Source organism: Momordica charantia, assembly GCF_013281855.1.
Source record: "Momordica charantia cultivar OHB3-1 chromosome 10 unlocalized genomic scaffold, Mcharantia_2.0 BLBB01000010.1, whole genome shotgun sequence".
Classification (NCBI taxonomy): domain Eukaryota; kingdom Viridiplantae; phylum Streptophyta; class Magnoliopsida; order Cucurbitales; family Cucurbitaceae; genus Momordica; species Momordica charantia.
Window position 1 is genome coordinate 4,821,306 of NW_028275158.1, and position 71,367 is coordinate 4,892,672.

At 31.2% G+C, this 71,367-nt stretch overlaps 7 protein-coding genes and 1 non-coding gene across 9 annotated transcripts in view; 5 read left to right on the plus strand and 3 right to left on the minus strand.

Moving 5' to 3' along the window:
- Positions 1–7,480: 7,480 nt before the first annotated feature.
- LOC111008180 (uncharacterized) lies at positions 7,481–9,400 on the plus strand. Of its 2 annotated transcripts, XM_088117557.1 has the most exons (2): positions 7,481–7,780; positions 8,007–9,400. In XM_088117557.1, exons 1-2 carry the CDS (start codon positions 7,581–7,583, stop codon positions 9,166–9,168), a joined length of 1,362 nt encoding a protein of 453 aa, XP_087973683.1. In that variant the 5' UTR covers positions 7,481–7,580; the 3' UTR covers positions 9,169–9,400. The 2 variants fall into 2 exon arrangements, with proteins under 2 accessions (XP_087973683.1, XP_022136476.1); XM_022280784.2 differs by having other exon boundaries at positions 7,482–9,400.
- Positions 9,401–18,650: 9,250 nt separating this feature from the next.
- On the plus strand, positions 18,651–18,735 carry TRNAM-CAU (transfer RNA methionine (anticodon CAU)). Its single transcript is given in 2 exon segments — positions 18,651–18,688; positions 18,700–18,735. It is a non-coding gene; the product is annotated as a tRNA-Met (tRNA).
- A 769-nt stretch (positions 18,736–19,504) lies between these two features.
- Positions 19,505–23,606, plus strand: LOC111008425 (uncharacterized). Its single transcript, XM_088119203.1, has 4 exons — positions 19,505–19,978; positions 20,062–20,122; positions 20,236–20,380; positions 23,170–23,606. The coding sequence occupies exons 1-4, from the start codon at positions 19,765–19,767 to the stop codon at positions 23,422–23,424; spliced, it is 675 nt and encodes a 224-aa protein (XP_087975329.1). The 5' UTR covers positions 19,505–19,764; the 3' UTR covers positions 23,425–23,606.
- A 3,733-nt stretch (positions 23,607–27,339) lies between these two features.
- LOC111008457 (FCS-Like Zinc finger 7-like) lies at positions 27,340–28,789 on the plus strand. Its single transcript, XM_022281182.2, has 2 exons — positions 27,340–27,753; positions 28,422–28,789. The coding sequence occupies exons 1-2, from the start codon at positions 27,443–27,445 to the stop codon at positions 28,534–28,536; spliced, it is 426 nt and encodes a 141-aa protein (XP_022136874.1). The 5' UTR covers positions 27,340–27,442; the 3' UTR covers positions 28,537–28,789.
- Positions 28,790–31,118: 2,329 nt separating this feature from the next.
- On the minus strand, positions 31,119–34,527 carry LOC111008354 (inositol-3-phosphate synthase 1). Its single transcript, XM_022281015.2, has 10 exons — positions 34,188–34,527; positions 34,030–34,098; positions 33,689–33,824; positions 33,344–33,591; positions 32,708–32,934; positions 32,494–32,609; positions 32,227–32,403; positions 31,756–31,944; positions 31,603–31,665; positions 31,119–31,480 (listed from the first exon to the last, which is right to left on the minus strand). Exons 1-10 carry the CDS (start codon positions 34,373–34,375, stop codon positions 31,361–31,363), a joined length of 1,533 nt encoding a protein of 510 aa, XP_022136707.1. The 5' UTR covers positions 34,376–34,527; the 3' UTR covers positions 31,119–31,360.
- A 19,959-nt stretch (positions 34,528–54,486) lies between these two features.
- LOC111008319 (low affinity sulfate transporter 3) lies at positions 54,487–60,894 on the plus strand. Its single transcript, XM_088118993.1, has 11 exons — positions 54,487–55,060; positions 55,371–55,419; positions 55,513–55,726; positions 56,334–56,511; positions 56,727–56,792; positions 57,404–57,634; positions 57,718–58,131; positions 58,223–58,416; positions 59,911–59,987; positions 60,127–60,203; positions 60,472–60,894. The coding sequence occupies exons 1-11, from the start codon at positions 54,704–54,706 to the stop codon at positions 60,610–60,612; spliced, it is 1,998 nt and encodes a 665-aa protein (XP_087975119.1). The 5' UTR covers positions 54,487–54,703; the 3' UTR covers positions 60,613–60,894.
- A 506-nt stretch (positions 60,895–61,400) lies between these two features.
- Positions 61,401–64,874, minus strand: AAT (aspartate aminotransferase). Its single transcript, XM_022281183.2, has 10 exons — positions 64,481–64,874; positions 64,044–64,263; positions 63,838–63,931; positions 63,636–63,739; positions 63,157–63,405; positions 62,973–63,086; positions 62,777–62,860; positions 62,111–62,281; positions 61,879–61,992; positions 61,401–61,667 (listed from the first exon to the last, which is right to left on the minus strand). Exons 1-10 carry the CDS (start codon positions 64,615–64,617, stop codon positions 61,527–61,529), a joined length of 1,428 nt encoding a protein of 475 aa, XP_022136875.1. The 5' UTR covers positions 64,618–64,874; the 3' UTR covers positions 61,401–61,526.
- A 2,952-nt stretch (positions 64,875–67,826) lies between these two features.
- Positions 67,827–71,367, minus strand: part of LOC111008318 (agamous-like MADS-box protein AGL104) — a 3,615-nt gene continuing 74 nt past the window's right edge. Inside the window, exons 1-11 of the mRNA XM_022280974.2 lie at positions 71,117–71,367; positions 70,963–71,016; positions 70,832–70,853; positions 70,258–70,319; positions 70,122–70,149; positions 69,701–69,762; positions 68,874–68,973; positions 68,667–68,720; positions 68,466–68,593; positions 68,122–68,302; positions 67,827–68,045 (exon numbers count right to left, since the gene is read on the minus strand). The exon at positions 71,117–71,367 is cut by the window's right edge and continues 74 nt beyond it. Coding sequence (XP_022136666.1) covers positions 67,914–68,045; positions 68,122–68,302; positions 68,466–68,593; positions 68,667–68,720; positions 68,874–68,973; positions 69,701–69,762; positions 70,122–70,149; positions 70,258–70,319; positions 70,832–70,853; positions 70,963–71,016; positions 71,117–71,304 — 1,011 coding nt within the window. The 5' untranslated portion in view covers positions 71,305–71,367 and the 3' untranslated portion in view covers positions 67,827–67,913. The remainder of the gene's footprint in view (positions 68,046–68,121; positions 68,303–68,465; positions 68,594–68,666; positions 68,721–68,873; positions 68,974–69,700; positions 69,763–70,121; positions 70,150–70,257; positions 70,320–70,831; positions 70,854–70,962; positions 71,017–71,116) is intronic.

The following is a 71,367-nucleotide window of genomic DNA, read 5'->3' on the forward strand; positions in this document are numbered from 1 at the left end:
TTTTTCCTTGAGTATAATAAGTGGAGATTGGAGAATTCAAACTCATGACTTCTTGATTAGAAACAAGTGCTAATTAAGCTAAGTTCATATTGACTTGTGATGATTTTTAAGAATTTAAAATCTTCAACTTTTTTCTACTTTTCCTGACGTTTCTAAAATTCGAAAAACTCTATTTTTTTGTGACGTTTCTAGAGTTCAAAAAACTCTATTTTTTTCTGCAAAAAACGTGTATGTATATATATATGTATATGTATATGTATATGTATGTATGTCCGACTAAAATGTTCAAAGTTTAAATCTCCACTTTTACATATTATTTTCACATTGATCAATAACGAGGAAAATTCTTAAATACATTAGTAATGATAACATCTCATTGGTACAAGAGATTTTGAATAAAATTTTCAACCATAATAGTTTAAGACTCAAAAGGAATAATATCATATCATCGAGACTTTACTGACAAAAAAATGTTATCATCTTTCTTTTTCGAAAATACTTGTGAACGTACCCCTTTCATTTTGGGCAGTGGATATATAAGCTTAAATCAGATTTCATACAAAATTTTGAATTATTGTACCTTGGTTCTTATTTATAAATGTTTCTTAGACTTTAGTGTCCTATTGCATATATATGACAAAAACATTGTGGTTGTTTTAGCCGAAATTAAGGTACAAAATGCACAACAACATATAACTCACCACTTTGTCTGATGTGAATGTTGTTGAACCAAAATTTGGCCTATTTGGTTGCCTGTGTTGGTGAACTACACCAATCACTCGCACCTTCCCCAATCACTAATAATGCCTCCAAGATGCAATATCATCCCACACCAAAATTGCATAACAAAGGAGAAAAAAAAACAACAATCTTTAGCCCCATACAAAATCTATTAATTATTTAATTTTAACACATGAATTATACAAAATTTTAATGGTAAAGATGAAACCTTGAACTCGCTCGTTCACAACATTTTTTCTAATATTATATTGCAGTCCAGGGATGAAAATTCAAAATGACAATCCAAAATAATGAGATCTAAATATCTAACCACTTAAATTGTGTTTAGATTGGTGCCCACCTCGAATGAAAGCTACAAAATCATTCAACTTCAAGAAACGAATCATAAGGTGATATTTAAAAGTATTATTTTTTATTAGTCAACATTTTCCTTTTAACATTATAACTAGAAAACTTATGTGGCCTACCAAATTAAAAAACCTAGACTAATCCTACTAATTCTTTTATTAAATAGGGTAAGATGGATATTTAACCACTAAAAATGTTGTGTATAGAAAACCATACTTTTAAATGTTGGACAACTATCTTTTATTTAATTTTTCACTAATGCTACAAAATCAAATAAAGGATATAAAATTGAATCTACCACTTACCATTATTAATCTCTTAACGAGTTGAACCAGACTCAAGTCAACAATTAATAATATTATCATATAGAAATTTGTTTAAAATTGTCATAAAACTAAATTGCTCTTTTTTAAATAAAAATATAAAATTACAAATTTAAAAGTTGAAGATTCAACTCTTTGACCCATAAAAATGTTACTAACATCTTAATCAATTGAACTAGTAAGAGGAAAAAAAATACAAGAAGCTTATATTATAGGACACATATTTGAAAGATGAAGATCAATTCATAGTCTAAAATTGATTAAATATCATTAACTTTTGTAACAGTGAAGAAAGAAGTGGTGTAAAAATGGGTCAAATCAATTGAAGTAGATAAGTACAGTGCAGGTCCTTTCTATTGTATCCCTCCATTATTATTCCCCAATAGGCTTAATTTTTGTGGTTTGATTGGCGCAGATGTTGCCATTTCTCCAATTCCTTCGCCATTAATGTCTCTCCCACCACCACCACCTCTCCCTTTTTTACCCACCACTCCTAACTTTAATCCTTTCCAACATAACTTAACTACTGTATCACTAAAATTAAAAAGCTGATTAATTAGGTGGGGTAATTTAAAGTTTAATCTACTAGAGATTCCTTGTCAAATAGAAGATTATTTGATATACTAGAAAATGATATACACAAATATAATGAAAATGATTATTGTTGGTGGTAAAAATAAGTATTGACACGTGTACATTCCTGCTCAGTCGAAGTCACTAGAAGGGATAAATCGGACCATCACGTACTCGCCAACCTGATAACCCGCCAAGTTGAAATGGAAATCAAGCTTCACCGACTTGAGGATCCTGTCCTCAGGTCAAACCACCGACCTAGGGGATCTGACAACCGTAACCGCCGATCAGAGCGACTTCAACGGCTTTGTCTTCCCGCCTGCCTATAGAAGGGACACTTCACCCCACATTTCAAATACTCAATTTTGATCTGATAATGGTCTACTACAGCTCGCACGCTCATATTAACTTGGACGTCGAAGTTTTTGTTCTTTGTGCAGGTCCACTATCTCAGAGGTCGCATCTCGACAGCTCACTCCGATTAGTTGGTGACCGATATGTGGGGCTTGGCAGAATTCTACATCAACAATTACAAAGAGATTATAACTTCTTCATTAATGATCAAAAGCACACCTCTCCCATTGCAACGGGAGAATACACAAACTCAACTTAACCAACTCAAAACTGATACAACAACATCAGCTAACTAAACAACATCAATTAATAAGAGAATAAACTAATATTTACAAAGAATAGACTTATTGTAAAAGAGTTGGTGATGATTCCAAAGTAATCGTGCAAATGGGAAGGAATTTTGTTGAATGGCCGATAGAGGTGTACTAAAATTCATTGTTTGAGCCGGGCATGTTACCCTTTAGCTTGTCTTAGATTTAAAAGAAATCATACCTAAAAACTTTATCAAATTTCAAAGTGTTTTTTCTCTGAGCTTACTCCCTGAAAAGGTTATATATAGAAGAAGTTCCTAGAAATGTCAACTAATTTCCCTCACCTCCCGCCACCATGACTTGAAAGTATCTTATTTTCCAAACGACCATGAAATGTAATGCGACGGTCAAAATTTTCATTTTTCAAAAAGCTAGTTTGACATATAGAATTAGCAGTCGGTATCAACAATATGTGATAATGCAAGAATTAAATGTTTTATATAAGTCCATTTCTTACTTGTTGCAGCTAAATGGCAGAGGCTTTGTAGAAAGAGCCTCTTGGATCGCATCTTTTGAGCTTTTGGACATTTGCAAATGATAGTACTAATATCATTCAATAAAATGAAGTATAAGTAATCATTTCACCATAGAATGAAGTGTCGTATCATATTATTATCACTTTTTGAATTTCCAAATGGCAATGCATTTCATTTTTTTTTGGGATCTTACCATCAATCTGACCGTTGAAATCAAAAAAAATTTCGTGGGTAAAGCCATTGGTGTTCGAAATGCGACCAAAGTTTCATATTGATTAAATAAAAGAAATATATGAGTATATAGGTACGAGACAATATCATTGTGGAGATACCTTAGAGTACTTTAGTATTGTCCTAACAATTGGCTTTACGCTTATTTGATTTTGTGCTATTTGACAGTATTTGAAAAACTTGATTATGTAATTTTTTGGATCTAGCTAACTCAGTCAAAACCATACAAACTAGATTGGATTATAAGGTGGTTTATTTGGGTTTTAATAAAATTGAATGTTTTTATATATTAAGTTAGTTCAAGAAGTTTATTAAGATTTTGTTTGGTGTAATTTTAACAAATTAAATGTCATTTATATGAACATATAAAATTTTGTAGTCCTATTAATTATTATTTATGTGCCTCCTAGACCTCAATTCTAAATTCATTGCTGAGCCGCAATGATATTAATTAATTAATCAAATTTATTAATTTATGGTTACCACCAAAATATTAGAGTTGCACTTTCATTCATGGTATAGTACATACAATCACTATACCAGAGTTGACCATGCGCATTTATTTTGCCATCTAACCCCATCTTATTTCTTAAATTATCATTAATTTTCTGATGAACAAAAAAAAAAGAAACATAATTATGATGTAATTATGAGCTAAGTTGATTTCAAAGAAAAGAAAAAATCTCAAAGGGAATAGAGCTAATAAGGTAGCACAGAGTTAGAAATTCTCAAAGGAATTGGGTGGAGAAATTTGTATGTTCTATATATATGATCTTTTGAACTAAGATGAATTGGGGTAGAATTGCCCCTCTTCTTCTTCCTTCTTCCCTCCGTCCTTTTTTAATACAAGTACGAAGAATTGAACTTATAATCTCTTAGCTAATACTTAAAACTAGTCATTTACTCATTTTACTCTTTGAAACATTATTTGGGTGAACTCAGTATGTTTCCTTCACTGTTTAAAATAAAAAGGTAATAAATTGAAAACGATTAAAAACAGCAAAACTTTACAACATTATCTTGAAATTAGAAATTACTCAATTTTTGTATTAAAAATAATAAATTAACTCTTGATTCATTCGAAGTCTTTTTAGTTTAACCCTACAATAAACACAAATTAATCAGAAGTTAACAAAAAAAAAAAACCATTAAGATGCAAATTAATAATAAAAAACAAATCATCCTTACTTGAGCCTAACTTTAAAAAAATATTTGTTCTTCCCCTTCATTTCTTCTTCTATTATCTAAATTCTTTAGAGTTTATCTTGACCGTTTTAAATCAGTAGGACAACCCATAATGATTCATTTAGACTTAACATGACATGTCTTTTGTGTTCATTTATTTTGATGAGTAGATGTCTACATATAAACAAGTATACTTTAGAACCACATATATTAGTTAGATGTGTCAAGTGTTTGAACAAGATCTATTTCTATTGAAATGATAAATGTAAAATTGGCAACCATAACTTAAAATGAATTTTTATTTATTTATAAAGTTTAGGGACCAAAATAGAATCTCAAAATTCAAAGATGAAAGTAGAATAAATATTAAAAATTAAAAAAGAGTTTAAATCCATTTTTGATGGTTGAACTTTTTAACTTGTTCTACTTTCAAAATGTATTTTTCTTCGTTTCTATACTTTTAGAAAGTAATTATTTTTATCCATGGATATTCATGTCTTTCTTAGTTAATGATTTTTTCAAATATATATATTATATAATCATTGATACAATTCAATTACCTAAATACTTGCCTGCTATTCACCTTAAGGGCAGAGAGTAGAGAAGGAAAGCTCCCTACTTTGTGGTAATATATTCGAAAAGTTCATATAAAATACTCAATAATTAAAATTTTGTAGTTTTTCTTTAGTTTCTCACTTTCCTAAAATTTAAAAGATATATTATATAAAATTTTGCCCCTCCTAAGAAAATTTCTAGCTTTTCCACCACACATATCTACGTTAATGCGTTAATACACATATTTGAAGAATCACATCTACTTATTAAATGATGGACGAAAATATCTATTTTTTAACATCTAAAGATTAAAATAAACACTTTAAAAATAAAATAAAATAAAATACGGCAGAACAATATGAATGTTCAAAGACAAAAATAAAATTAAAACCAAACAAAAACTCTAAACTAAATTATTAAAACTTGAGATGTAACGTGTACCGAAGAAAAAGTGAAGCCTTGCGATGTTACTTGTTAGGCCTAGGGTTTGGTTTCGTAGTGGGTAGATGGATAGATCGAAAAAAACACATCTTTCAATTATTAAAATAATAATAATAATAAATAAACAATAACAAAATAAAATAGATCTTATTAGCTTCTTTATGGTTCTAATGGTTGCAACCAACAAAGATGTGGATGAACCGAACTAAACTCATCTATCTCAATAAAGTAATTTCAGAGAATAATAATCTACAAACCCACAAACTTTCTTTTCTTTTCTTTTCTTTTCCTCCAAACAGGTTCGAAAATGATAGTGGGAAAAATATCACAAGGAAAAAAAAAGTCATCATCATCGTTATCCCTCCATTGCTCCCTCTACATAATTCAGCAGAGAGACTGTGGGAGAGATTCTCCACGGTTCCACAATCATAGCACAAGATTTTCTTTAAATTCTTTCCTCCTTTTTCCTTTTTAAAAAAAGAGTTTTTTTTTTCTCATTCTGACTAGGTCAATGCCACCTGATTATATAAAAATATTATTTTTGTTAGATGGTAAAAATAAAAAATAAAAATATAATATTGTAATAAAAACAAAGTTGCTATACGTGGGCTATCATTAACCTAATCTTGAAAGCAGGAGGAGAATGGGGTAAATTGATTTGGCGCATTCATATTTAATTGATATATTAATACTGATATAGCTTTTATTTATTTTTAATTGATTAACAGCAAATTAATTTAATTTATGTGTGAAATATCATCTTTGGGAGTTTGGTTTAAATTTGAGGTAGTGGCATAATAAGTAATGGTGACGAAGGTTATGGTCATCATCTTAATATATAGCTTTATAGTATATAGTATTCAACAATAACCATCTACCCTATTTCTCAAAAAAATATATATATATATAAATATAAAATAAAAAAGACCATCTACCCTAATTTTTTTGGTCGCTAGCCCACCTAATTATTCTTTATTAATTAATTAACCGTATGCTTATTAATGTAAATTTTTTAGCCTTCGTTTAGACTCCAACTTTTTATATATATATATATATATATATATATATATTTTGTTTAGGTCTTAAAACTTCGCATAAAGATAACCTATATTTAAGTCATTCTAGACCACAACCGGAAAAAAAAAAAAAAAACCTTCTAGTTCTACTCACATAAAGAGCTTAGGAATTAAAATATATAGACAAAAATTATATACTTAAAAAATTTAGCTTCATTTTTATCCAGCTAAATATTATACAGGATGGAATTTTTTGGAAAATACTTGTATGTGGATCGATGATTGATCCTCTATCTTATTCTGACCACTACTAAAATATTAACAGTTTATTATTTTAAAAAAAATTGCATTTTTTTCTCTTATTTATTAAAAATTTAGTAGTAGTACCACACTTTAGTACTGTAAATATAGGGGAGGAATCTTGTAGTGAATTATTATTTATTAGTCTAAGGTATCACGTCAACATTTAATTAATAGAACTATCGTTACAAAGAGTTGTTATAATTAAACTAAAAATTTAGAAATGTAATAAAATCTTTCTAAAATTCAGAGAGTAAATAGTAAATAAATATATTATTCTCAAAATCTAGAGAGTAATATTTACTTTTTATAACCTTTAAAAAATTTAGAGAGTAAATAGTAAATAAATATATCGTTGTCAAAATCCAGGGACTAATATTTATTTTTTATTTTCACTTTGTATAATATAGGGTAGAAAATCAAATTATTAACATTTCGAATGGTAATAAACGTCTTATCAACTACGCTGGATAATCGGATTAGCTAAGATAGTTAATTCGATAATTTATTTAATTATTAATGACATTATTATTTGATATTATATAACACCTCCCCCATCTTGCTATTGTGTAATTTTCTTGCTTTCACATTGCGAATCAAAATCCCTACACTTAGATTGACCAATTCATCACCTTTTTTTTCTCTCTCTCGCTCTCTCCCATGGCTACCCCACTCTGATCCTTTATTATTATTATTATTATTTTTTTGTGTCTCTCTTTTAATTTTATGGAACCACAAAGGGGAGAAATAGACCAATCTTTTTATTTATGGAGTGAAAAGCCTACAAGATCATCTCTTTTTCTTCCCTCCCATTTCCCCCATATTCTCTCTCTCTCACACAAAAACCCTAATCAGAAAAGAAGAAGAACAACAAGAACAAGAAGGCCATACCCATTTTCTGCAACCCCCATCAAAATTCCTCATTTGTGAGTTTGTTGTTTATTCTCTCTCCTTTATGCCCAATTTTTTCTTTTCCAAACCCAAAACCAAAAATTAAAACTTTGGCTCTGTCCTTTGCAAATTGCAGAGATCACTGCCTAATTTATTACTTCTCTACTTCCTTCTCATCATATATACATATCTGCAACTCAGTTATTTATTGCAACTTTTGTAAACTTTCTCTCTCTCTCTCTCCTCCTCCATGGATTCTAGTGGGAGTATGCAGTCCTCTAGTGGTGGTGATGAGGAGTATGAGTCACGCGCCGACTCCCTTACGGCGGCGTTCATCACCCACCACGGCGGTTCCCTCGCCGGAAACTTCCACCATCCTCCCCAATCCTCCTCTATGTTTGATCCTTTGTCTAATTTATTCGATCCACGGCCCTCTATTGCTAATTCCAATCCAAACCCACTTCTCAATCTCGATATGGTTTGGTCTCGGACTGTGAGATCCGATCAGATTCCGCCGGATCTCGGCGCCCCGGCGCCCAATTCCTCCGCCGTCAACCACAATTTGCCCTCACTCTCCAACTTTTCCGCCCCCCAAAATTTTCCCCACCCACCGGAGGGTACTAATTCCATGAGAGGCTCGGGTTTGGGTTCGGAACAAACCGAGCGGGATAGTGGTGGCGGTGGTGGCGGCGGCGGCAGTGGCGCCAACGTGGTTCGGAGCTCGAAGAAGCGGCCGAGGGCCTCTCGACGAGCTCCGACGACAGTTTTAACAACGGACACTACCAATTTCCGGGCCATGGTCCAGGAATTCACCGGGATTCCGGCTCCGCCTTTCACATCGTCGTCGTCGCCGTTCGCGAGAAACACCCGATTCGATCTCTTCGGTACCGCCGCCGCCGCGCAGCCTTATCTTCTACGGCCATTTGCCCAGAAACCGGCGTTTCTCTCGCCGTCTCCGCCGTCGAATTTCCTCGCCGGGAATTTACAAACCCCGGCTTTCGACGGCGGCCATTTCCACAACATGTTCCCATCAAACCCCAAATTAATTTCCAAGGCTTCCTCGTCCACTCTCGAGATTCTGCAGAATAACGATCAGAATCTCAAAATGGGTATTTTTGAGGAGTTCGGTCTGAGCACCCAGGGCCTCCCGCCGGCCGGTGAGGCCTTACCGTCGACCACAACTGACGACGACAACAACAACCACAGAAACCCTCCTCCTCCGGCGAGATGGGTCCCAGGCGACGGCGGAGAAACAGATCAACAAGCTCTTAATCTAAGATCTGGCAACGGAAATAGTAACGGGAAACTGATCCGGTACGGCACCGGAAACTCATCGGAATTTCTCGGAGATAAAGCGGCGGAGAATGTGACGACGGCGAGAAGTGAAGGTATGGTGGAACCATGGATTTGTTCTTCTGATTAGTTGGAAAAAAAAAAGTCAGAAAATGGGAAAACGATGAGAGAGAGTAATTACGTCGTTAATTAACCATCGCCATTATCAAACATAATCGAAATTGGAAACACCTCTTTTTTTTCTTTGGTAATTATTGTGTAAATAACAGAGATCTAGTTTTAATTATTTTCTCATAATTCACATATAAATATATATTCTTCATGATCAGATCAATACACTATTTTACTTGGAAATTAATTAACCCATCATTTTTTCTTTTTTGAATATTGTTCTTTCTCTCTCTCTCTCATGTGCAAAAATAATTAGATAATGAAGGGAGTGATTGGTGGCGGGATTTGGGGGATGGTTGTAGCCGCCACAATCTTCAGACAGTTTCATTATCATATCATATTCATTACCTCTTAATTCATGTCTCTTAATCATTTGTATCATACGCTATATTAAACATTTATTAGTTATAACCTTAAGCTAAAAAGATATTTTGCCTTTTTTCTCCTTTTTTTATTTCTTTTAGCTACGAGGGAGTGAAGATTCAAACATCTAAGAGTTTATTGGCGTATTTTAACTAGTTAAGTTAATAATCGTTTTGCAATGTCCTTGATTTAACTTAATATTTTTGTTAAATTTATTACTATTTTAGTTATGTGTTATGTTAAGTTTCAATTTGGTTCTACCATAGAAATTAGTTCCTATATATTTTTCGACATCAAATGTTGTAGGGTCAAGTGGTTGTTTCGTGAGATTGATCGAGATGCACATAAGTTGGTCCAGACACTCAAGTTATAAAATAAAAAAAAAAATATTGGTTTTATAATTTGATGGGATCTCTCACATTGTTTGGAGGGTTGACAGCGGTTTTATGTGACATGTTTTCTCCAAACATGGGCTACATTTTCAAATCCAATGATATTTTGAGATATTTAACTCATCATTGGAATTCTAAAAAACTAAAAGGACTAAAATGGTATTTCAACATAAGTGTCTCTACCTACAAAATGGGGTGATTCACAATATATCAAACTAAAATATTCAACAAAAGTTGTTACCAAATGTGAAAGGAATAATTTTAAACTTTCCTTTGCTTATGGAATGCCATTCTCTCCTATAAATGAATTAGTTTTCCATTTAAAAACAAATTATATAATGAGTAAGATCTCCCTTTTTTCCCCCTTGAAAGTTGTTGAAAGATAAATGGGGTTTCTTTTTTCTTGGGATTTAGAGTATTGGGAATGGAGAGGGCCCCCTCAAAGGGCATGTCCATATCTGAAATTCAAATGTTTTTAAGAATGGAAGGTGGGAAAAAAGTTAAAAGTGGGTTTATGCAGCCTGTACTCTCTTCCCCTCTGAAACTGTTGCTGTTACCAAAGTTTTCTTTGCATGAAATGGAAGGATACCCAAAAATAAATAAATAGATAAGCTTTTAATCTCTCTCCTTTTCATATGTATATAATTTACATTTCATTGATTGATATATCATTATCTTTTTCACTTCAATCATACATATCATCTTCACCTTTTATTTTAAATTTAGAATGATGAAAAAGAGGCATCACACACAAATGCTTATAGTGCTGCCCTTTTCTTTTTACCCAAAAAAAATATTGAATCTTTCCGTTGATAGTGAGTTTGATATAACTTTTAAGTTCCAAGAGCATCAAAATTTTCTTTTTTCTTTTCACCTTTGGAGTCGAATATTTTAGAATCAAACTTCAAAATAACTTGTTACTTAGGCATCTTTTTTGTAGTGCATTGTATGAATATGGGATTGTTGGGTAAAAATGAAAAGTAAAAGTTTGATGGGATGTTTAGTTTTAAGGTAGACAATATCATATCATTTATAAAACTACAGCCATGACTATATAATAGTCGAATTTAGTGGTTAAACTCTACTGCAACGATAATACTGTATACTTTTTTCTTTTAAGTGTTGTATAGATAACCACTCCAAGATTTGGGAACTATGTATGAGAGTTTGAGCATGGGATTTAGGATTTTGTGGACTTTTTACAAAGGAAGTTACCTTTCGATCACACCACTCTCTCTCTCTCTCACGGAAACAGTTGAACATGGGAAATGGGTAGAGAGAGAGTAAAAGTTTTCTTTAAACAAATAATGGTGAGAGCAATGATGGTGTTCTCTTTCTCTGGTATAAACCCACACACATACACATACACACAAAGAGAAAGAAAGAGAAGACAATGTCAAAGGCTGAAACAGTGAAGACAAACTGGCAAAGCCAAAGGGGCAAAGGGAATCATCTCTTGTATTACCCAAAAAAAAAAGAAAAAAAAACCTCTGATTTTGAGCCTAAGTTTCAAAAGATCCATAACTTTTGTTTGTCCCCACTCAAAGACATGGCCCTCCCACGGCCAATGCCGAAACTAAAATAACAAGACAAAGTTTTGTAACAAAAGAAATTAATGTTGGATTTGTAAATAGTGCAAACATTTATTTGTTTTTTATCTGTGTGATTTTGTCAGTTGGATCCTTATAATTAAGATGTAGACGGCCATCCATTGGGGAGAAGATCTCAACTACTCGTTCCATGGGGCTCAAATTGGAGAGGGGTATTTCCATTCGACCACAAACCCACCATGCCACCTCCCGCCGATGATAATGCAAAAAAAAAAGTTTTAATTACTTTTGACTAAAGAAGTTCGTGAATATATATGTGAAGGACAACATCGAATATCTCTATTGATACGAGATATTTTAGGTGAAACCAAAAACAAAACCAAGCAAACAACATAGGGTACCCCTCGAATTTATTTTTTTTTTAATTTTTTTTTTCATATATACACTCCCCTATTACCCAAAAAAAAGGAAAGGGAAAAAAACAGTCAATAATGGCTTTATATTCCCTTCTACGGATATATCTAATATTCTCAGATTTTGTTGTCTACAATCACTCTATTTTATTGTTCTCCCAAAAATTCCACTGTACCCTTCCCTCCCCACACTTTTTTCCTTTCAAAAATCAGAGAACAATTTTTTATTTTTATTTTCTTCCAATGTTTGATTGATGGTCATCATTAACTTTGTTTTAAATGTCTATTGGATGCAGTATCAAACAGTGTTGCTTATCTAACATTTCGATATAATTCAAACGCGTGGAGATTAATTGGATCATCTTTAAAGATTCGACAATCCTCTCGTTAGGAAATTGATTTCCTAATAGGTTATTAGTTGGATTGATAATGATTTTGTTTTTTATTTTATGTCTTCAAATCTAATGTTTGGTGTTTTGTTAGTCTTCTTTTGGGAAATTTGTGCATAATGTAAATCGATAAAGAGGATCTTACCGTGTGAGATCAAGATTTTATGAACAAGATATATGGATGGGTGGAGTAACAAATCAACTAGAATTTAGTGATTGTAATGCCTCAAGTCTAAAATTCGAATTAGGATTCCAAATACTCGTATAAATCTTGGACCTGGAGCTTTACAAATAGTATTAGGATGAAATCTCTTTTAGTACGGATGTGGTTCGGAGATGAAAATCAAATGGAAGTTGGTGAACATGTTACGTCGAGTAGAGATCAAGAGAAGTACATGAGTGATCTGACACCATACTCGAATGAGGAGGATGCTGAGATCATGGAAGCATAATTTAGAAATGCTTAAAAGAATGGAACGTAACTATCTATACTAAAATCTGAACATTTTTTTTTTCGGTAGCCCAATTATAATACTGCTTTATAGGTAGTGACACAATGACCTGTCTAATTATGAAGAATTAATTAATCTACAAACTCGATTGGATTTATTTCAACCACTAAAAATTTTAAAATTTTCATTTCTTATTTTTTGGAATTTGGTAAAAAATACAAAAAGTAAAATTTAAATGGCTAGGAAACAAATAGTCAAACACAAAATTATGGTTAAGGATCTTGTTGAAGCCTTTTAGAATTAGGACGGGCTAGCATAAGTGATTTGAGGTAGGTGCTTTAATTTGTCCAAGCCTATGATAGAGAAAATATTTTATATAATTTTTATACTGCCATTCATTTTTAATCACGTCAGCAAAATTTTAAAAATAATTTTTTCTATTATAATGTTTAGGTGCCACTAATAAATTCTTAGGATCTCCTTTTTTTTTTCAAAAAGCTGTATTTATTTTTCCTTTTATTCCCTCTAAACATGAAATTAGCTAAAATGGAGTTTTTTTTTATTTACTAAAAATGAACAAATAAAATATAATTAATATTATAAAAGGAAAAAAAAAAAAGCTCCCTTCAAATGGATAATTTAAATTATAACAAAAGATACTCTTTAGTCTTTTCCAAGTCATCAAGTAAACAAGAACATAGTTTAATTATGCTCCCCATAATAAATTAATTTCATTTATATTTCAAGCATATTAATTAGCAACCAAATTTACAAAAATTCTATTAAAAAAAATCAATTTTACAAATATTATTTTTAATATTTATTATGTCTAGCAAATATTTGGAGTCTTGTGACATCACCTACTTTGAGATGTAATGCAAGTCAGACATCAAAAATCAAACATTATTTTACTCAATTTTATTTATAAAAGGTAAAATAAATAAAATTGAGTAAAATAATGTTTTCAAAATTTGAAAAATTATGGAAACAAGAAAACACATTTATGTTTGCTAAAATTTTGAAGACAAATTTAGAAATGTTTCATAAAGAAAAGAGAAATAGTTACCAAATTTACCAAAAGACCCTCTTAGTTACTACAATTGCAAGCAACAACCCATTGAATGAAGTATGACGAGTATTTGACAACAAGCAACTAAAGAAGAAGTTCAACTTTCACATGATTGGATCAATTCGAAGCTACAAAGAGTTATTTTTTTTTTTTTTTACCTACCACTAATTAAAAATAATATGTTTTAAGATCTCTCTACTTTCTACATGAATATGTTTAATTAATATTGGGTAAATAATAGGATTCTTTTAACTTCAACCACCTTTCAATATACTAATTCCAAGTATTATCTCTTTAAAAAAAGGTGTGAAATCATTTTGATTTTGAATAATGTTTATATAATAATTTTTATTATTACAAGACAACAAATTTAAAAAACCTTTATGAGTTGCTTTCTAAAATCTTAAGAATGTATGAAAATTTTCAGCCAACTGAAATAGGTTAACATTGTACATTGTTGTTAGTAAATCCTTAATTCACATTATAAGACTTTAATTTATTACATAAAAACCTTCTGTAATTCTCATTTAAGATTAAATTGGTAGAAGTAGAATTAAAATTTTTCAAAAAAATTTCATTAAATTCCATTGCAAGTTCCCACGTATACACATTGTATTCGTGTATACAATGCTCCGAATAACTATACATTTCTTTTTTTAAATTATAGGAATTACTTGTAGACAAAGAAAACAGAGAGGGGCAGAGAAAAGAATTCTTATTCCTCTGATTTATATTATATATTCCCAAATCAGAATTTCTTCAACACCACTCAGAAGAATATATTGTTTTTTTTCCCTCTCTTTTCTTAAAATGGTTTTTTTTTTCTCTGTTATTATTCCATATTCCTATAATTTAGAATCCAAATCAAGCTGAAAGTTTTGTACGAACTGAAATTTGAAATTATACATGGCTGTATATCATTATTTTGAGATGCGTATTGGAAAAGCAAGCATCAAATTAAAAGCTATTTTTATGAGTATTGGGAATAATACACTAACATATTATATAAATATCATCAATAGATAGAGCTACATATGCTTTTTGAGTATGATTATTGCAAAATTAAAGCAATATCCAAACATATATTATATTGCAATCATATAAAAAGAACTGCACCTTCGTCATGGTAAGATTGTTGAGTTAATTTTTCATTTTTTGAACCATTAAAAGTTTAAATTGTGTCCCTAAAATTTTATCCGTTTTCAATTTTGGTCGTTGCTTAAGAAATCTAAATTTTAGTCCTTCAACTTTCATAGAGTTTCGTATTTAGTCCATATTATAGAAATCTAATGCTAGTTTTGAAAATCACATGAAAGGTTCAAAAGTTTGAGGATCAAATTAATTTCATTATTATCCTATCTCTTATTCGTTGAGTCAATTTTAACTTTAAACATTCCACTCCATAAAGTTAAAAGCTTAAACATAAATAAATGGTCAAATTAATATATCTCCTCAAAACTAAATTAGAAAATTGTCTATAAATCAACCCTAAAAATTTAAATCAACAGAACACTCAGTCAAGTCACAACAATGTTTAAATTACTCGACCATAAAAATACTCAAACCCAAACACAAATCCAAACACAAAATCGAGTATATATAACAATTCTCAAGATTCAATAACATAATACCTTAAACCCAACTAATTTTTTTTTTAATTTTTCAGAATTGATGTGGTGTGGCTTACAAAGACCTTTAAACCCAACTAATAAGCATATAAACACTCCCAAAATAACTTGTCTAGCGTACACCATTGAATTAAGTTTAAATTTAATTTGATGAAATAAAAAATTGAAGATTAAAATTTGATTTTTTTAATTTGAATAAACCTCTAGTATACTCACGAGTGTCTTCTCTTATGAGCCATGCGTTTCAATCTCCTCCTCACATTTTTAACGAAGTATTAGAAAATAAAAATTTCAAGTAAAGGGTGTAAAAATGATTTCTTTTAAATTTAATTTAAAATTTAAACTTGAAGATTAAGATGAACAAAGAATAAAGAATCAGTATAAAACTCAAATTTAAGCCTCATAATTTTTAAAATTTTATAAAACCATAACTATGGAGCATGTGAGATGTACATAATTATTGAGATAGTGATAAAGCATACGTGTCCTTCGTATATATAACAAAATTAAATAGGAAATGCGAGTCTAAAAGAACATTGTTAGATAATTAAGCAAATTTAGAGTCTTCATATACTTGTATGATTGGACACCACTAATGCGATTATCTTCCCTAAACTCCTATTCCTTTACGTAACTTTTGACTTTGATGTATGTTTAATTTTTACATAATCAAGACTAAATAATCCTATGTATTTAATTATATGTCTAACACCTGTATTTAGCTCAGCGATAAATGACATCTACTGTCAAATTTTTAAGTTCTCATATATATATATATATATATTATATAAACTAAATATTGAATTAAAAACTGAAACAATACAATTTAATTAACAAAAAATGTTAGAAAAGATACCATGTCGGAGATGCGAATATATTCGTCGTCATCCTTTACCTTCAACTTATTATCATTGATAGTCTATGGTTGGCAACTAAACAAGAGGCTTGAGAAGTATATATTACAATCTATCGATTTATGCTTTTAAGTTTAAGTGAGATTTAACATAGAATTGAAACAACACTCTAAGTTTTATAATATCATTTCCTCTTCGGTTAATATTATTATCATTTATCTTTTAAATATTCTCTTCGATTAATATTATTTGTCACTTGTTAAGTCCTTATTAATCAATCCATAGCCCACCAATGAGAGAGTCTATTAAAGAATATTAATAAGTTTAAGTTGTTGAGTTTAATGGGTATTAGAACGAGGCGCTGTGTTCATAAGAAAGGAAGGAAAGAAAACTAAAACTATATTTTTGTTGGATTTGGACGTTTCTTTTGACTAGATTAATTTAGCATATAAAATTCCAAAATGACATCCTATTCCTAATTAGGAAGACTTATGAGGTGGGGACAAAGAAGAGTTGGTTTGATAGAAAAGTTTTTGTGTCATAAAAGTCTCCAAAGGGAGGTTTCGTCCAAAGTGGTCCTTAAATAAAATCAGTTTTAGAGTATCATGAGGGAACCAATGGTAATGTTTTGATAAATCCACCATTATTATTATTATTTTATACGGTTGTCACATGAGCTCTCACTTTCTTATTTGAAGTTGGTTCGAGTTAGAGTTGCAAGTTTCCAAAACAAATCAATACTTTCGATCGTTTAGTTTGGGGTCAAATAAGAACAACCGAAGAATTTCACATTTGGAAAAGACCAAATTAACTTAATCTTGCGTGATATCTAGCTTATAGTGACAATCAACCAAAGTTGTGAAGTGTGACCTCTATAATCGTAGTTAATTTGGGTCGGCACGCCGATGCAATGGAAAACAATTGAATGAACATCGAGATTCACAATGAAAAAGACAAACGACTTAAAAAGATTGAAGACTATACTTTTTCTTTGTGTTTGATTTTAACGTGCGAGATGCAACCTTCATTTTGTATATGGTGATAACGTAATTGTATTTGGAAAATTAGAGTCGGTCAATTTGATTTGTCAAAAAAATTTTCCACGCAATCAATTTAGTTTTTCGTAGCATTTGGTTTAGAATGTGGATTTTCAAAATTTCACAAAGTAAGTTTAAAGGAAAAAGAGAGAGAGAGTTGAATTGACCTACTTAACCCCTACCATGTATGTTGAAGTACTTCTAGCTTTGAAGGAAGGTTAAAGAATTTTGGTTAAGTCTAAACACTTATCCAATCAATCTTTTATCCAACACTTTAAAGAACAAGACTAAAATGTAGATTAAGGATAAATGACTCACTAAACTCTATAAATTTCAAATTCTTGTTGATTTTGGAGCATTTCCAAAGTTTTTGTTCTCAAAAATCTTGATCGCATCACTATCCATAGCAAAATTTGCTCAAATAATTACTTGGAAATCCACACTCTTAATTAAGCCTGTCTACATATTCTTAATTTGACTGAATTTTTGTCCTAACTGCCTTTATTTCTAGCAAAAGACTAATGAAATTCATTTTTCTACTCATGAAAATTATCGATTTTCACCATTTACTTGAAAATTATATTTGTGAAACTTATAAGTTCATTCTAAACGTTCTTATTTTGAGCTCCATTTTAATTTTGTCTCAAAGTTCTTAAAATATTTTAATAATCTTTATAGTTTGGTTAGATCTCCCAAAATGTCATCGTCGTTATCAAATGTAGAGTATTTAGGTTCTCGATATTTTGGGAAGCCCTCGTTTAAATGAGTATTTTGCATAGAGCGGATTTGAAATTCTATTAATCTTTGGTCATTTTGACACTTTGGAACAACACAACGTTTCCTTATTATAAGGAAGCAAAGAAGCAAACCAATAGCCCAAAGTCTTAATTCTTTTAGCCCAGTCCGACTTAACCTAATTTTTGGCCTCCTTTTTACTAGGTTCATGGGCCTCAATTTTTTTAAGTACTTTTTCTAATAACTAATATATATTTATATTTATATATATTTATTTCAGTAGAATATATGGATGAGGATCGAACTCACAACAATAATTTCCTCGTATTTTTTAACATTAATACATCAATTTCAAAGTCAAATATTAATTTTTATAACCGAATATAAATGACAACAAATTAAATACGGAAATAAAAATCAGGGGTAATGTATTTACTGGAGTCTTGCATAAAAAAACATTATGGCCTGTATAATTTTATAAAATTGGTCCATTTATTTTTGGTTTGTTTATTGTGTTTATACTCTTAATAAATAATAAAACCGTTTCATTTCAACATCAGGGGTGGTGGCGCAGTTGGCTAGCGCGTAGGTCTCATAGCTTCTGAGTGATCCTGAGGTCGAGAGTTCGAGCCTCTCTCACCCCATTATTTTTTGTTTTTTCCATCAAAAAAAAAAACGTAAATATTTTATGCACTAGCATAATTAATATTACAAAATTAAGAACATTACACATTTAATTCCTAAACATTTAAACGTTGAGTTTGTAAAATAGTTCATTTAGTCACAGCAGTTACTTTTTCATCAATTACAATAAATTGTAGTTAATTATCTTCTTTTTTCTCTCTCTCTCTTTTTAGTTATACAGCATTAAGTATGCTTATATGTGTACTTAAAAAAAACAATACTGTCATATTTTTGGTCTTTCTTACAAAATAAAATAAATTTAATTTTGATTATTTTTTATTTTTTATTTTTTTTTCCTATTTTAGCTTCTATATTTTCAAACTTACTTTGCATACCTATGTTTTGGTATTTGTACTTTTAAAAAATATAATTTTTTCCCTATTTTTTTCTATCACTATTTGAGCATTACACTCAATAATTTTTTTTTAATGTAGCTATAATTTTGTATTAAAGAATTTGCATTGTATATAGAATTTGTGTTAATATGTTTCAAATAAAAAGTAAAATTGTCACTTACTTGTGAAGTTACCAAAAATAAAGGTAAAATTCTTTTAAAAATATTATATTATAAATAAGAGTAAAATCTAAGTAAATATATTTTCACATCATCAACATAAGCGTTTCAACTACTTAAGACTCTCTTTTTCATTAAAAAAAAAAAATCGTGAGTTCAGAAGAAAGAAAAATCCTTTCAATTCTCTAGAAGAAATTTGGCAAAATCTATGAAACAAATAGATATGATATGTCGTTGGTTTGAGTAATTCCCATTTGGAAGGCAAAATCATAAGCGTTTTAAATTCAGAACAAAAAAATTTGGGGTTGGGCAGAAACAGCGCCTCGGTCTCATCGTTCTCTCATCCCCAAGACCGAAGCGAGTAAATTTTGATTTTTTGTGCTCTTTTTTCAGTTTTCCCCCACTTTCCCCACTCGCCATTAACTCACATTTCTTCCCCCACTCGCTTCGAACTCTCCGCTCCTAATCTCCATCCATGGCTGCCACTTCCAGTTCTCTCGTATCTTTCACCAATGCCCAATCTCTGAACCAACACAAATGCCTCCTCCATCCCACCACCTCTCTTTCCCTCTTCAGATCCCCTTCTATCTCTTTTCGCTCAAATTCGCTTCCCACTTTCCGATGCTCTCTCAATGCTGCCGCCCACGACACTCCCGTTGAAGACCAATTGGATGTTCCCATTGAAAAGAGTAAGCTCCTCTCTCTAATTTCAAATGGGTTTTGCTTTTTTTCTCTTTTGGAAGCCTAATTGCTGGTTTGATTCTCTCCCCAGAGTTTCCCGCTTTTCCTACTGTGATGGATATCAATGAGATTCGTAATATCTTGCCCCACAGGTGTTTGTTAAAATTCCTCTCGTATTCTGTAATGTGTATCGGGATTTTGGAGATTCTTATGTTTCCATCTTATGTATTGTTGTGTGTTTTTTTTTTTTTTTTTTTTGGTATAGGTTCCCGTTTCTTTTAGTTGATAGAGTGATTGAATACAATCCTGGGGTTTCAGCTGTTGCTATAAAGAATGTTACCATAAATGATAACTTCTTTCCCGGGCACTTCCCTGAGAGACCTATCATGCCCGGCGTTCTCATGGTTGAGGTAATTTCTAGAGCTTGAAGTTGAAATATTTTGAGGATTAAGATGGTATTGTGCAACTGTTTACTGCATATTGATATAAACTCTTGATGATGAATTGGAATTACTAGCACAGAAAACTTATAATACTTTGATGGAAATGGAATTGTGACTGATTCTGGGACTGGGGCTCGGATGTGTATGAATTATGCACTCCCATCTTCAGTAAAGAAAAAGGGATACCGTCTTTGTTGCTTTTCCTTGCGTTGATCGGAGATAAGTCATTAAATACAGTTTAAGCCTGTGGATTGAATGATTGAACTTGTAAGGCAAGTTTATGTGATCTAGTGTAGTGACGGCTAATCTGGCGATCTTATTTGAGTTTGTTAATTGTTAATTTTTAGTTGTTATTGGGCTAGCATCCTTAATAAATAGAGGGTTAGTCTCTTGTATTTGTTTGAATTTTGGATTATAATTAAGGCTCCAGTTGAGGAGGATTCATGGAGATTATTCTCTTAGAAGTTAGATGTTAGGTTGCATCACTTTGGTATGAACGCAGGGTCAAGCAGCATAATGAAGAATGATAATGGCGAGCAAGAATCTAGTGATGGGAAATAAAGGTCCTTATTTCGTCGAGATTTAATGGGAGTGCTTGAGATCGAACTCTGCCTCCGCTTTTTGGACGATTTTGCCAATCGAATGACGGCCATGTCTAAGGAACGTGGAAGGTCTGCAAAGAGTCATTCAAATATAGCATATCAAAATGAAAACCAATGTAGTAGAGGGAGGATTAGAAAAATAGAGATATTTTCCTTTATGTTTGCCTTCTCACTCTCATCAAGGATTTATCAACCTGCCAGAAGCAGAAAATAACAAAACTGACATAGCAATCTCTCGTGATACAGAAAACAACATGGAAAGGGGGCAAGAGATTGATCCCAGCACCAAAATTTTGAATAATTTTTCTTATTTGGAGTTCAGATTAATTTGAGTTTGAGGAAGTTTACATCCAAGATGGGCTATAAATTGGCTTAATAGAGAAAAGAAGACCAGGAAATTCAATCGTAATTTTCCAATGAAACTTGGTTTAGAGGACTTCGCAAATAGCAATGGTTGTTTAGATGATCGAATTTATCACAAGAAGGTTGAGTTGGTACAAGGAAAACTTTCAATTGTGAAATTAGAGCAAGAAAGGTACTAAATTCTCAGAATTACCACCAATGCTTTGCTGGAAATTTCTAGGCATTCACTCTACAATTGGCACTCCCAAGTTTGAAAATATAAATTTCTTTAGATTTTGTTGATTACTTACACGAGGAGGATGAAATTATATTTTGGTTGAGAATTTTGTTGACTCATGCGGAAAATTTACTGTTGCTTTTGATGAATATTTTGCGGACTGTTTTAAGGAATTACTAATTGTTTGGGAAGAATTATCTCTGCACTTGGTTGAATTTTTGCCGTAAATTAAGTGAAGATGCGGGGTGTTTGGTTGATTGTGAAGGGAGTTTTTTGGTAGATTGCCAATATTATTTTTTTATAAATTAGCCTCTGTATAGTGGATTTGCAGCTGTATTAGTACATGGTTGGGAATCTTAGTGTTATAGAAAACTTTGATGAGGTATTTAGAGAATTGGGAAAGTTAACTCATGTTGATTATTTCTGATTTTATAGCCCCGCCATTGAGGAAAATGTCGATCATTTAGTAAAGCACCAGATTATTCCAACTAAAAGAAATGTTCCCTTGTTCTTTCTTCAAGTTGAGTAGTTTGGGACATATATATCAGCCGACGGGGCAAATGACCATCGTGGAACAAAGTACATCAAGGATATGAAAGTTTTTGGGCCTTATAGACTATTCTTCAAGTTTGTGGCGACCTACCTAGGATTTAATAATATCCCACGAGTTTTTTTTGGGCTTTATAGATCACATTCACAGTTCTTTCCCCAGCCTTTCATCATTGACATTTTTCCCTTGGGACATCCCTTCATTGACGGCCATTGTGTTAGTCCAGAAATGGAGATGTTATTATCTGGACAAATCAGAAAAGGCTTTGTGGGTGGGGGTGTTTCGGCGCATGGTTTGTTTGTTTGTTTATTTTTGTTTTCTTCTGATAAGAAGGGGCATGGTTCAGCTTCTTGGTTTCTCCTATTAAATGATTACATCTAGGTTTGGCAACTTCTTCCCAAACGCCCTCTTGAAGTTTTGCTCGAGTTACGTAACATGTAGTGAGCAGGGATTATTAGAATTGGATTACAAAATTGGTGGGTTATGTTATGATTTTGACATTCAATACCAGCTTGGGTTAAAAACAAAGTCGCTGATGCGTTTTTTTGGGTGAATGGAATGTTGAGGTTATTCAGGTGCCTTTTGATGAATGTAGAGCCTAAACAGATAAAAGCCATTATTGATAAATGGGGATAACGGATTTCTTGGCTATACATTGCGCCAAAATCATCTTATTCTTTTTTTTTTTTTTTAAATATTTATGAGTGTTTAGGTTCGTATAAATGCATCTCAACTAATTTCATGAGACCGTTGTCTAATCTTTCTACATTTGTTTGCCAAAAAAAACTCGTAAGTATTAAATCTTTGGTAGGTGGCCACTATGGTTTAAGCTCATTCTCTTGCCTTACTTTCTCATTGGTCCAGTGACAACTAGGCCTGGTCAGTCCTTTCACAGGACTATTAACACCCCTTATTTACTCTGATGAATATCACAATATCTTCTAAAAAATGGAATGAATTTGTCCTTGTTTTTATGATACACAATATACTTCATTATAAGCCTCTACCAATGCTTGGATTATAGGCAATGGCTCAAGTAGGCGGTCTGGTTATGCTGCAACCAGAAGTGGGAGGCTCTCGCGACAATTTCTTCTTTGCTGGAATTGATAAAGTGAGGTTCCGAAAACCCGTGATCGCAGGAGACACTTTAGTCATGCGAATGACTCTCACTAAGTTGCAGAAGAAGTTCGGAATTGCCAAAATGGATGGGAAGGCATATGTTGGAGGCGAAGTCGTCTGCGAAGGCGAGTTCTTGATGGCCATGGGTAAAGAAGAATGAAAATTTTCCTTATCTACCTCTGTTCATCACGACGGTTATCGTTCCATTTTGTATCTTCTTTTTTTCGTATACTTTTTGTGGGATAAAGATGTGAGTTAGGATTCTGCACTTCCAAGAAATAACTCTGATTCCATTGAAGCAGAGTATAATATTATGGACTTCTTCAGGTCTGTTATTTCAAACTTCATTCTTGAGTAAATTTCAATAGAAATGAGACTAGATTCAAACTAAAGTTAGAACATAGAGATTGAAAATATGATTTCACTTATCACCTAATTGAAGAAAATTATACATATTAATGTCAAAATATCTCTTCAAGCGTATAAGAAAATCAAAGTGTAATTATCACAAAAGAAACATAGAATGATTGTCAAATGAATTTATTCAAATCTTATAATGTCAATGGTGTCACCTTTGAGTAATTCAAGCGGAGAGCCCATCATTTTTGCTGCTTCTTTTCTTGTGTTAAATAAATGGAAAAGAAAAATTCAATCATGTTGACTTTGCAATTTCTTGCTTTTACGTGTAAGATATTCAAGTATTGTTGTGAATTTTATTTTATATTTATATTGATCGAATTGTATATCCATTTATATATATTAATTTCTTCCCTAGAGATTTGGTGAGGATTTTGTTCTTTTATTATAATCAAATCATAGAGTATTGATGGATAAAAAATTAAGGAATCATTTGGTAACGTTCTAATTTTTTATTTTTTGTTTTCCGATTTTGAGAAATATAACTGTTAGGTAACGGTCTATGTTTCTCTTTTCTCTTTTTTATTTTTCTGATATATATGAAGATCCAGATTAGACAGCTGAAACACATAGAAATTAATTCTGGTAAATAACTATCATAGAGTTTGAACTTATTTCCTCTCAATTTAAATGTAACGTTATATATCTTTAAGGTTTCATAGTTTAACTTCTAAATCATAATCAATCAATATATTAGTTTTAACTATAGCCATTTTTTTCTATTTCTGATTTCTTAAGAGAGTTGTTTTATCAATAAAACATGTACGGCCTCAATTCAAATATCAGTAGATAAAGGATCATATTTATGTTCCATCCATAAACTTCAACTAATACAAACTAAATGTATATATTAATAAATCAAAGATTAACATATGGTGAAAAAAAAAATTAACTTCAATAACTAACTAATTACTAAAAGACAAAAAAAATACAAGAAAGCCCCCTTCCCTCCCCAAAAGAAGAAAAAGGAAAAAGAGCCCAAAAGTATTAAAATATGAACACCAATTTGAGAGACTAGAAAGTTCCACCATGGAAAAACACACACACAAAAATATAATAATAATAAAAAGAGCAAATAGTAACATGACACGTGGAGTATGATTTTGATAGATGAAAATGGTGGGACCCGCATGACGACCCTAGTACATAGCATGATGTTATCTAAATTGTCTTATTACCTTAATAATTATAATTTTTTATTTAGGAAAAAAGAAGAAAAAGAATAATAGAATTTTAGAATTAGACAATATGGAAGCTCAGACTTCTGATAATTTTATTATTCAATCTGTTTGAGTTTCATTTTCCTCATTAAAGGGACCCAATAATTGACTCAAACCCATACCCAATTATTGCCCATTTCCATAATTGGAGAACGAATACTCCAAAGCTCTCACCTTTCTTCCCACTCAAATTCTTTTAAATAAAATATTTATGTCAATTTTATAATATTTATCTCCAAAAAAGAAATATATAAGTTGTGAAAATTTGTAGGATTTATATAAATTTAGTAGAGAAAAATTTTAACAATCGTTTGCTAAGTTAGAAGCATTTGTTTTGAATATGAATATGAGTTATACATGCACATTTGATCTCGATAGCAAGTACGATGAAATATATATGCACATTTGATCTCGATAGTAAGTATAATGAAATATATTACGATGAAAAAATTAATGTGATGCCCAGTTGGGGCCATGATAATAGAAAAATGCATCATTGTAAATTATTGGACAAAAACAATTAAAACATCATATTATTATATGTCATTATCCTTTTGGTCCAATTCATCGGGTGATATGGATGATGCCTCATGAATAGGCCACTCGATCTTAACCAGCTACGGTAATTGTTTTACATTTTCTAATGTCATTAAGGCGAGCATAGCTCAGTGGTAATTGATATATATCTCCAATCAACGTCATTTTTGATGAATTTTGAAAGATAAATTGTCATGTAAATAAGAGGTGAAAATGATGTTATTCATGTAATTCTAGGTTAGATATTTTTTGTTGTACTTGTTAAACCCATCTTGGGTTATAAGTTGGTTTTATTTTTCTATTAGTGAAATTCTGTTCATAGTCTTTTTGTGTTAAGAGAATGGTCAACCTTTTTATCATTAATGAAAGAAATTTCATCTCTCAGTGATCATCTCTACTAAGTTTCAGGTGGCTTATTACATGGTATTAGAGTTTAAACAAATAATAATCAGCTTAGTTAACTGTCTTAATAAAGTTTGGTATGAATTTTGTTTCCATGGTTTTAAAAGTTTTTTTTTATTAATTATTCTCCTTATGCTTTAGTTAAAAAGAAAACATTTGATGGAGAATACGAGTCAAATATATTTTAAACCAAAATTTTTTAGATTGTCTATCCTTATTTATTTAATTGGTCATCTAATCAGTAAAATACGCATAAACATCCAACTTAAAATATAGCGTACAGCTTGACGACTTATTAAAATCAAAATTGAATATTAAAAAATCTAACTAAAATGTTTCAAAATTCATAAATTAAATAGAGTAAATTATTAAAATCGAACGATTAAATTAGTTAATAAGTTTCACCTAAAAATTGAGGGAATAAATTAAAATATTTAAAAATCTGCAAATTCGAAACAAATTTTAAAAAAAAAAAGGGAAAATTTTTGTAGGAGCTGGAAAGTTTCATGGTCAACAAAAGAAGGAAAAGCAAAATTATGTGTAATTTGACTGTTTACTTTGCAATAACTTTTGTAACTAAATCAAATAATAATTAATAAAAATGTGTGAGTTTTCGTTTGGATAAAATTTCCACCACACTGAAATCCTCCTTAAATATTGAACTCCAAATTAATAAATATATTGCTTCAACCATTTAAATAAAATCTGTCCACTTAGAAAATAATATAAAATTGCTTTTTTATATACAAAACGCAGTATAAATAATTATGGAGCATAAGATTAAGATGTTGACTTGTCTTCTCCCATCCGATGAATCAACCAACGGCCCAGATTGAGTCTCATCATACACTAATTTTCGAGTTAAACTATCATTATTAATTCTATTTCCATTTTTCCTTTTTTGGCGCGAGGGCGGCAGACCCTAATTCATCAAGTTATTAATGCAGTGTTCAATCAACTTAATTTCTTAGGCATAATATATATCTTATATTTCAAAAATCGTCAATGTATTAAAAAAAATTGTGTTAGATTAAAAAATGGTTCATATATATTTTAAGTATCTCGCATTGAAAAGAAAATAGACCTAACAATGGTTTATAATAGTTATGTGATACTCCTTTCATTACCAATTGATTTTGAGATAGAATCCTATCAATATTGATAATATAACCCTAACAATTGAAGAGGAAAAAGAAAACTCTCATTAATTAGAGACGGAATATTAAATATATGTAAATATGTTTGGTTGACCGAAGGAATACAACGTTGATATTTTTATGTGTCTATAGGTTCGACATCAACATCAGGGATAAATCGATATTTCCATAGGATTGTTGCAGAAAAATCGACCAAATAAGACAATATTTCTATCGACATTTTCACCGACCAAATGGGTTTGAAATATTTTGGTTAGAGGTACAAAATTAGACTCAAGGCACAAACTTGTAATATACCCTTTTTGCTTTTTTATATAATCATTCATTCTCTTTCATCTTATACTCATTACTAAAAAATAAAAACAAAAAAAAAAACTCTTTCATCTTCTTCTTATTTCCTAGTTCCCACACAAATCTCTCTCTCTCTCTCTCTCTGAGGAAGAAGATGTTAGTACGGAAGCGCCCACGGCCGCAGATGAAGAGAACGGCGAGTATGTCAGGAATCAAGGTGGATGTCAGCCACGTGGAAGGTGGACAGCCGTCTGATCACCATCACAGTCCCGGAAGCTGGCAAAATCCTCCGGCGATCGCCGCCGACGCTGATCTGATGAACTACACCTTATCCTTCGTGTCGCCGAGAGGCCGGAGAAATCTCTCCGCCTTCAACGACGGCGGCGACGATTCCGTTCACTTTCTACGCACTTGCACCTTCTGTCACCGCCGTCTCTCACCCGCCCGTGACATTTACATGTACATGTATGAAATTCAAACTCTCTTTCCAAACTTTTTTTTGTTTTTTCTTATCTGAATATTAAGCTGGATTTAATTTTCATAAAAATAAAATGACCGGTTTAGTTATGAATATGAATAAAAAGATTAAATTTATTCTAAATTATCAACTTAAATTCTTAGATTAAACCAAAACATAGCTGAATAATACTTTTTTTTTTCAATCAAAAGATTATTGTTTAAATTCTCACGTCTGTGTATTGCACTAAAAAAAATCTTAAATTAATTGATTAATTCTCCATTCAATATTGATAATGATTCATTTGGTATAAGTGATAAAATTTATGGTAATTTCTCACCTTAATTTTTTGGATTTAATCATCTAAAAAGTTAGATATATTCCTTAAAACAAAATGACGGATATCATTAAGAATATGAATAAAAAGATTAAATTTATCTTAAATTATCAACTTAGATTAATGATCAAACTTGAACGTAGTTCAATAATACTTCATACTTTTTAGATAAGAAGATCGAGTGTTCAAATTCTCACATTCATATATTGTATTAAAAAAAATCTTAAACTAATGAGTAATTCTCTATCCAATATGACAATTATTTATTTGGTACAAGTGAGAAAATTTATCAAATTTTTGGGTGTAATAATAATTGAAGTTGGTATATTATGAGTTTAGGGGAGATACAGCATTCTGCAGTGCAGAGTGTAGAGAGCAGAAGATGGAACAAGATCACGGCAGTGGTGGAAGTGGATCAAAGCAAGACGGCGGCGCCGTCGGCCGCCACCTCTAGGGGAGGGGCTCCGGCGACCAGACTGTGGCCGGGCAACAGCTTTTTGAAGTATTTGTATGTGAAAGAAAAAGCAAAAGAAAAAGAAAAAAAAAAGACATGGGAGTTTGTGTCATGACTAAATTATTAGGAAAAAAAAAGTATGTGATTAATGATTATGAATCAGCAGGGAAATTTGTGAATTTGATATACAAAGCTAACTACACGTTTTTGCTTCACAAACATATATGATATATATTTTTTCTTTTGGGTTCAATTCCTATGTCTCAATTTGGGGATTTATATTATTTCATTAAAAAAAATTGGGTTTTCATAGATGTAAACGTTTTAGTTTGATACTAATATTTTGTAAAAATCTCTTAATTTAGGTGTCAATAAATTAAATTAAATGATATGACAAATTTTTTTCATGTCGTACATATTTTGCTTTCATTGCTTCTTTCTGTCGCACATTTAAAACAAAATACCATGTATCTAAAAAATTGTATCAGGTAAGAAAATAATATGTATTAAATTTATGTATATTTTGACAAACTTAACGAAATTATAAGGGTTGAATTGAAACTTTAGAATTTTAATTTTTTTTTTCCATCCCATCCTCGAAAAAAGGGAGAGAATGTGAACGTTTGCACGACTGTTTGTATTTTTTTTTTCTGAGGTGTGGTAAATGAAGAAAATAGGGAAGGGAGTGGTTGAATTATATTAGTAGGTATGAATTATATGATGCAAAAATCATTGAAGCTAAGATATAGTAGGCGACGGCCAAAATCGACGGCGAAATAGGTCCCATATGTTTAATTTTGACGCGTTTTCTTTTGTCACTATTCTAAACGTGTTCAATCCATTAACGAGAATGAAAATGAGAACAATTAATTGTCATCGAGTCAAAAATAGATTCTTAATCATCGTACATATGTGTTGTACTTGTATTTGAGAGAGAATTAAACCTTATATTTACCACACATACCTCTTCTATATTATCATTGCATCATATCATACCAAATCAATTAAACTTTTGCCGAAAGATATGTTCTACGTTAGGATTTTAAGTAATGATAGAAACTAAATAAAAGTATAATTTATAAAAGATAGGCATATTCTTGCGAGTATATATATGACCTATATATTGTTTTGGTGTAATTTTCATCATTTTAGTATAAACGTGTGTAGCTTGTACAGTATAGAATATAACCAATGAACTTTACTTTTTCTTCCTTCTCTTATTATTTTTGTTCATCGCACTTTTGAGAGAGAATTTATAATTCTTACGAAACCTTCTAATCTCAGTGTCATAAGTCTGCAAGAATGATATGATTAGACTATTGTACTTGTTATGTCATTACTCACATCATCATCTCTATCTCATTATACTTATTTCTCGTGTCATTTTTTGGATAATCCACATAAATCTAATTTAGAAGTTTATGCCATTGTGGGAAGTAGGGTTTTTGTTCAAAACTTTATTTCTTTTAAGTTTTTCCTTTAATCTCTTTTGAGTGATTCAAGATGCATTTGAATAAAAGATATGAAACATTTATAAATGAAATTTATCTTCTTTCTTGCAATCTAACAAATGTGAGCTGTTGGATTGGATTTCTAGAACAAAGCAACTTGAATTAATAAGTTGGGGAGAGCTTTGGGCCTTTATTTGTATGGGCTATGCACTCAAATTGGCAAGTTATGGCTTTGTTTAAAGTGCTGGGCTGATTAGAGTCCATGTAATAGCTATACTGCTCGAATTAAAAAAAATGTAAAGAAAAACTTAACTTTTTAAGTTTTAAATTGCAATTAGCAATCAATGAAATTCAAGCCTTCACAAGTCAATGCACAAAATCAAGAACTCACAAATAATTATACAAAATCAACCATGAAATAATTCTTTTAAAACTCACCAAATTCAACAAAAATCAAGACTTAATGGCATCTGTCAATCTGAACATAGTTCAATTTATATACATACATGATTCAAATTTCCACCTAAAGACCTTATTAATTTACCATCTTTGTTATAGTTAGCCTCATATTTGATGGAAAGTCCAAGTCACTTTGGGGCAAAATGGATGGAAAAATGTACTAAATTCCAAACAGTTTGGAAATAAGCTTAGAGTCACATCAAGGGGCATTCAGTGTTGGCCATCTTCCCAATTATTGGCCATTGTGGGAATGGACTAATTACCAAAAAGAAAAAAGAAAAAAAAAAGTCGAATTTGGTCCATGGACCACTTTTTTGTCTTTTCACTGAAATAATTGGTTGGCCTTTTTTCTGGTGTTAAATGTAAGCCTATTTGGATTCTTAGCAGGCTAACACTTTTTTTTAGTATAACAAGTGAGTATGAGATTGAATTCTTTGACAACTACTCTAACGACAAAACACAGAATAAACCAAACATTATTTTCTCAGAGAATATAATATTTAATCAAAATATATTGTAGTGTGAGATAGAGAACATAATTCCTTAGTTTATTTCTTCTTGGCGCTTTATAACACCCTTTTTTTTCAGAGGATGAACTTTTGGTTTTGAATTTTTGGTTGGGTTTGTATGGCATGAAGAAAAATAAAACTACCCAACTTAGTTAAGTTGATATTTGAAACCTTAAAAACATGAAATCTATTTAGTTTAAAATATGTATAATTCCATTACAGAAGATATGGCTTGCCCAAGATTAACAACTTCCCCAAGCCGGATATAAAAAGAGGGCTTAAAGAAAAAAAAAAAGAAGAAGAAGAAGAAAAAAAAAATGTAAAAAACCAGACAGAAACAGCTGCATATTTTCACAAACTTATAGAAGAAAACCAATTTTCTATTCAACTCAACGTTATCAAACTTCACTTGTATTCCAAAATCATGTTGTTCTCAGGGGCCAACCCAACACAAGCTCTCATTATATTCTCCAGCATCGCCCGCTGCTTCGACAGAGCATTCACCACTGGTGTGCCTGGCGGTACCTGTTTTCACCATTTTCGACCACATATCGATTCAGAAATATGTTCAAATTGTCAAATGAAAAGTTATAATATTTCAGCAGGCAATGGCTATGAAAAAAAAAAAAAAAAAAAAAAAAACTTACAAGAGGAGCCTTTGTAAGGTAACTGAGGATGGTAGCCACAGGATGGAAAGAGTGAAACTTTCCCTACACACCACAATTCACTTGCGTTTTAGAATTCATTTTAAAATGGCAAACAAAAAATGGCTTTTTTCCAAGAGAGAGAATGGAACTGACCTCCCCTTCGGCCTTGAACTGTATGCGAGTGCTGAGTTCGGCAAGAAGAACCAAATCCAGTATGATAGGAGCGGCCAAGAGAGAGTCCTCGCATGTGTTGTGCATCACTATGGTGCTTTTACCACCCATGAATATCTCTGAGGTGTACTCATCCATGGCCCTCTTACTGTCCGCCACGTAAGGAACATACTGAAAATTCCCATCCCAAAGCAACCACTCTCAGTAAAACAGGAAGAATTAACAAAATCTAAGTCAATTGTTCTGATTAACTTTCAGCAGTCCACAACATCATTAGATATAATATAGATTTTCTTAAAAATCATCCGTATTCAAACCAATTTAGAAGCTAACTTCCTCATCATCTTACATCAATTGGTGATAAGATATTTCATATCTAAATAAGTGGTTTGTATGATTTCGTAGAAACATCTAAATTTACAATTCAAACTCAGGAAATTTAATGAATTATACCTTGATGACCACCACATGGTCAGGATGCTCGCCAGGCTCGAAGAGGATGCCATTGCTAGAGACCATGTCATCCACAACATTACTCTTTGAGATCTCCTTGGATCGGAAAGTTTGTGGGGCTGACAGGTTCATTCCATCGTTGTTTCCAAGGTGGTTGTAGCTCACTATTGATGTTGGCTGGCACGAAATTCCACAACATATGTTAGAGCACCCAAAATTTTATAACACTGAAGAGATCTCCAAGTTTAATTAAACAGAGTGGGGTACCTTGATACCAGCACCAACAAGGAAGTCTACAAGCACAGATTTCATCTTTGTCTGACCACTCTTGAAATCATCCCCTCCAATCAAACTATTTCTATGAATGGCTAAGTCAATCAACCCTGTTAACAAGATCCCATAATTTCAGTGAATTTTGCTTAAATAGGGATAAATAAAGGTAAAAGTTGGAAATTCTTTTATGAGGATATACAAGGGGTACCTGGGACAAAAGTGTTCTGTGGGCTACCATTGATGAAAGGGACATTTTCAAGGACACAAGCAATTGCATACAATGTGGAAGGAGATATCTCCGACTCGTTTTTGTCCACAGAAGCCAGAAGATTTTCCATAGTGTCATTTAGCCCCACAATAACATTGCTGTACCTCTCTGTGTTGGCAGTCCACAGCACTACAATTTTGTCCACCTTGCTCTTCTCCTTAAATTCCCTAATAAATTACAACATAACCTACTTTTTAGCTTTAGCATCTAAAAATTTTCGAAACCATAAAACTGGATTGCTCACTAGCATATTGTCCCATTCATAAATATTTTGAAAAGCCAAAAAGACAGAGTACAGCTGCTGGCCCATATGATTTAAGGTGATTTTGATATGAATTTTGGGGGTTGAAAAGTCTTTTTACTTTTTAATCAAAGTAAAGAGCACTTAAAAAGCAAAGCACTTAACTAGTACTTTTGAGTACTTCACTTGGAAGCACTACCTAAAAAATCATCTCAAACTAACTTTTAGTAGCCATACAAATTTTCTTCGTCAAACAAACATTTCATATGTAGTCAGATATTATGAAAAGTATAAAATCTTAACCTTTAACTGACATATACCCAAAAATAATATACCTAATATCTTTAATAATTTGCTGAAGTTGTTCTTTCTTGGTGCCTTTGATAACGTTATTGGCTCGTGAGCCCTGATTCGCAGCAACAAAATCAGGATCGAAGATTCCAGGAAGTGGGACCATGGATTCCATGTAGGGTCTCAATTGCTTTTGCAGATCAATATCAAGGACCTTAGCTCTGGCCATGGCATCAGCCAAGTTCATGTCACTTATGTCCCACCCTCCAAACACAACGTCATCTGGATTAACCTGCAGATTAAAATCAATTTTGCTAAGTTCAAAATCATCATAGGATTACTATTTCAGAAACCCATAACTCTCCAATTAACTGTTGTGATATAATTACCATGGGTAGGAGGCTCTTAAATGGAGCATAAATCTCCTCGCCATCGATAGAGCCAACTCGGATAGACGATGCTTGGGTTAAAGACCCAAAATAGTTGGCTTGCTGAACTTTATCCTTCGTTGCCCAAGAAATCCCTCTGCGAATAGGATATCCATCATCCAATTTCAGATGCTATAATATTATTATTGGGCAGAGTTTTAAACTATTTATTATTTGAAAATTTTGTAGAAAAACCAGAGACTGTATCTCTAATAACAAATAATAAAATCACAAAAAGTCAATTCTAAGCATCAACTCCAATATAAAATTGAAGACCAAAATCTCGAGAGAGAGAAACTTACTCCCGGTTGGCTATGATACCTCCAGTAAGAGTAGAGCCGTTGTTTCCACCCCATCCAACGAGCATCATCCTACACCAATACAAAGCGAAAATTGAATTCCAGACATCCAAAACAAAAATGGTTCCACAAACGGATACGGAGGGATTAGTAAAACAAACCCTAATTTGGGGACACGAATATCAGTCTTGAATTCATACTGAACAGATTTGGGCTTGACAGTCCACTGATAAGCACCATTCCTGTTCTCATGAATCAGCTCTGTAGTGTCGTAGTTGTACACGGAATGGATCTCAGCGTCCGTGTACTTGACATTGGGCGATTCGACCTTGAAGCTGTCGATGAACATTTTGCCGAACAAAACCCACCGAGGAGAAGAAGAAGAAGAAGAAGAAGAAGAAGGGGTGAAGTACAGAAAAAAGAAGAGAAACCTGTTCCCTCTTTCTCCTCGACACCTCTCTTCGGGGCCTCGGGAATTTTGCTGCGGTGATCGCTGATTCGGGGGGGCGCTGTGGATTTAAAGACGGAAATGGGAATGGATTCGACACGCGTCGCAAGATGTGTAGGCGGTGGAAGAGACGGCCCCACCGGTAATCTCCTCCATGAAAAGGAACAGATTACAGAGCGTGAAAGTTCCATAATCTGCTAATGGAAGTGAAGAAGATAACTGTAAAAAAATGTTGTTTGTGAAGGAAGGAGAACGACAGGGAAGGGTCCGTATGGGCTGACACGTCGTCCAAACAACTTCCCGAAGAAACCATCCTAATCATCAATTCTAAAAAAGTGTTTAAAATTTTTCAATGATATATTAGACCTTTTATAAAAAAATTTAAAAATATATTAGTTGCGAAATTGAAATATCAAATATTGATTAGACATGAAATTAAAAGTTTAGCGTGAATATAAGCTTGGTTTGGTAGTAATTGATACTTATTCCAAAAAGTTAAAGATTTGAATTTCCAACTCTTAGAGCGGAAAAAAATTACTCTATTGTTGATTTCATAGTTCAACTGATTAAAATATTTATCTCGATCAAAATGTTGTTGGTTCAGATCTTCACTATGATGTATTAAATTTTTTTTAATACTTTACTAGATATCAGCTTGAAAGTTTATTTTAAATTACTTATAAACAAATTTAGATTTAGAAAAAAAATGGTAAAATAATTTTTTTTAGTACAACATGTGGGGTGGGAGATCGACCCACATCTTTTTTGTTGAAAATATATGTCACTTATTATATTACACTACAGTGTGAGGTTTGTTCCTATGATCATTTAGAAGACGGTAATCACAAGATAAATGTCATAAACTATACTCAAATTGGCGAATAACTCAATTTGATCAATTATTCTCCTATAATTATTGTGACAACCTCATAATAAGTTTTTTTTAGTTCAATATGGTATAGAAATTCGAACTTTCACTGAAAATATATGTTTGAATAAATTGAGCCATGTTTAGATTAATTTATTTCATAATAAATTAGAGAATTTAATTATGCAACAAAACCATAGAATTTATGAGTGGTTTAGAGTTAATTATGATAAATATTGAGATTGCAATTTGCAATTAATGGACCTAGAAGGGTAAGATCTAATTTTAATGATTTTTTAAGTTTTGGAGATAATTGTTTAAATTAAAAGTTTAAGAGAACCTCCTCCTAGTTTAGAGATTTCTCTTGTTATTCGTTTTAAATATTTAAAAGTATGAATATTAAAAACAAAATTAAACTTTTATATCTTATTTGATTCACATAATTTTAAGTTTATTTTACTTGATCTCTTAAGCTTTCTAAATATCTTCTTAAATTTTCAAACTATTATTTTTCTCTAAGTATCTATCCCTTCAATACTTGCTTTAGAGTCTAAAATTGTGGCTCTAATTCGTCTCTGTGTTAGCAATTAATACACACATTTTAAATCATACTATCCAACTATTAATTAACCAAGGACAAAATAATCTTGAAAATTAAGATGGTTATATTTTAAAAATTTTAAGAATTAAAATAGATATTTAAAAGTTGGTAAAATTATATTAAAATAGGTATTTTAAAAGTTAAAAAAATTAAAATAGAATTCACACTATAAACGTTACATTTTCTTTGGATTTTGAAATCTTTTTAATTTATTTTGAGTATAATTGAGATGAAGATTTTAAAAAAAAATAGAAATTACATTTTAACCACTCAACTACGGCATTCAACTTTCTTTTTCAAAACTTGTACTTTGAGAAATAATTCTTTGACAAGAAAATAACAATAACTTTTCATATGAATTAGTTTTAGTTTTATAGTTTATAATTTAAATTTGAAAATTAAGAAGGGAGATAGAGACGTAGAGTTGAGGACCAGGAGGGTCTATATCCCAATTAAAAAAATAGAAAAAAGGTTTAGTTTTCCCTTTCCATCCCTACACGAAATTGAGTTTTTTCGTCTTATATTAAAAAGCAAGTTTCCATAATAATTTTTTGTACTCTTTCCAACAAAAGAAAAAAAAATTTAATATTATTTTAATTATCTTACTTGATTTATTTTAGTCTATTTACTTTGTTCATTTTATTCTCTCTGTACTTTCAACTTTTATTCATTTTATTCTCTCTACTGTTAGAAGGTTTATTTTACTTTTTTAATTAACCATTTTATTTCCTTTTTGCAAAATTTTATACACAATGGAAACTTCTTAATATATGACTAGTACATTTCAAAAAAATTAATGAGTGAAAGTATTATGATAAAATTGTGATGGAAAGAAAATAAGATAAAAATGAAAATGAAAACACAAAAATAGCAATTTTTTAAAAACTACAAGGATCAAACCAAACATTTCTAAAGTATAAGAACTAAAATGAACAAAAGTCGAAAATATAAACACCAAAACAAATGTTTCGATATAAAAATCTAAATGAACCAAAGTGGAAAGTAGGACGAAAATAGTATTTGAACAAATTTTTTTTTTTGATACATGCCAATTTAACTCATTGTACTAAAAAAAACTCTTCACAACCTAGTTTCTCCTTACCATTGGTTTTTTCTCATTTTTCTTTTTCATTTTTTTTATTCTTGATTTGAGTCTATCTTGAAAAGATTTGTCACAATTAGTAAACATAGGAGTAATTCAGAATGTTAATTTATGCAATATTTCTTACCATGTAGTAAATAAATTAAGTATAGTTTTGTTTATGTTTTACTTTATGTTTTACTTTATGCCTACTAAATCAAGAAGCAAGGAGAAAGTATTGAGATCTTCAAGTTAAAACGAGCCTAGTTCAGCAATAATTGACATATACCTCCAACCACAAGGTTGCGAGTTCGAATCCCCTCCCCAACATGTTGTACTAAAAAAAAGTATTTGAGATCTTCCAAGGGTGAGCAAAAACCTAATATGTCAATAATTCAAAGGTTATACCGATGGCCAAAATCTCTACTTCTTTCCATTTTAGGTTAATAGGTATGTTGTTAATCCTATGTAAGAATGACTTATACGTTGCTAATCGTTGTTAGATATCTTTTTAACTTTAAAAAATTAATCAGATTATTTGGTATTTAAACTTTTTAAAATGTTTAATTATGTCTTTGAAACTAAAAAATATAATCATTTTGGTTTTTATCGTTGTTCAATCATCAATTTTAATTTCTCTCCACAATTATCCATTTCGACCAATGACTCTAATACATGGCAATATCAGCGGAAATTTCTTAAAATTTCAATAGAAGTTATTGATCTTAATGTTAAAAAGATGATGCAAGTATTAGTGATAAAGTACATAAATTTGAAATAATATTGTAAAATTTGCATTTTTGTTTTATAAATAGCAAAAGAAATTGATAATTTCCATATATGCACCCAAGAATTGAAGTTATCATCTTGGTTATGCCCCTCCCTTTCAACTTCAAGTGGTCACACCCTCTTGTCCTGATTTGTCATTTTATCATCATGGCTAGGCTTCAAGTGGAACCTAATTATTGAATAGTGAGGCCTTGTAGTACTACTTGTTGATTGGCCATGCATGACCAAGTCTTATTCATCAACAATTTATATGGTGCTCTTTAATTGTTGAAAATAGAAAACAAATCAAATTTGAATTGGATCACCATTGGAATCTAAAACTATTCCTTCATTTTTTCCTCCAACATTTTGTAGATAGAAAAGTAAAGCTTATTCTACAACTAATTTTTTTTTCCTAATTTCCACCTTAAATTTTCAATTTTATCAATGTCATTAATTTTCATCTCTATTTGATACTAATACTTTACGTGGATTTTGTGAATAAAATTAATATCCAAATGCGAAATAGCCATAAAGTCAAATACATAATTGCAACAAAAAAATTGCTAAAATTCTAATACAGTAAAGAAAAATTAATGGGACCGTTGCAAATGTGACAAATATTTAGTAAAATTAGCAAAATAGCAACCACATTTAGTTTTTTCAAATATATCACTTTTTTTACCAAAAAAAAAAAGATGTCCAATTTTAAATGACAGTTTTACCCAAATGATATACATTTGTAATATCTCTGACTACTGATATATGTATGTGATATACATCTGATATGAGTGTCTGATATACTTGCAAGTGATATACATTTGATATACTACTGATATAAGCAAAAAATTTGTGTTACATTTGAAAATTTTAAAAAACAGATGACATATATTGAAATACATAAAAGAAATTTTGCTATCCACTACGGTTTTCCAAAATTAATGCTCACATAAATATAATTTTATCTAGCTACAAGGAATGTCCATAGTTAACTACACATCGATTAATCAAACTAAAAATATTAACTTCACGCTTTATTTAAATTCGTTGGTAAATAATCTCAACTTAGAGAATTAAAAAAAAAAAACCACAATGTATTACCACTCTCTTGATTGAAATTGCTAGTCTAAACAATATCTAACTATTCCAAACACAAATGTTATCAAATCTATCCTGGCTCAATTTATGGCAAACAATTTATGTCAATAATAGATAAAAATTCTTTTACCAAAAAAGAAAAGGAAAAAAAATTGAATTAAGAGAAAAAAGGGGGAAAAAGCACATTCATTAAATTTTAATAGAAACTTGGGGAAGCATGTGGAGATTGAGAGAGAGAGGTGAAAAGACTGAAGAGGACCTGCAGGCAGCGATGAGCACAGCAGAATGAATAAGAAGATGGGCCACGAAATGGGTTTGTGGCAAACCTAGCGCCATGCCTTTTGAGTGGCCATCAAATTTCCCAATTCCCTACCCCTAACCCAAGCTTCTAAATGTCCACGTCTACGTCGAGGTTCTAATTTTATGGAAATATCGATAAAATGTATGGACTTATTAGATTTGATACAATATCAAAATTCATTTAATTTCATCTCAAAATCAATTGATAATAGAAATTTCAATTCATCTTTCATATCGATATCGATGTTGAATCCATAGACATATAAAAATTATCTAATTACTACCTCCAAATTTTCAAATACACTTTTTTTTATAAATATTTTAGTATATATTATTTTATTTTATGTGATTTTTTCCCATTATTTTTATCCATCTGTATTCCCAAGCATTAATATTTTCTTTCATTTTTATGTGCAGAGAAAAAAAAAACGTGAAAAGATTAAAGTTTTTATTTGACTATCTTTTCAATAACATTCTCTGGCCATTTTGGCAATTATAATGTATGTGGTCTATTATGCTAAAGAAAACTTAGAGCCGTTGTGCATGCATGCCCTTAGTAAAGTAAATAGATCCATTGAATAATAGTCATGTCAGGAGTTGGTCGGGTTGAAGTACATTTTAGACCCAATCTAATTATTCGAGTCGTAAATTTATTCAATCCAAACAACTATTGATAAATAATTAATTCAAGTACTCAACCCAGCTATGAAACATTTGAGTTTTGTCGATACAGGCCACTATATATATATATATATGAAACACTCATTCAAATTATTATATAACAAAAAATAAACACTAATATCTTAAACATTTATTAACATATTTTCTAACGTTGAGTTAAGATTTGTATAGGTGGTCAATACTATTTACTTTAATAAAAAATTACACTCTAAAAACTTAAAAAGTCATTTTTAAATATTGTTGGAGAATAAACCATCTATAAAAATTTATCGAATGAAATAAAGAAAAAATAACTATATCCGTATAGATGTAATAATTTTGGTCTTCAAGGCCTTGCTAGCTTATCTTTGTCCCATGACCAATATGAGTTCGAGGTTTCATTAATTAAAAGAAATGCTTTCAGATTAATAGTAAGTTGAAATTGGTTCACTCCCAATAAAACATTTATTTTTATTGATTTGAACTCAACCCACCGGGACCCATGAGTTGATCGGATTTTTCGGGTCATGAACCTTTGAAAAAGTATCCTTGCAAAGAGGGTCCAAGGTCCATGTTTCCCATAAGTCCATGTTCATGTTTTGGCCCGTTGTCAGTCCATGTAATAAAAGAATTTTTCTCAAGAAAAACAAAACTTTAGGATGGGTGGTTTGAGGTACTTTTTTTTTAGTATGCTTAGAATGGTTCGAAAGCAAATTTGAATGTGAAAAATAAAGATGCCTATATTTGAGTTTGTTCTTTTTTTTTTTTTCTCCTTGAAAAATTATCATATACTTTTAATTCAAATAGTTTTGTATTTTTTTAGTACTACATGAGGAGTGGGGATTCGAACTCACAACTTCTTAATTGGACATATGTGTCAATTATCACTGAGTTGTGCTCGCTTTAGCTTGAATAGTTTTTGTTGAAATTACATTCAGTGGATAATTCTTTTTAGGACAAAATACATTTTTGGTTCCTGAGGTTTGAGTTAGGTGTCTACTTGGTCCCTAAAGTTTCAAAATGAACATTTTTGGTCCATGAGGTTTAAGGTAGGTGTCTAATTGGTCCCTGAAGTTTCAGAACGTACACTTTTAGTCCTTGAGGTTTAAATTAGGTGTCAACTTGGTCCCTGAAGTTTTAAAATGAACACTTTTGGTTCCTGAAATTTGAGAAATAGTTCTAAATGGTCCCTAATTTTTTTTACTATTAATTAACTAATATTAAAATGACGTGGCAAATTGCAATTAAATTGTTTATTGTAGTTGGTGATGTGACAAATTATATTAATTAAATAATATATGTCCGATATGAATGGTGGACGACGACGGCAAAGACGTGGTGGTCGCCCTAAAAGGGTAGGAGAAAAAGAGAGTAAGAGATGAGATGAGGAGAGGAGAGGATAGAGAAAGTACTATCACCTACACATATATTATTTAATTAATATAATTTACCATGTCAGCAATTACAATAAATAATTTAATTGCAATTTGCCACGTCATTTTAATATTAGTTAATTAATAGTAAAAAAAATTAGGGACCATTTTGAACCATTTCTCAAATTTCATGGACCAAAAGTGTTTATTTGAAAACTTGAGAGACCAAATTAACACCTAATTTAAACTTTTAAGGACCAAACATGTTCATTTTGAAACTTCAAGTACTAAGTAGACACCTACCTCAAACTTTAAGGACCAAAAATGTATTTTGCCCTTCTTTTTATAGGTTTTAAAATAGATTGTGTTATAAATATATAGATTATGGTCGCTACATGTACAATTAATTAGATTTCATCCTCATTTATAGTCAAGTTCAAATTAACAAATATGAAATAAATAGGATATGATTGAACTTTCTACTTTATTATTTATAGTTAGGAGATGCGATCAATAGATAATTTTTTATAGGTTCTTAATCAGGTCAGTATTATTAATATATAGATTGTGGTGGCTACATGTATAATTAGATTTTATCGATCATTTATAGTTAAGTTCAATTAATATCTATGAAATAATAATATATGAATTTTGTTTTTTTAATTGGAGATATATGCCAATTGTCGTTTTGACAAATAAATAACATAGGATTGATCTTGGTACTTTATTATTTGTTTTATTATTCGTAGATTGGAGATGTTAAGATGATGTATTTGTTACGTGCGCTATATGACCATTGGACTTTTGTTTAAAATTTAGTTTCATCTTTAATTCGTTTATCATATATTTGTTTTTACAATCAAATGGTAATTGGTATTGAAGGTGTCGTGTTCCATTACTTCCTAAATCTAAATGGAAAAGTAATTATTATTATTTTTCTTCATATCCATTAGTGTCTGAGAAAGTTGGCGCTTACCTCAACTAATCACACACAACAATCGCTTGATCTTACAACATTTAGTATTAGAAAACACATATGAATTAACTCCTAAGGTAGATGACTATCGTAGAGTTTGAAAAATAATTAATATACATTAAGAGCTTGTTTGATAATATTTCCCTTTCTTGTTTCTCGTTTTTTTAATTTTATTAAGAAATCTAAAACATTTACAACTATTCATGTTTTTTGTTTCTCATCTCGAGATTTTATAGAAATTTTGGAAATAATAATATTGAAATTTTGGAAACAACAAAACAAGTTTCTTATTCTGTTTTCCAATTTATTCCATAACATAAATTACAATATAGTTTTATCATTTTGAAAGTTGATTCTATAGATTTTGGGGGCGATGCAATTCTATTTTTTTTCTTTTATTCAAAACAAGAAAATAGAAAGAAGAAACGATAATATTACCAAACATAACTCTAAATAATGTCATTACTACAATATGAAATAAATATCTTTATAATATTATTTTGATATAAAAAATCAATAAAAATATTACTATTGACATATAAATATCCATGAATGATAATAAGCACTCTCTTCCATTTGATTTTTTCCCCTAGCTTAGTGATATGTATACGTCAATAGTAGCATCCACTTCAAATGGATATGAGTTTATTCGGACCATTTCATTATTTAGTTTTTTTTATGTCGATATTGATATAATATTATTACACGTAGTATTTTCTTTTTCTTTTTTTAGGAATATTACTATTCAAATTAAAATTTTAAAGAATTGAACAAACTGATCAATAAAAAGGAGGTTATTAATATTTTGACGAGTCTAATTATGGTGGCCGGTAGACCAAGAGTTTGTCGAGATATCATGGGTATAAATTCATATTACATCAAAATATTTTTCTTTCTTAGACATTCATGTGGATACAACGAGCTACGTACTTTACTTCTTTACTTGGTTCCATCATACGTTAGGAAATTTTGGTTTAGACTTTCTAGAGTTTTTTTTTTTTTTTCTTTTTGAAGGAAACTTTTTAGAGTTTTGACAAAGTAACAGTTGGTTCCACCATTAAAACCCTAAATTTATGCTGCCTACCAACACCATTTAGGTGATGCAATCATTATTGGAACTCATTTCTTAGAGTTGAAAAATTGCTCACTACTTTATGAAGAATATTCTGAATATTCAAATGGTCAAATAGGATGGAGACCATACAATTATTTAACTTCCCAAGAATCTTATCTAAATAGATAGCATAGTTCAATGAAAAATACATTAGTTTTTAAGTTAAAAAGTTTGAATCTCACCCTCTCGCATCTATAACATTATATTTTTCTAATTTTAATAGGGACCTCGATCCTATATGTATAAGGTTACAAATTTGATAATTATGTGTTCTAGTTTCTTCTTTTTTTTTTTTAATTTTAAAATTCAAAAAATGCTCTGATAGCTAGCTCTTATGGCCTTGTTTTAAAAAAAGGGAAAAAGTAAAAAGAAAAAAAAGGCAACTTAGAAACTTTCAATACTAGGGTTCAAATCCTAACGACTTAGGAGAATATTCATAACATATTTTGTTTTTTTTTTGTTTCCATTTGATGGAGAGTAAAATCTGACTTGCCACATGGACTAATCGAAATAGGTTGAACATCTTAGGGGTTTATCTATATGTAGCTTTGGAATACAAAGATGGTTTTGATAAATATACAACTCCGAACTTTCATATCTTTATGACGTGACACTTTTAAGGAACAATCATAACAGAATAGTCTTCTCTTCATTTGCCTATAAAAGGATTGTCACTCCTCCCATCTAGATACACAATTCTGTCTTGACTTACTCAACTCAAACTTGACTTGAACTTCGAAGCGTTTGTTCCTACCACTCAGCTCTTCTCCAAGTTAGCAGAATCCAGCATCTAACATATTTTTTATTTTGTTTTTGTTTTTTTTAATTGTTAAAGTGGAGGGAGGAATGGCGATGATTATGAACAACTTCAACAAAAGAAGAAATGGGCTAAGTGAAGCCCACCACGTTTCTTATAGTGGGATCCCTAAACAAACAAACATAATCATATTTCATATTCTCTCCACTGCGTTGCGTCGGCTGAAGCACAAAAGATTTGACATTCACAAAAGAGATGGAAACTTCATGGGCTTACATTGTTGTGGTGGATCATGGATGGGTCCATTTTGGTTCATAAAATATTTTGAAAATTTTTATGAATTTTGATGAAATCTAGTTAAAGAGGTGAGTGGTATTTAAAATATTGTTCCTTTGATTCATGGATTTCATTGATTAACAAGAGGATGATGGTTATTCGATGGGCTAGTTTGTAGAAATGAGCAAAAATAGTAGAACATATTAAAAATGGACAAAAATAACCTTTTTTTGTCGCTCTATAACTCAACGGTTTTATTTTTCTACGAATATTACATCACAAATAAATCAAAAGTTGAACATTTGAATCTACACTGTTTTGAAAATGTAGGGAATGTTTTGACCATGTTTATGTTAGCAATTCAATAATTTAAATATAATTAATGATTGATTGACAATATTTAATATAAGTCATCGACTAAGAATATTATAGAGCAGTTAATAACTATTATGGGCAAAATAAACTCAACCTCTTCATGCATGCATGACTACTAGAAGTAAAGAAACTAGAGACTGACTTGTACCACGAGGCTGAGCTAACCTCCACAATCAATGGTCGAGCTTCAACCCAATTTAAGGCCAATCTCCACAGTCGAGGGCCAAGCTTCCACCTAGCTCAAAGCTAAGAGGTATTCGGCCTGAGTGCAATTCTGAGCTCTAACTTTGATAAATACATTTAGTTTATTATGATCTGAACATTGAAGTGTGTTCAACAAGCACCACGTCAATATGCAGTTCCTTTGTGCAACTCTTTTATTCTACGATAAAAGGAATCAAAAGAGATTAGCTCGATCAAACAACAAGTTCGACTCGACCTTTGTTGAAACCAAACATCAACAATGACTTAATTATGTGTCAATATTCACTATTTTATTTATTTGATTTACTTTTAGAATAGGGAAGAAAGTGGTTACGTTATTGAATAATTTTGCCTTGACAATGCGCCACTGACCCATCCTTGCACTACTTGATAGATGTTAAAGCAAAGGTGGTGGTGGATCCAACTCTTATGGAGTGGGAAATATAAGGTCCTTTGGAGTTATGTTGCTTTTCTCCAAGAGTATTAAAATTCCATATATACGTTAGACATTTTTATGGATGTTTTCATATCTCTATAAGTTCAACGTCTATATCGACATAGGATTGTTATTTCCATGGTATCGTAAAAAAAAAAAGATGATATATTACAAAATATTAACAAAATATAGCATTGGTTCGTTTCCGAAACTACATTATACTGGGAGAGGTTAAAAAAGAAGGTGTATTTTGTTAATATAGGTAGTCACTATCAATTCTTTTAAGCCTTTCTTTCTTTGATCATTCTTCTATGATCTCAACATCACTCTCATTCGGATGTGGTATCGGTTCATTCATGTACCCTTTCTCTCTACTCGAACGTCACAATATGATATTTTCATCCTATTTTCCTGTTATTCTATATCTTATTTATATTATTAAAGCTTTTTTTTAACTTCTTTTAAAAATATTTTTTAAAATTTTAATCAAAACCATGAAGGGCGTAACAAATTTGCCATTTTTTGTTTTTGAAAATTATGCTTTCTAACAATTTTTTCTTTTTGGTTTAGTTTTCAATTCTAGAAACTGATTAATGAAGGTAGGAAAATCTGTGGCTGCTATTTCACAAGGTGGGAATCTTCTTTTATTTTTATTTTTTGTTTTTATGGAGAGTCCTTCATCATTTTTTTTTTTTATTTTTAAAATTTTTTTGTTTAATTTTCACAATTTAGCTTCTCTGTGGCTATTTATTCGTCCTTGGTGGTTGTGTGCCACTATTGATGAAGACAAGTGTAGCCTGCGTGTGGCTGTTAGTTTGTTTAACAAAATTCACTTTCCTCTAACGACAATCACCTTTTATTTTGAATTTTTAAAATTTTCCTTAAATTTTAAAATATTTCTAAAAAAGTTTTAAATTAAAAAAAAAAAAGACCAGCATAGTTCTCTAAAATAAAAAAATCACAAACAACATCATTACTATTCAACCAGCACTAAAAAAAAGCAATTTTCGAAAAAAAAAACCAATATAAAAGGTTATATATAAACAATAGAGCCAATTCTATTTTCGAATATGTGGTTAGTATCATATTTAAAAATTAGATTTCAGTTTTTAAAAATTGTTTAAGATGTGTTGTAGTAATATATTTATAAATTAGTGGTAGTCACCCACTCAATATTTAGTTAAATCTAAAATATTAGTAAATAATTTATAACATATATTATATAATTTATAATATATTATGTTTTACATTTTTTATTTTAACAAAAGTTAGATGAGTTGTCAACATTAACTTAGTTAAGCAATAATTGACACATTTTTCTTACCAAAAGGTCATTAGTTCAATCCTTCACTCCCACTCGTTGCTTTCAAAGAAAAAAAACACAAAAACATAAGTTAGGTGAGTTTATAAACACGAACAAGTATATTTATCCAAGTTTTTGTTAGAGCAAAACGAGGAAGAAGACGCTCGGAACAAACTTGGAAACAGAAAATGAAAAGGAAATCGACAGAGAATTAGAAAGAGAGAAGAATGTTATAGAAAATTGTGTGTCTTGTAAATGAAAAGAGGGAAGACATAAATACGCCTGGGATGGAAAACAATTTTTCCTCACATTAATTTTAAATAATAATAAAACGTAAAAAAAACACACAAATAAGGTTACAAACGTTCCCAAAATGACCGGCCATAATGAAGAAAAACATTTACAAAATCAAAACGAAATCCAAACTGTTTTACTAAGTCAAATATGACTTTGATTTTTAATGGGTCTGCTGTGGGTGGATCAAAGCGGCCCAAATATCATTGGTATACTAACGGTCACCAAATTATTATTATTATTATTAATTTTGTAACAAATAACAGTGGACCACAGATCATAATTTTGTAACAAAAATTATTATTATCATTTTTTCCTTTTACATTCCTAACCGTTTTTATTATTACTTTTTTTTAATATAATTCTACATTTTAAAATTTAAAAATACTAAAAAACATTAAAAGATTGTTTTCAAAATTTTTGCATAATTCAAAAATAGTTTTTATAAAACAAATATGTCGAACATAATATTTACACTCTTTGGAATTCTCTTGTACTTCTATAGCCAATCAAAAATGAATTTCAAAACAGTCTACTTCTCTACATAGAGTCAACCCAACTGTCTCCAAATTCTCCTTTTTCTTTTCTTTTTGTTTCTGCTAAAATTATGAATCTTCAATGGAATTTCTGGATAACGAAACCAATTTTTGTAAAACCAATAATCTTGTCTTTTTTTTTTTCTTTCCAAGATGAAATCATCCCATATCTTTGTCGTCCACATGTTGAGTCAAGAATGGTTGATGTGAGCCAAGAAGGTTTGTGAGAGTTAGTGGTATTGAGTAGACATTTATATGTGTGCCCTTTGAGCATGCTCTCTTCTACCGACCAATTCTATCAACTCAGCTTATATTGATGGGTGTGTGATATCTTCGGATATTGATTTAGACCTTGAACTATTTCTCTTTGAGAGTGACATCATCGGATATTGATTGATTCATTATATTGATGGATTAGGATCCTTAACATGCCCTTCAAAATCGTGATTTTCGGATGCTCGTTTGAGCTTTTGGGTTCTGATACTGTATTAACATTCATGGGTTCCATCTTGAAACCAATTGGTAGTGAGAGTAATAGTCCACTTATATTATAAACCCTTGTTAGATCTCTTTTCTTATCAATATAGGATCATTAACAGTTAGAAGTTACTCAAACAGTATTGCCATATTTCTTCTCAGAGAATTTCATATATATGCTCGAAATTTTAGATTGTCTAACTTTATTTTTGCTTCGTGGGTTAAATCATCAATATCCCCTACTTCTTGGTATCTTTTTCCACAAACGACATCTCGAAATCGATGGTCGAAATTTCTATCGTCTAAAAAGTGATTTAGTTGGTCAGTTATTAATTTTTTGTAACAAAAAAAAAATTATTCAATCTTTGAAATTATTTGGAATGAAGAACACTTTGAAAACCCTATAATGATAGTAAGCAGTTCATAATGGAAAAGAAAGTTCAGATTTCTCTTTTTACATTTTTAATGAAAAGAGTCTATAGATTAATCTAAACAAAGTTATTGGATAATCGAATTGCATCATCCAAGCACTAAAAACTCATTTGAGTAATAAGTTTGAATTTTCACTAAAAAAAACGTTATTTATTTATTTGAACCTTCATTTTCATTGCTGATTCATGAGCCTTTTCTCAAACCATTCTTCATTCAAATACAAATTAAATAAAAAGTTGAAAATAGAAGGGAAAGTGGGAAAAAATAGCTTTTTTTTTTTCTTTTCTATGTTTAAAAAATAATTGATAATATTATTCATTGAATTAACTTCATATATTCATAACTTAATCCATCACATGCATGAAAAGTAAATAGAATTCAAGGCTCATATTTGATTTCAAAACAAGGAAAAAAATAATCAAGGCTCATATGTTAATTATTATTATTACGTAGAATAATTTAAAAGGTATATACCTAACATTTGATAGTGCTACCAACTTAAGGATAAAATAATAGTAGTAATAACTAATTAAATGACCAATATTATCAAATAGAAGTTATTTTTAACTTTATCAAATATTTGCAATATCGTCCATGATTAATTGACATATAGTCAAACTCTTAAAAAATATATATTTTAATAATATAAAAAAAATGTATCATGCATTAAGTAAGACATTATAATGTCTAATTAACTTATTCAATTTTATAAATACTTGTTAGGTCTCTTAACTTTTTAACGTGAGGTCCTGACAGTTTTACTGTAGACTTGAGTCAATTATTTAAGTTATCTCAATGATTTCAATCCACTTTAATAATAAAATATTTGAGTTGAGTTTGTTGAGTGGTTCAAAAACAACTCAAATAATATTAGGAAAATTTTCAGCTCCTTCCTCTCTATTTCCTTTGACTCGACGATGGGCGTCCCTTTGTTTTGGCTTTTTGATTTTCCTCTTTGGCTTGTTAAAAGGGTGGAATCTGATTTTTCATCCCACGTGGCTGTTGCATAATTTCACAAATGAATTACTTATTTTAGAAAAAAAAAAAATTTGTTCAAGATCATTTATTTTAAATTCAACTCAAATCAACTTTAAGAAAACCCATAAATCAGTACATCAGTCCAACTAATTTAAAAAAAAAAAGGCTCATTTTTGTAAGATATTTCTTGTTTCTCTCTTCCAATTTTATTTAGAAATCTAAACCTCCAACAACTATTCATATTTTTATTTTCTCATTTTTTTAAGAAACATTCTTAACATGGTATGGAAACTTTGAAAACAACAAAAACAATGTCCGTTTCTTGTTTAATAAAAACATTGTTTTATCGTCTTTGAATCTATGGGAATGTTATGCCCAACAAACCCTTAATACCCCAACTTAATTCCTATATATTTCGAGTTAGATCGAGGTACAGCGGATTGAATTTTTCTTTCATCCCCAGAAGAAAAAGAGAGGAATGGAATAAGAAGTGTCTAGGTACAATGTAAGTAGATATATGGGTTTTTGTAGTAGTTGTGTGGTGGTGGGTTAATTAATTTAGTGGAATGGAAGATGATGATTTAATTAAGAAAATGGTGGCTTTTAGATTCATGATCATTTTGGTTTGGTCTACTCACCACCCATCAAAAGCACTTCACACAGTACTTTGGGTTTGAAAGTTTAATTTGAAGGTTGTGCAAAACCCTAATTTTAAACTTTTTGCCTTTTGCCTTTGCCTTTTGAGTTCATATATATTCCACCTAAGAAAAAAAGCACTTTTTTAACTCTTCACTCGCTTTGATCTCCCAATTCTCCTTGAAACAAGTCTACATTCATCCACACTTTTCTTTATGGCCTGCCTCTCTTCTCTTTTCTCTGAGTAAAGTAATGGCTCTTCATATATTTGGCAGCCTTGCCCAATCCATCAGTCAACTTCTTTTAACAATGTGTCTAGGTATTAGGTAATTCCATAATATATACATGAATACGATAACTTATTTGAGGTTAAATTACAAATTTAGTTCATAAACTTTTGGATCTGTGTTTAATAATTCTTTGAAGTTTAAGAAAAGTGTCTAATAACTTCTTGAATTTTCAATTTTGTGCTTAATAGTCATTGATTTATTCGACATGTTTAAAAGTTCATATACAGATACACAATTGAAAGTTAAAGGTTTTACTGGACGATCAAGATATTTCACTTTTTATGTCTAATAGATCATCAGTAAATTTTAAAAAAAAATGTCGAATAGACTAGAGTTCTATATTAGAAGCATAATTGAAAAGTTGAGGGGTGGTCTAATATGTATTTTTAGAATTTAGAGATCTACTAGAAACAAAATTAAAAGTTAGACATTTATTAGACACATTTTAAAGCTTAAGGCCCAATTAAATACAGTTGAAAGTTTAGAGACTAAATTTGTATTTAATATTCATAAGTGTCTAAGGCATGACAAATCGACTAATCTCACCTTGATCCAACTAGTTGTAATTAGGAAATCTGTAAGACTTTTAACATCCTATGCAGGTAGACACGATGATATTCGAATTCAAGTTAAATTATACTTTTAGTCCCTAGATTTTAGTTTTATCTCAATCATACCATATATATTTGTAACCAGGTCTACACAAATTTTCTAAGTTTTAAATATCTAAACGCTCATCTCTCTATTATTTCAATGGTGAATTTGGTATTACATGTTTAAACATTATTTCTTAAAATCCTTTTTAATAATAAAAAAAAGTACTTTTAGTTATACATTTGGTTATAAATTTATTTTGTGATACAGCAGCGATTCTACTGATCACAAATTCTTTTCTTACAAGTGATCATTTTCCATCCCTCCCTTTTGAGTCACTTTTATATACATAAAATTATCTCTCAAGTGTTTTTTTTAATTGTTTTTAAATCGATCTATTGGTTCAAAGTTCTTTTTATTTATTACTTAAATACTTAAAAAAAATATACTTTTAGTCGTCTAAAATCACTTAACAAGCTATACAAAACACAGTTTAAATCAGTAATTCTTGTCAATGCGCTTAAAGGAAAAAAAATAATTAAAAAAAAATACTTTTCTCAAAATCTATCTCAATCACACACCAAATATTGGTGGGATACAAGAGCTAATGCATTTAAAAATAAAATAAAAAACCCCAATAACTCAAATCTAATTCCTTTAAAAAATAGAAAAAAACCCAAATCTAATTTGCTCCCAAATATGGCATTAATTTATTATGGCACCTTGGAGGCAGCTGATATGTTGGATAAAAGCATTTGTATTTGACAACCTTGTTTGATTCTTCAAATCCCTTTGCCCAAAAGTTGGCATTAATCTTTTATTAAGGACCCTATGCCTTTGGGAAATTTCTCAACCATTCAAACTCTTTTGGTGTACTTTAATATTGAGTGTAATTGCATCACTAGATTCATTCAAAATTTTTCAACCCTACATTTTACTCCTCTCATTTCATGTCTTACCATCATCAAAAAAAATTATTTTTTCTCTTAATGTGTTAAAAGATATAGTTTCGATACTTAAAAGTTTGCCTCCATTTTTAATTTGATCTTTAAATTTTTCAAAATTTTATTTTTCCCCCCTCCATTTTGAATAAGATCTTGATTCAATTCTCGTATTTAATTTAAACCTTTAGAAAAAAAATGGCATGACTCATTTTATTGCTGTCTGACGTGCAAAATTTACACATTGTCGATTTGAATATGGTCCAAGTGATAATATACATATTACTATTATTTAAAAGTTGATGGCTTACTCTCTCACCCCTACAATTATTAAACTAAAAAAACATATATAATTATATAAGAATAATAATAACGAATGAATTTAGAACTCATTAAAACTTAGAGATTAATTTATCTCTACTAAAACATTAGGGGGGTTTTACATTTTTTTTTCTTCTCTATTTGTTTCCTTCCATTCCATTTCAATTATTGTTGAACTAAACTCAGGCAATTTTTAAAATTTATAGGACCAAAATGGATTTTTTTTTCCATGATTGATGTAAGCCTTAAATTGTATTATTATTATTTTTTTTGGTTAGTCTTCGGGGGTAAGTTTTACTTTAATTTTTCTTTATATACTAAAAATTATATGAGGTAATGTTTGTAAAATGGTTGAAGTATAGGGGTACCTTTTGTAGTTTAATTCTTTTTAACTTTTTTATGTGTCACGTTAGCTTTTTCATCCATATGATTATCAACGTTGACAATTTTATTGTACTTTCTTTTTCGAAAATTTCCTATTTAAATAATTCAAGCATTCATTGTTAGTTCCAAGAGTTCAATTTTCATCATCACAAAAATTAATATAACTCCAATTTAAAAATTCTATTTTGATTGCTCAACTTTTTAATCTGTTTTATTTTTGTTCTTATTTTAAAAATGTTATATTCCGTGTACCTATTTTTTTTTTTTTAATAGAAAAAGATGATTTTAAATTCAAACAAAAGGAAGAACCTGAAGTAACAAGACACGGTAAATTTCTATTAAATACACAATAATAGAGATGATACCGATCCAAATGAATTTTTATACATATAAAATCACCCAACTAAATTATTTGAAAATTTAGAAAAAAAAACACCCAAAATGAAATAAATATATAAATGTTAAAAGACCAACATAAGATTTAAACATGAGGATTGCGCATAATTAAAATTTGGAAAGTAAAGACAATAATATCTTTTCTTTTCTTTCTTTAGAATAAAAGATAATTAATAATGTATTTTCATTAATAGGCTTGTATATACTTCTTAATACGTATAATTAAATAATATATTTTCAATCAAGAGGTTGTGAGTTTGATCTTCCACACCCATATGTTGTTTTTAACTCTGTAATTGACATATGCTTCCAACCAAGAGGTTCAATTGGCAATGAGAGGGGTAGCTCATGTCTATTATAAACCTATGTAAGGTCCTTTCTTTTATCAATGTAGGATCCTTAACACGAATCCCCTCCCCAACATGTTGTACTAAAAAAAATTATATTCTTGTTTGTTTTAAAAAAAAACTCTATTATTGTTTGAAAATATATTATTTCATTTAGTTCTTTTACATATTAATTCAAAGATACAAAGATGTTAAATCAAAATATACTTATTCGAATAATTAACAATCATATAAAAATAATTAAATTAAAAAAAAAATCTTTTAAACATTATTTCCAAATTCTCCTTAAATTTTCGCATTAATGGAAATATAAAAAATATGTTTCAATGAAGAATAGAGAGAAATTCACTTTTAACTCTTTTATTCTATGTAAAGTTGGATTCCAAGTTAACTTAATCCATTCAATTTAATTCCCATCATGTTGACCCAACCCAACACTTGTACTCTCTTTCATATTTTATCATTTTCATTTTTTTTATTCTCTCTATTTTGCTTTTTTCCCCTCCTTTTCTTTTAATTTAATCAATGAAAAACATGAAAAATTATTTTATTCCACCCCATTCTTCTAATTCATTCTTCCATATCTCACACTCTTCTCATTTCGAATTATCTTTCTATCTAGTAAGTTTAATGACAGATCAAGGACCAAACCTTCAAATTAGTGTCTTATGCACAATTTAGTCGAATTAGCAAAAATCCCTAATGCCAATGTTGTTAATCAGATATATTATAACATCGAAATAAAGATGAATGATTATTTGATACAATACATTAAATAAAAGATGAATGGAAGGAAAATGTTTCATGGTGCACCAAATGTTCCCGCCAAAAAACGCGCCCCCATAATTTATGATAGTTTTTTTTTTCTTCAAACTTTTTACTGTTCATAACTTTCTACTAGTGGTGCCTAAGTTAACCCAATGATACACCAAACAAGAGGGTATCTTGCCTCTATACATTTATTTCTATCATTTTTAAATAATCATGTCATGTCATCATTCTATTCTATTAGATCATTAGAGCTAAATAACTTTAAAAGAATTACAGTATAAAATTCAGTTTTCAAAAATGATAAATTGAATAGACACACCCATAAAACATTCCAGAATTAAATTTGCAATTGAACCAAAAGTACTTTTAGAAACTTTATTATATATATATATATATATATTGAGGAATGTAAAAGCGGGAGCCCTAAATAAAAAATAATTGGTCTCCAATTTTGAGTGGTTATATATGCCTGTGTTCTATCAACGCAGACTTTCCAGTCCTTGAGCTGCTGCATCTTGGACTAAGCTTTTTCATGCAATCAAGCCTCATAATCTCACCAAACCCTTCCTTCTGAGTCGCCGGAACTTCACCGAGCTGTGTCACAACACAGCTCTCCCAGCGTTCTCCCAAACACTTCAAAACATGTCGGTCGCTAACGCCGACACACCTCCGGCCCTATCGGAGGCCTCGACGGTCGGGGACACGCACGCCCCCGACGTCGAGAAGAGCAGCAGCCCAACCGACAGGGCTCGCTGGGTGGCTAACCCACCGGAGCCGCCTGGTCTATGGCGCGAGCTTGTAGATTCTCTCCGAGACACCGTCTTTCCCGATCCGACCAAGCTTCTGATCTCCATCAAGAAGAAGACCGGAACTCCGCTGGTTGCTTCCGTTTTCCAGGCCTTCTTCCCAATCCTCTCCTGGGGTCGGAACTATAGCGCTATCAAGTTCAAAAACGACGTCTTGGCCGGTTTGACTCTTGCCAGCCTGTGCATTCCACAGGTAAATTAAAGATTAAATTCATCCTAACCTGTCAAGGCTTGTATAGTTGGCAGAAATTTGACTTGGTAGTAAAGAAAGAAATTTTATTAATATTAAGAAGAGCATAACCTATCAATTTTAAACTACCTTTTAAGTATAGTATCAAAGTAGTAGTTGTATATTGAAAATTGGAACACCCTAATGTCATTTCTTTTTCAAATTAATATTAATAATCACTCCGTGGGTATTATTGATTTAAATCTAAAAAACCAAGTTGTTGATTTAACATTTACAATAAAACCAAATTGATGATGGAATTTGTGTGACGCAGAGTATTGGGTATGCAACTTTGGCGAAGCTTGAACCACAATATGGCCTGTGTAAGTTTTGGAAGAATTAATGAATGGTTGTGATTTGGAATTTGGAAATTGAAAAAAGGTTTGATTTTGATTTTGTTGGGTGTGTGATCTCAGATACGAGCATTGTGCCGCCGCTTGTTTACGCCGTTTTGGGAAGTTCAAGGGAAATAGCCATCGGTCCGGTGGCCATAGTTTCTCTGCTTCTGCCGGCGATGATCCAGAATCTCCAACATCCCGCCGCCACCGCCGATCCCGTTTCTTACACAACCCTTGTCCTCACCGCCACTTTCTTCGCCGGAATCTTTCAAGCCTCCTTCGGACTCCTCCGGTCTCTCTCTTATACTTCTTTTTCTTCCAAAAATTCTTTCTTTCCCTTATTAATTTGAGAATGTGGGCAAAGTTTTTATTTCTTCTTTTAATTGGTTTGTACACTCAACTAAATTTATTTGTTACGAGACAGACACACTCCCACCAACTTTGAAATTAAAAGTTGGAAACTATGTTTACTTAGACAATTAGATATTACAACTCTGTTTTTCATTAAATTTCTTATTTTCATATCACTCCGGAAACACAACCATAATTTTTAACCATATGTATTTGTGGGTTTCTAATTGTAATTATCATTATTGTTCATACTTTATATATTTTTCAAACCATCACTAATGGAATTGTAGCAACCTGACTTAATTGCATTAATGATTTCAAACGTTGCTCAAATGGAAGGTTTGAAAGTACAAAGACAATGACTTTCATTTTGTTGTATAGCGTTTTTTGTTTTCTCTCTCTGTCTTTTTTTTTTTTTTTTGCATTTATTCCTTGTATTTACATGAGACATTATTTTCTTCTTGATTCTATCCCAAAAGGTTAATATGGCAATAAAGTATGGTAATTAATGGATTTTGGTTTGTTGTATAAGTATGGTAATATTGCAGGCTGGGATTTTTGGTGGATTTTCTGTCACATGCAGCCATAGTTGGGTTCATGGGTGGAGCTGCCATTGTAATTGGGCTTCAACAGCTCAAAGGGCTTCTTGGGATCTCCCACTTCACAAACAAAACTGATATCATCTCTGTTTTGGGAGCTGTTTTTGGATCATTTCATCATCATCATGTAATTAATTAAACCTTCCACTTCTAATCTCATTTTATTACCGTTAAAACTTACCCCTACATCCCTAATTATTAGACATTCCAACTAATTACTCTCTAATGTAGTTCATTTTTAGTAAATAAAAATATATATGAAAATGAACTTGTAAAAACATTGATGGAGAGATGTGCTAATATTTTTACCTCTTTTCTTCTGTTTCTTAAAATTTACTACAGTGGAATCCGTTGAACTTCATTATTGGCTCCTCATTCCTGTCCTTCATTCTCATCACCAGATTAGTGGTAAGTTTAATTCAAACTTAAATCAATGTTGGTTCTCTTTTTTAAGAATTACTATTTTTTTTTTTTAACATTTCTATTTCTTGTTTTTATTTTTCATTCCACCGTTCTTGTTTTTTATAACTATTTATTGTTTCTTGTTATTTTTTAAAGAAAAAAAAACAAAGACATGAAATCTATTTCTTATTTCTTGTTTTCTAAAATTTTAAATTAAAAATGTAACCATTTTTTTTTAAATTTATCTTGGTTATAAAAAAAAAAAACTCAAACACGAATAGAAACCTTTCTAAATTTCTAGACAGTTTTGAAAATATTACTTAAAAATAGAAACAAAATAATTATCAAACATTTTTGTTTCTAAAAATTAAAAAAACAAACCAAGAGTTTACTCAATTGTAATTGTCATCCAAGGGTCACAGAGAATTCGAGTAAAAAAAATGAAAATAATTTGGTTCCAAGGAGCAAATTTTATCATGACTGATAAATTATTATTTTTTAGAAAATCATTCTTTTATCTTTCTCTCTTAATTGTTTAACATCGCTTCGCTTGATTGGAGAAGCTATTTGATTGAATTATACTGAGAATTGGTAATAATGTATGTGAGCACTGGCAGGGGAAGAAGTACAAGAAACTATTCTGGTTACCCGCCATAGCCCCACTCCTCTCTGTAATCTTCGCGACGCTCCTCGTCTTCCTCACCAGAGCCGATAACCATGGCGTCAACATCGTCAAACGCGTCCCCGCCGGCCTCAATCCCATCTCCGCCCATCGGATCCTCATCCACGGCCCTCTCCTCTCCCAAATCGCCAAGATCGGCCTCATCGTCGCCGTCGTCGCCCTCACGGTTCCATTATTCAATCTCTCCTTTCCCCTCTTTCGCGCGTTCATTGATTTGTCGATTTCTGATTCCGATTCTTCTAATTTCAGGAGGCAATCGCTGTCGGAAGATCCTTCGCGTCCATGAAAGGATACAACATCGACGGAAACAGAGAGATGGTGGCCCTAGGGTTCATGAATCTGGCTGGATCCCTAACTTCCTGCTACGCCGCAACCGGTTCGTTCTCGCGATCGGCGGTGAATTTCAGCGCCGGATGCGAGACGGCGGCGTCGAACATCGTGATGGCGATCACGGTGATGGTGTCGCTGGAGCTGTTCACAAAGCTGCTCTACTTCACTCCTAACGCCATTCTCGCTTCCATTATTCTCTCCGCTCTTCCAGGCCTCGTCGATCTCCACGAAGCTTACAATATTTGGAAGATCGATAAGCTCGATTTCTTCGCCCTCCTTGGAGCTTTCGTCGGAGTCCTGTTTTTTTCCGTCGAAATCGGCCTCCTGCTTTCGGTAACAATTTTTGTTTTGATCTGTTCATTTCAAATTATACTGCTGAGTGTGTGTGTTGGTTTATTGTATTGTGTTGAATTGATGAATGCAGATTGTGATATCATTTGCGAAGATAATAGTGATCTCGATCAAACCTGGGGCAGAGATTTTGGGGAAAGTTCCTGGAACTGATAACTTCTGTGATGTTCATCAATATCCAATGGCTGTGAATACTCCTGGAGTTTTCATTGTTCGTGTTAAATCTGGCTTGCTTTGCTTTGCCAATGCCAACTTCGTCAAACATAGGTAAACCAAACCACTTGTTCTTTTTTTTTGTTCTTCGCTTCTTCCACTCAAAAATTAGCATTCAAATTTTGGAGACAGAAAAAAGGAAAGAAGGAAAGAAACAAAGAAAAAAAAAAGGGGGTCCAAATTGATAAAGATTTTGTTTTTTGCTTTGAAGAAGTAGTTCAGTTAGAGAAATAGTTACTAAAATTTGCCTAAATGTATGTTTTAGTCTAGAACGTTGAGTGTTTTTTTCAACTTTGTGTCCCTATCATTTAAATAGTCTTTTAACTTAGTCCTTTACGTTTTAATACTTTTTTTTAATTTATCATAACATTTTATAAAGGTTAAAATTGAAATAATTTAAGCGTTTTTATTTTACACTTTTTTATGAGTACTTATATCTCTATGCTTAAGCAACTAGCATGTTAAGTATTTTAAAGTATAACTTTTTGGATAATCAGCTCTCACTAGATTTTGAAGGCACGTTTGATAAATATTTCGTTTTTTATTTTTTTATATTTAAAAATTAAACTTAGAAACATTATTTTCACGTATGTCTTCTTTTGTTTTGTTTAAGTAATTTTTATAAACATGTTCAAAATCTAGGTCAAATTTTGAAAACTAAAAAATAGTTTTCAAAAACTTGATTTTGTTTTTTAAATCTGGCTAAGAATTTATGTTTACAAGAGAAGTTAAAATTTTACTAATGAAATTGTAAAAAATAAGTATAATTTTAAAAAATAGATAATTAAAAAAATGTTATTAGACGAGATCGAAGCAATTCAATTTTTTTTATTTATTACAAATACGGCACATTTTTAGAAATTTTTAAATATCCTGTATTTTTAGGTTCATTTTGGTTTTGGTATTTGTACTCTTAAAAAGACAAATAGGGGTGGGAGATTCGAATTCATAATTTTTTGGTCAGAGGCATCTGCCAATTAACACTAAACTAATATTGGCATTAGAAAATTATACTAATTATACTAAACACACCCTAGATTTGTAACTCTCCCCCAATAGGCTTTTTGAAAATGTATATTTAAATTTAAAAAAAAATACATTTTTCATAAGTCATCTCAAACCCACTTTTATTGAATAAATTTAGAGAAGAATCAGTCACCTAAATAAAAACATTTCTAATTCCTCCCTTGAATTTTTAAGAAGTTTAGAAATTTTGATTTTTCTTCATTTAGATGGCTTAATTCTATCCTTTATTTTTTTGTTAACTCAGTATCAATGTTGTAAGTTTATTATCAACCAATTTCAATTTTCACCTTTTGAGGAGGTATAGCTGAAAAATGTTGAGATTCAGGTGACTAATTAAAACTTTTTAATCAAAAGGAACTAAATTAAAAAAAAAAAAAAACATCCATAAGACACTAAAACATATATTTAGCCTTAGTAAACTAAGTAGAACATCAGTTTTTTTTTTTCTATTTTTTTGTATAAGATTTCAGAGAAGCAGAAACAGAGAATTTATCAACCATATGTGTTTTATCTGTGATGTAGAATTCAGAGGTACATCAGCAGCCAAGAAGATGCCTCAACAAAGAGACCCATTCACTTCATAGTCATTGATCTCTCCAGTCAGTTCTTCTTCCTTCTCTTCCATCATATCATCTTTAGTCTTTTTCTTTTTCTTTTTCTTTTTTTTTCTTTTAATGCATTGTGAAACATAGAAGATATTCCCATTGATATTTATTATATTCATTTCTTTGTTTGTAGATTTGATGAACATTGACACTTCAGGAATTGCTTCTCTAGAAGAACTGCACAAAAGTTTGGCCGCCACTGGAATAGAGGTGGGTTATCTATTTTTTTTAAAAACGTTTCTTCAATCTTAGTAAAAATTTAACAACTTGAACAAAGAAACTTTTTAAAGAACTTGGTTTTGGTTTTCTATTCTTAAAAAATTGAACTTGAACTTGAACTTGGATAAGTTTCTTGGTTTTGGTTTTCTATTCTTAAAAAATTGAACTCGAACTTGGATAAGTTTCTTGGTTTTGGTTTTCTATTCTTAAAAAATTGAACTTGAACTTGGATACTTATAACACCATTTCTCTAACACAGTTGGCCATTGCAAATCCAAAATGGCAAGTGATTCACAAGCTAAAGGTAGCAAATTTTGTTGCCAAGCTCAAGGGGAGGGTGTTCTTGAGTGTTGGGGAAGCTGTGGATTCATGCCTTTCAGCTAAAATGGGAGACATCTAAAAGCACCAAACCCAAGTAACTGAAAAATAGAATAAAAAAACACCCTTTTCTCAATGCCAATGTGTAATAAATCATAAAATTACCAATGCTACTACTCATGTTTTGTTGTCACTCTTTGTTTCTTTTGATGTGTGTGGATTATAATTAATCCTATGTTGATGCTCCATGGAGCCAAAGAAACAAATGGGTTATCACCAATTGAACCCAATTGTTTTCCCTTATGGTATTGTATGTATGATGTGTGTGTGTAAAATATGTATAATAATAATTACTGGTTTTTAACTTGTGTGTTTCTTTGTTATATAGTGTTAATTTTGTCTTTTAAATTTGTCCACTTATTCAATGATCAGCACTAAAGATGAAGTAGTATGAGAAGAAATTAGAATAGACACCAAAATTTTAATTTGAAAACCATAATGTTGGAAAAACTACCAGATATCTTACTAGGTTTTGTTCAAGGAGAGTTAAATAGGGGAAATAAATGAAGCAACTAAAACAAGCATCTTAAAGTTGTCGAGACTAAAATTCAGTAAATTTGAAAGTTTAAAGACTTAGACAATTAATCCGAACTTTGAACATATTACATGTTTGATTAACGTTCTTAATGTTCTTAATATTAGTAAACATAAAAGACAAATCTAGACGTGTCAACCTGAGTTTAGCTTGGTAGTAATTGACACCTATTGACTATTTCTGACCAAGAGGTCGTGAGTTGGAATCTCTACCCCACTATTGTACTAAAAGAATCCCCAAAAAGTGAAACAAACAGTTCCTTTTTTTCAGTACAATGGCCCCTGAATTGTTTTATTTATTTCAGAACAAACACTAGAATACACATTTCTGCAATAATATTATCAATCTCAATAGAAACAAACAATTGAGAAGGGCTTGCATTATCCATACATTAGCAGTTTTTAAACAGGAACAACAGGCCTAACTGCCTCAATTGCATTCTTAATTCTTTCCACAGCAGCCTGCAGTGTACTGAGGGATTCTGCGTACGAAATGCGGATGCAACTGTCGTCACCGAACGCATCCCCCGGAACTAGAGCAACCTGAAAAATCAACAGCCATATATTCGCCTTTTATGAAGATATGAAGTGACTTTGAAATTCTACTCAATATTTGAGTTTAGAAACAAAAATGATAGAAGGAAAAAGGCAGTTATACAAGTTTCATCAAGAATCATAATGAAGCTTTGGATTGATTCAATCTCCAAATACGAAAATAATAATGAAAAATGTGACGTTTTCGGATGAACTTTACCTGGCCCTTCTCAAGCAGATATCTGCAAAGTGACTCTGAATTGTTAATTACACCAAACCCTTCAACTTCAGATCCATAGTAAGAGCTGAAATCCAGGAAGAGGTAGAAAGCTCCCTACAAGAAGTTATAGAATCTTCAGATATTACACTAACAGAACAATTATGAGATATAAGACCAAGAAGGGATTTCAGCAAGGAGCGCTCGAAAACAAGCAAAAGTTTGAAGTTGGCACCTGGGGTTCTGAAATCTTAACACCGGGAATTTCACCAAAGCTTTTGACCAAAGAATCCCGACGTTCCCGGAATGCTTTCACCATTGTGGCAACTGCTTCCCCACCAGCATAGCCCATTCCTAGAGCTGCAACACCAGCTTTTTGGGATATGCTACTGGCTCCCGAAGTGGACTATCATAACAAATATACAGAATAAGCTAGAGACAGAAAATGTTGACAATTATCAATTGGAAACTTAATCAAAGAAGTTAAGTCCCTCTACGAATTGCATGCAGAAAGAGAAAGTGAAACTAATAGCCCAAGTAAAAGGATCTACCTCAATTTATTCTAACATACTGAAGATCAAAGGTAGATTCATTTTACATCACCTATTACACGTGGATTAGACAAAAAAAAACAAAACAAAATTCCTAGATTTCCCCTTTTCTATGGAAAAAAAAACAAAGAATAAAAGCTATAAAAGACTACTCGGACTAGAGATAGACAATTTAGTTCTCTGAAGAGAAATGCCTATTATCTGTATGTAAGCAACAAAGTCAGAAGAAAAGCAAGCAAAACGGCTCTGCATAATGCAGTGACAGATGAGTTAAGGACAACTGAAAATTGTATTACCAAGCTCAAATTTTTAAGAGATAGGATGAGAAATACTAAAGTTATATAACATACCTGACTCTGGATTTTTCCACATGCAGAGACAAAGTGTTTAGGACCGGCAATATATCCAAGTCGCCAACCAGTCATTGCAAAAGCCTAACATGTTACAGCTTCAAATGTTAAGCAATCGTATTGCAACAATACTTAGATCAAATATGGACTTCAATACCTGGTAGCAGCATAAATGAGAAAATAAAGTTTCAATTACCTTAGAAAACCCATTAACAGTCAAAGTCCTTTCCCACATGCCAGGCAAAGATGCGAAGCTTGTGTGAGTTGCTGGAGCATAAATTATGTGTTCGTATATTTCGTCAGAAAGCACCTGCAAAGAAAAGATAATTTAAGATCAAACAATCCAATTAATAACTTTCAGCAAAGTTAAGAAACCTCACCAGAAGTCTAGGATGTTTTGCAACAATTTCAGCAATCTTTTCAAGTAATTCCTTCGGGTAAACAGATCCTGTTGGGTTGGATGGAGAACAAAGAATCAGCAGCCTCGACTTCTCTGTGATCTTTGCTTCAAGAAGCTTTGGATCCAGGAGAAAATTGTCTTCAATACGCGTAGGAAGAATCACCGGAGTTGCATCAGCCAGCCTAGCCATTTCTGGGTAGCTTACCCAAAATGGAGCGGGAATTACAACCTGAGGGGAAAAAGATTTTGTAAGGCTATCACCGACACCACGACAGTAAAAGCACTAAATGAACGATCAGATCCCTTTACTCTATATTTGTGGTAATACATGGCATATTGCATCAAGGTTTCCCCTAGAATAATGAACTATTGTTCCTCTAAATCATATGTCTATGTAAACAGCTGCTGGAGCAGTATGTATGAATCTATATCCATCACAAGATCAGGAAATTTTTTTACCTCATGTCCTGGAGAACAAACAGCAATAACTGCTTGAAGAATACTCTGTTTGGCTCCATTGCTCACCAATATTTGGTCTGGTGTATACGAAATCCCATTCTCCTCTGCAAACAGAAAGAATTCTCCGAGCTTGCATAAAAACATGAAGCTAATATACAACTCAAACACATCTCTGAAAACTTCCTCCCTAAACACAACTAACCTTTTAGCTTATGACAAATTGCTTGGCGGAGTTCCAATGTTCCTGCATTGGGCGTGTAGCGAGTGTAGCCATCCCGAATCGCATTCATTCCTGCCTAACTTTCCATCAAGGCAAAGGATCAACAATCAGATGTAGAAATGTGAAAGTATACTTGCATCTAAAGAAGCTTGGGCATTGAAAAATGGACTTTTGGGTTAAGCTAATACCTCTACAATTGGAGCAGGGGTGTCAAAATCAGGTTCACCAGCAGCCAGCCGAATCACAGGCACACCAGCTTGCACTAGAGCCGTGGCCTGATCGGTTATAGCCACCGTCTTGGAAGGCTTTACAGAATTCACTCTTGGGCTCAAAGTTAGGTCCACAATCACTTGGTCAGAAACACTCCCAGCCATTACTGGCTGCACTCTCTTCGTATACTGCTGAGACCTATCAAAATGGAAAGCTTAAGGCCATACCCAGCAATTATAATCCAAGACAGATGACAGAGCGACCCAAGATCACGCAGCAAAAGAATCCCACTCACAAAATACACTTCATTCCACCACCCATTACAATCGTGTTCAAACAAGCAAACAGAACTCATCAATGGAAGCTCAAATTAAAAAGCAAAAGAAGATAACGAGTGATGAAGGAGCAGGCATACTTGAGGAAGGGGGCACGAAGCTGGGAGGGAAAAGAAACGGATCCAAAAGCAGGTTCTAGCGCAGAATCGGCACCCGGAAATTGGTATCTAAATCCGAGATGAGATGCATTAGATAAATTCTGCAACGAATTTGCCATTGGAAGAGGAAGGTATCCTGATTCTGTACCGGAACAAGAAGAAAACAGGACCCCAAGTAGAGAATAAAGAGAAGGCAACAGAGAGACAGAGATTGAAAGGTACCGAGAAGCCGCGATGAGAGAAGGAGGAGGAGGAATTGGTATAAAGGGGCGAGGAAAGAACGGGGAAGTTGGTGGTAACGACGGCTGTCGGAGAATTTGAAAATCCAAAAAAGCTGAGTTAGGTAACGATTGAGAGTCGCTGTCTGTGAGAGTTGAATTCAGCCATCAAAATGGATCCAACCTCTTCGGTTAGTGGAGATTGGACTCACCTACCATGCCCAACGGCCTGGTTCTCTCGCTTTTTGACTGAACCGAGACCAAACCGAATCGAACCAAATAAGGAGAAAATCGATTAACGGAAGTCGTTGGTTTAAAAGCGGCGAGAGATGAAGGAAAGTCGACGATGAAAGATTTCCCCATATGGAACATTGACGGTGAGAGTGGGAGGAGTTGAAAAAGTCATATCAGCGATGCGACGATGCGGGGAGGAAGCGTCCATTATGCCGTGAACTATTTTTTATCATAGACTGAATCAAAATTTTTGGTTTTGGAAATATAGACCGATGGGTCCAAATTTTTTCATACATCTGAACAAACCGATCTGTTGAACCGGTTCGGTTTGGTCTTTGGTCAATCAGCTTTTTGTTCCTTTCTTTAAATCACCTCTATAAAATAGTTTCAATCAAATAAGTTGATTACAATTGGAAAAATATGCGAACTAAATGTATTGGAAGTAAACTCCAACTCTAGGGTTTAATTGCAACTCTTTTGTAAGTTTGGGGTCAATTAGGTGTAATTGCTCAAATTAAAAAGTTTTGAAAAAAAATTAGGGTAAAATATACTTTTTGTATCTGAGATTTGGATTTAGTTTTTGTTTGGTATATAAGTTTAAAAAACCAAATTTAAATTCAATTTCAATAAGGTCGGTAATTTTAAAAGTGACATGTTTTATTCTTAAAGTTTGAATTTAGTTTTTAATTAGTCCCTCAATTAAGTTGACATTTAGTTAACCTAAAGACATTCTTCATTATCTTTTACCTAATTAGCAAAGTGTAATCAACCTAGATTAACTATCACATCATCATTTCGGTAGGTCAACAAATGGTCAATTCAACTTAGGGATTAATTAGAAATCAAACTCAAACTTCATGGATTAATTAGAAACCAAACTCAGTTAAAAAAAAAAAAACCCTTTAACAAGAAAGTTTAACTGCAACGATGTCGTAACTTTGAGGTATAATGCTCAAATTGAAAGTTCGATGGTAAAATTGTCACAATCTCTATGTAGTTTTTTATTCCTTCAATATCTATCTTCTTTTTATACTTTGTTTGATACCTCAGATTTCGAGGGATTTCAAATTATTATTTGATACCTCTTGATTTTGATTTTGAATTTCAAATTCAAATTCTATTGTATTACGTTAAAAAAATCATATTAAAAATGGTCATCTAAATCATTAAAATTTTTATTTTCTTTTCCTTTCCAACGAACATCGAAATTTGATCCTTTTCATTCCAAACAAGGTAAGGAATTGAAAACCATTTTTCGAATTTTAAATCACAGAATTTAAAATCATTTCTTAAACTTTCTTGACGCCAAACGGAAGGTTAATTACTTTTGTAATTTAGACTATATTTTAAACGTAGTTAGATGAAGGGTAGGTTTAAGTCCAACAAGAATAATATTAAAAAATGAACAATTTAATTATCATTTCATCGTTGCTTTGTTGAACAAAAGTCGAGAACACTTGTTCAAATTAACTGAGGCAAAAGTATGTTTAAATATATTATTTGGTACTTGATAAAGGTTTAAATTGGTGGGTAAAGAGTGCTGCTTTTCCATACGGCATAATTTGTTTATATATTTATAGCTCATCTAACCAGAGTGCAGAATTGACTGGTTGAAAACTTATAGTAATTTCTCCATTTTTAATGTGTCTATTCAACCATGAGATTGTGAGTTTGATCCTCCATCCCCACATGTTGTACTAAAAGAAATAAAATGTGTCTAAGTTCTTATGACAGTGAGGTCAGTGTGGAAGTTTGACTTTACCTAATAATAAGTTTAGTTAGATTTGTGTAATGGTGAAAGATAATTCTTTTTTTCTTTTTTTAGTACCATCGAACTCACAACATCTTGATTAGAGAATTAAATATATCGTTGAGCTTCTCTTTGACAATAATTTTCTTTTTCTGTTTCATAATATTTAGTTATATGGCACGAATGACAATAGAATTTTCTTGACATATATTTATAAATTCTATGGCATCTAATAACAATTTTATGTTGTGTGTACCTTTGATTTCCTTGTTTCCTCGTGGCACTCACACAAGCATCCACTCTGATTAGGGGACTATAAAAAGTTTTTTGTTTGGCCCTTGTGGTCTTCCTTAACAAGTTCTTGAGCCTCATTTACACCACCTTCCTCATAAAAGATACCATGTTGACCCAAGCCGAATTCTATGGTCGAGAATATTATTGTAATAAGAAATTAGTTATGAGAGACTTTTTTTAAGTATTACAAAAGAAAAAACCAACTGATAAAACTAGGTGGATTAATGAAATATTAGAGCGTTTCATCGCTATCACCCACTTTATTTCAGCGTTTCTCTCTAATATTTCACCATCCACTTGATTTCAACATTTCTCTCTAATATTTTGTTAATCTTACATTTAAAGAAATTAATCTTGTATTTAAAGAAATCTATACAAATGTGAGAATTATGCATTAACCATTCTTAAATCAAACTCTAATAGATTATGTAAATTGATTCAGTTATGAAAGTTTAGAATTAGTTTAAAGTTTTAATTGATCAACCCCAAAATTTAGGGATATAGAAAAATTTTTTTTCAAAAGTTCTATTATTTTCATTTCACACACTTAAATCATTTTATCTAATTAAAATAAGTTTTATCATAAAAAAAAAAACATATACATAACCTTCTAAATATGGAGAGAAAAATTATTCAAACCTTCAACCTATAGCTATTATATTAATGTATTAATTAATTGGACATAGCCAAGTTAAAGTTGACTTCATAAAAAATGAATCTATATAGACAACTAATATTACTAAACTAAGAAAACAAATAAATCCAATAATTTTCGTTATTTCAAACAAGTTTGAAGAAATAATTCACGAGCATAATAGACAAAGACAAAAAATTAGAAATGTTTATAGATATAAATAAAATATATATATATATATATTATATACATATACACACAAAATGAAATTGTAAAAGGATTTAATCAATCCACGTTGAGCTGTGGTATCTTAGTGGCATCATAATTTGTGCTTCCATCGCTTGGTGGCATTTGGTTCCCATTGGATATTGTATCCACTTGTTGTTGTGACATCATGCAACCCCCTCCAATCTCATGCTACAACACATTAAAAATTTTATTATTCTAATCATTGGCTGTTCTAGTAAAATATAAATTGAGAAGATGAAACAACCTTTATACTATCATCAAATGAAGTTTGGGGAATGAAGGATGAGAGAAGCTGAGATGTGGTGTAGCTGTGATGCCAAGAAGAGTAGGCATCCTCATTGGGGTTGCCCATGTCGCACCCACCCATGTTGCACATGTTTGATGCTTGTGATACTTGGTCGTAAACTGTCGTTGGATATTGACCACTGTGACGCAACCATATTTACAATGATCATTTCAGTTTCTCTTCTACGGGTGAGGGATTAAATTGAAAAGCTATTTAATCCAACGTATATTTGACAATTATGAAATAGAATTTCCTAAATGATACAATTAATTATATTTTCTGAGATAAATAATTAAATATACCTTTGAGGAATTGAAGATGACTCGGATGGACCACAAAGTTGGGTCGAGCTCTGACCATTTTCGGGCAACCAATTAGCGACGTCGTTTTCAAAGGATGTTGGTATTCCCTCTTGTGAATCCAAGTACATCTATTTACCAAATAAATAGATATTTTACCAAAAACAAATGTTACCAATATAAATAAGATGGAATTTTAATCACCTGGATATGATTTGGAGGATCATAAGGCGATAAATGGCTACTTAATAGATCTTTCTGTAAAATGAAATATTCAACTCATTAATGAAAAAAATGGATTAAAAATTCAATATATTTGATCATATCTTTTTTTTTTTTGAACCAATATATTTGATCATATCTAAACAATTAATTCAATTACGTAAAAATAATAAAAATATTATTTTGTACCTTCCTTTGAGTGATACGTGCTAAGGTGTCTAAAAGATTCTTCTCGCAAGATTCTATTTCACCATTTGATGCGAATGAAAGAGGGTCGGGCTCGAACAACCTTTAATATAAATAAATCAAATATACATTTATAAGTTTCCTTTTAAATATTAAATTTAATATTAAAATATTATTTTGGTCTCTATATCTTTTACTTTTATTCATTTTGGTCCAAATACTTTCAAAATTTTCATTTTAGTCATTGTACTTTTAAAATTTTAACCATTTTGGTCACTTTACTAAATTTTAACACAAATTCTACTCTTAACATAAACCTTTTAATATAAATAAAGTCATTGTTACATTTCATTAAATATATTTAGTGTAGTGTCATATTAAAATTGTGATAGAAAAAAAATGAGATTAAAAATAAAATTGAGAGACCAAAATGATATTTTTAAAAGGTACATGGATCAAAACGAGTATTTTAAAAGTGTATGGTCTAAAATGAACCAAAGTGGAAAATACAAAAACTAAAATAAACATTTTAAAAGTATAGAGACAAAAATAAATCAAAACTGAAAGTACAGAGATCAAAATAATATTTTAATCTAAATTTAATTATTTAAAGCTCCTCTCTCACGGATATTTTAACCCTAATTTTTGTGTTTTGAAAATCTTGGTTAAAGTGTAAAAGTTAATATAAAATATCTTCCAAAAATTCGCTTTTTCACTGAATTGGATCGAGATTTGAAAACTAAAATAAATTAAAGCTTTTTTCTTTTTCATAAGCAATCTTTTAAAAAAAAGAAAAAGAAAAAGATAGAAAACTATAAATAAGAAAATACCTTAGTTGCTGCTCCGCAAGCTGAAGCTCATGTCTCATGGTACCAATCTCTTGTTGAAGCTCCTGAATGCATTATAGCAATATAAGTTTCATTAATAAATTCACATATGATATATGAAAGTATACCTCAAAATTATTATTTTTACATCCAATTTTAAAACTTTTTATATTGCTATATAATTTCATCTCTAAATTTCAGTTGCATTCTTCATCATTTAAGAATTTCAATTTCGTCATTTAAAACGTATCCATAAAATAAAAAACAAATCCTCTTTACGTAATACATGATTACTTATCACTCAATAATATTAGGGTAGAAAATAAAAGATATTATCATATTATCAAATGACCACTTCGTAAAATCATTGTTTTTTGAAATATGTAAATATAAATGAAGTAATAATTGAATAATATATGATTACCTCGACATTGGAATTGCTCGATGTAGGACTGATTGAGGAGAAAGAAATAGAAGAACAAAAGAAAAGAAAATTAATTAAGAATTTGAATTTTGAAAAAGGTTTAAGTTAAAATAATAGAGATGAAGTTGTTTTATACTTGGCAAGTTGAAGTGCGATATCGTTCTCTGTCTTCAAATTGTTTAGCGTTCCAAGTAAAAACTGCATAACAAATTGGTGACACATAAAATAATCATTAAATCAAAATAATACAGTTAAACATGCACACGAATTAGTCTCAAGATCTTTTTTTTCGGATGTGGTATCAATTCTTCTGTACACCCCTACTCGATCATCATAATAAGTTCTTGGTTTGTTTTCGTACGTCTCTAAGCTTTAAAAACATCCGTTTTTGTATGTCTCCGTGCTACTATGTTCCTCAGCTTTTCCCTTTGTTTTTCTTGTCTTCCAAATTTCAGAATATTCATTTCTATATATGTCAAACTCTTTTTATGTCTACGAAAATTTATGTTCCTCTTAAAGTTTTATGTTCCTCAACTATTTTAGGTCCTTTTACAGATGACAAAATCAAAGTTCAAATACTTTTTAAAATTTAAAAGCATATTAAATATATCATACGACAGACTATGTTGAAACCTACAACATACACAATATTTCTTAAGGAGTTAGAGATTCACAAAGTTCAAAAGAATTAAGTTTGAAAACATAAATACCTCTTTATTATGAACAACGCTGCTGCAGCCACACAAACAAAACAAAACAAAAATCAATTCAAACGCATTAATTTCTGGAGAAAATCTTGGAAGAACATAAATTAAAAAGAAAAGAAAATTAAGCCAAATACCCTCCTCTCTCGTGATCAGGCAAATTTATAAAACGAGCAAGCACATCTTCAATTCTACAGATCAAAAGAAGAGCATTGATTAAAGGGAATGCAATAATTTAATATGGTAATTTAAAAAAGAAAAAAAGAAAAAGGTAGCGGCGGCGAATTGAACCTGCGGCGGCCGGAGAAGTGGCTGAGGCGGCCGGAAGGGGAGAACATAATAAGAGCAATATCAATATCGCAGAGAATGGAGAGCTCGTAAGCCTTTTTGATGAGTCCATTTCTGCGTTTGGAGAAAGTGACCTGGCGATTGGTGTTGTTTTCGATCCTCTTAATCTGCAACTTAACTCGCCCCATCATTTAACCATTCGATTCAATTTTAATTTTAATTACAGCGGCGGCGGCCGGCCGGACGGACGGACG

Bases quoted from the DNA above. Each gene is read 5' to 3' on its own strand.
- LOC111008180 (XM_088117557.1), top strand. From the start codon at position 7,581: ATGGAACCACAAAGGGGAGAAATAGACCAATCTTTTTATTTATGGAGT. The intron at 7,781-8,006 runs GTGAGTTTGTTG...CATGGATTCTAG, and splicing joins CCCATCAAAATTCCTCATTT to TGGGAGTATGCAGTCCTCTA.
- LOC111008425 (XM_088119203.1), top strand. From the start codon at position 19,765: ATGGCTGCCACTTCCAGTTCTCTCGTATCTTTCACCAATGCCCAATCT. The intron at 19,979-20,061 runs GTAAGCTCCTCT...TTCTCTCCCCAG, and splicing joins GGATGTTCCCATTGAAAAGA to AGTTTCCCGCTTTTCCTACT. The intron at 20,123-20,235 runs GTGTTTGTTAAA...TTTTTGGTATAG, and splicing joins CGTAATATCTTGCCCCACAG to GTTCCCGTTTCTTTTAGTTG.
- LOC111008457 (XM_022281182.2), top strand. From the start codon at position 27,443: ATGTTAGTACGGAAGCGCCCACGGCCGCAGATGAAGAGAACGGCGAGT. The intron at 27,754-28,421 runs GTATGAAATTCA...TTATGAGTTTAG, and splicing joins CGTGACATTTACATGTACAT to GGGAGATACAGCATTCTGCA.
- LOC111008354 (XM_022281015.2), bottom strand. From the start codon at position 34,375: ATGTTCATCGACAGCTTCAAGGTCGAATCGCCCAATGTCAAGTACACG. The intron at 33,825-34,029 runs GTAAGTTTCTCT...TCCTATTCGCAG, and splicing joins GGTATCATAGCCAACCGGGA to AGGGATTTCTTGGGCAACGA. The intron at 31,481-31,602 runs GTAAGTTTTTTT...TGGTGAAAACAG, and splicing joins ACCTTACAAAGGCTCCTCTT to GTACCGCCAGGCACACCAGT.
- LOC111008319 (XM_088118993.1), top strand. From the start codon at position 54,704: ATGTCGGTCGCTAACGCCGACACACCTCCGGCCCTATCGGAGGCCTCG. The intron at 56,793-57,403 runs GTAAGTTTAATT...GAGCACTGGCAG, and splicing joins TTCTCATCACCAGATTAGTG to GGGAAGAAGTACAAGAAACT. The intron at 59,988-60,126 runs GTCAGTTCTTCT...CTTTGTTTGTAG, and splicing joins CATAGTCATTGATCTCTCCA to ATTTGATGAACATTGACACT.
- AAT (XM_022281183.2), bottom strand. From the start codon at position 64,617: ATGGCAAATTCGTTGCAGAATTTATCTAATGCATCTCATCTCGGATTT. The intron at 63,406-63,635 runs GTAAAAAAATTT...TTTTCCCCTCAG, and splicing joins TTTGTTCTCCAGGACATGAG to GTTGTAATTCCCGCTCCATT. The intron at 61,993-62,110 runs GTGCCAACTTCA...AACTTCTTGTAG, and splicing joins TTAAGATTTCAGAACCCCAG to GGAGCTTTCTACCTCTTCCT.